This window comes from Mustela erminea, chromosome 6 (assembly GCF_009829155.1).
Source record: "Mustela erminea isolate mMusErm1 chromosome 6, mMusErm1.Pri, whole genome shotgun sequence".
Lineage (NCBI taxonomy): Eukaryota > Metazoa > Chordata > Mammalia > Carnivora > Mustelidae > Mustela > Mustela erminea.
Window position 1 is genome coordinate 73,936,902 of NC_045619.1, and position 72,089 is coordinate 74,008,990.

A 72,089-nucleotide genomic window follows, 5' to 3' on the forward strand; every position below is an offset into this window, starting at 1 on the left:
ATCACATAGCACAAAGCAGAGGCTATTTTTTTTTTGTTACATAAAATGTATTACAAAGAGCCAAATAACCAAACAAAAGACAACTCCCTTTCTAATAACTCAGAGCAGAGATGTTTGCAATGGACAGCAACAGAGGACTCCATTTCATCTGATGTCTACTGAGGTTTGTACAATAGTTAAAAGATTCAGAGATAAAATACAGTTGAGGAAAACTCTGTTCTTTATACAACTTTGAGCAACTGTGAACACAGACTATTTTCAGGTACTTAGTGTCAGTATTTGTACATGGGTCAACTTGAGGTGGACTATGGTGGATTACAAAACTAAAGGCTGTGAAACTGGTAAATGTCTGTGATCTGATCTAGAAAAGATACTTTTTATGGGTTTCACAAGTATTTCATTGAGGAAAAGTTAGTTAATTTTTAAAAATAATTAGTTAAAAAATAGGGCACATTTTACAATAATAATAATAGTTACATTTATTGAGTGCTTACTTTGTGCTAGGCACTGGTCTGGAGTTTAAAGTGTGTGCTAACCACTGTTAATGAGGGTTCTCTGAATCAGGTGGACTCACCCGCCAGGTGTAGTTACTGCAAAGATGCCCAAATTAAGTGAACCTCTTAAGTGGCTTCTTTACAGTACAGAACCTGAATATCTACGGTACAGTGAATCCCTAATCATTTAAAAAATTCTATCAGTTAATTAAATGACTATAAAAATTCTACTACAAAGGAGAAAGAATCTAGAACCCACAACTTGTGATGACTTGCCATATTTAAAAATGTTATTTAATGTAAATTTAATTTATAAACAAAACAAAACAAAAGCTTATTATAAATCTTTAAATCATTGCTTTTCTAATAACATACTATGGAGTTCATTTTCCAAATTTCAAATACATATTAGTTCTACTTTTGAATTTAAAAAAGATATTGTTTAAAGAAATATATATTCTAGCATTTGGCCACTGTTTAAGGATTGGCAATCTGTTTTTGCGTGTTATCTCCTTCTGCTTAGAATATGGACATTGAACATCTTATTAATCTTGTTCAGAGAATAGAATGAAGGGAAACAATAATCCCTAACCAAAAAATTTGTGCATTATTATCTTTTTGCTAGTTTTTCCATGTCTTGTTTAACAGGTTAAACAAGAATTGATAATGTATTGTTATTAAATAATAAGATTCTTGTTATTAGGCCTTAGGTCCTTATCATTTTTGTTTATTACTGACATCCTGTTTGTACCTTTGTTTTGGTGTTCATTTTTATAAACTACTTCAATTTAGGAATCCTTACTAAGATTTTAAACAAGATATTTTCAGTTACTGTTTCCCTTCTCCCATTTTTAGTAGGTTTTATATAAGTCTAAGTCAAACAATATTCTTTCTTAAGACTTTTGGTTCTATGAGACTCTTAGAGTCTCCTCTAGCTTCTATAGACTAGCTTCTATTTTTCTTACTTATAAAATAAATTCCTACTGTCTACTGACTATACTATATAAATTTGGCAAATTATAATTCATGGATATAAATATATGGTGCAGAGGGACATCAATTCCTTTGCTTTCCTGGCCTGCAAAGGTGTTGTTTTGGCTATGTTCTACTTGTAAGTTAAACTGTGTTAACCTATTTGATACCAAAAATGTCTTTATTATTATAATTAGTTTTGCTAGTTGTGCACCAAAATCTTTTTTCCCTTTCTTCCAAGTTTCTTAGGTTCTTGACAATAGAATATGAACAGAGATGAAGGAATCACTTGTGGGCCATAACCCTCCCTCACAGACATGCTGCTATTCAGCTTCTTCTGTGCCCATGAAGACACTGTCCTAGGGAACCCCTCCATAAACCAAGATAGAAGGAACCTGGGTCCTTGAATGACTATATAAGGCAAAACCATCAGCCTCACTTTTCTGAACTATGATAGAGAAATGAATTTTTTTTTTTCCCTTACCACTCTGTTTTTGGGTCTTACTGACATAGTTTTAGCTTAATATATTTCCATATCTGGAAGTAATACTTCCAAAATATTATAGTGATTTTTTGAACTTAATTTTTTTATTGTTTCTACAAGACAAAGTAGGCATTCTCGAAGACATAGTCTTGTTTCAAGAACCATAGACAGCCAATTAAGCAAATTGGGATAATATGAATCAATCACCCCACAAATATTCATTACTTTCCTGTTATCACTGTATTTGATTCTGGGGGCTATAAATGTCTATATCACATCTTTCTTGCTTATTTTGATGGGAAATAAATATTTTCCACTCACATTATAAACTTGTTTTATATATGTTTCAGGTGAAGATTTTACTGAAAACATTATTTGAGCTCATTGCATACAAGTTACTGTGTGGAATGGTGTGGATAAAAATGAGGACTAAAACATGATCACTTTCCTCAAAGAACCTACAGAAGGAAAAAATAGTATTTAAATACACTTCATAATTTGCTTTCAGTAACAGCTGACCTCTTTTGAACTTCACTACCATCAAAAAATAGATTTTATCATACCTTTTTGTACCTGATGAAGTGGAGACCAAATAAAGATAATAAGTATACTTACTGACTACCTTGTGCTTCCTTCTTGAGCTAAACTATAGTGGGAGTGGGTACAGTCAGTACAAAACCATGGATGATCTCATGGGATCTGAGGGAAGCAAGGGCACGTGATGCCTGTTCCCTGATGGAACACGAGGAAATGGCAAGACTTGAGTGATAGTTTTACAAAATTTCATGTGTCCCCTGGTGAAAGACTAGTAGAGTGATTCCCAAGCAAGGAAGCTGGGTCCATCATGGGGCCAGGGTGACAGAAGAGCAGAGGACTTATTTCTATGTGACAGAGAGAAGTCTGAAAGTGACAGAGGGCATTAGCTTCCTACTTTCCCTTATGTCAGTATGGTGTAGGTCGTTTCATAGGGAGTCCCTGCACCCAAAGAAACAGACAGAGCTCAACCCTGGAGGACCTTTTGGACAGAAGTGAGACCTATGAGAGGCTGCAGCTTGTTCAGCTGACAGCTGAGATCAGACAGGAATAGGCGTCCATACAAATGCCATAGTTGCAAGCTGCTCACTTGGATCTGGTATCTTCTCTGATTGCCCTATGAAGCCAAGACCTCATTCCATGCCACCAGGGTAAAAGAGATCCCCTCTGGACTGACTAGGATTATGTTTCTACCACTATTAAAATAGGCTTACAATTATGAAGACTATATCATTTATTGACCAAATAGGGACACTTAAAAAAATGTATATATTTATTTTAAGTAATCTCTACACCCAGTGTGGGACTCGAACTCAATATCAAGAGTTGCATGCTCTCTGGACTGAACCAGCCAGGCACCCCCAAATATGGACACCTTTGAGGGTAAAAAGGGGAATTCTTGATTATTATACTCAGATTAGCATATGTAAAGTGGGACTGTCTGGGACAAACTGGGAAGATGGTCACTTTCTTCTTATAAAAAGAATTAGGATGAGTTACACAAAAACTAAACAAGTTGTATTTGTCACACATATGAAAATATGGACTAAAACTAATACCCACCACAAAGGGCAATGCTTATAGCAGAATCTGCCTCTGCAGATCACTGTAATATGTAAGAAAGATGACTTTTTCCTTCTGTCCACATTCTACACTTTCAAAGTATGGGGCTTCTATACTCTGTTGCACTTTTTGCTAACTCCTCTCTGTGTAAAGACAAATGATTTATCTCTTGGTGAGATGACAAGAATTTGCCATCATGTATTCATTTTCCTCTGTAAGTGAAAATACGGAGTTAAACATTCCTCTAAACAGCGTGATCTGTCTTAGTTTTCTCGCTAGGTGAAAGCACTGGAATTTTCTTTCTTTTGCCATTTCTCTGCCTTCAAACTGACTCCTACCTGTGTAGGTTCTGTTCCTGCACAGAGGACGCAAGAAATTTGGGGTGGCTAGACTCAGTTTGCAGAAAATGAGTGGGAAGCTTAATTTTGAACATACCTCCAAGCCATAGGTCTCCATTCCATCTCTACTAGTAAAAAAGCAGGTATTTTAATTCCTATCTGGCATCTGTGTGCATTCCTTAATTTGTTTCAAACTAATTAAGGGAAGTTTTGTCTAGCCGGTTAGAGACACAATATGGCAACCGTATATATGCCCTGAATGATCTGGATTATGACTCAAGGGAGAGATGTTCTACAGGAGACTGTTATTGTATGCTTTGCTTGGGATGCAGATGCCTTCCAGAACTTTTATTATTATGCCTGAAGCGATGCTTAAATAGAATTTTAACTGTTGTTAAACACGACACTTTTTAGGAATTGTTCCCACTACTTGGCGATAGGTTAACGTAATACGGCCTTAAATTTCTTAGGGTTTTCAGTTCATTTTCTGGTTGTAGATACTAAGGGAGAATGTTTCTTCCCTCATTCCTGAATAGGTTTTCTAGTTCAGAGAACTGAGTTTGGGGAACTCCTCTAGTTTAGGGAATGTGGTGGCCAAACTGGCCTCTTCCCATTTTTATTTATTTATTTTTTAACCCAACCCCAGAAATACAGGCGTTCCTACCTAAAAGCGGTTCCGCTTTCCGAAGTTCTGATTACCTGTCCTGTGGTCATTGCAGGTCTGGAGGAAGACGAGCCTCCATCTGACGAATCCTCAGAGGGTTAGTAGCGCCCGAACGCCGCGCCGCACCGCCTGCGTCATTCCCTTTACGTCATCCCGTCACGCAGGCTTCTTATCGCCTCGCATCAGCCCAAGGGTGAGTACAGCACAATGGGACATTTTGAGAGAGACCAAATTCAGGTAACTTTTATTACAGAAATTGTTGTAATTGTTCTACTTTATTATGTCATTATTGTTAACCTTTTATTGTGCCTCATCTGTAAATTGAACTTTATCGTAGGTCTGTATTTATAAGAAAAAAGGTTTAGCACGCAGAGCGCCCCGCTGTCCGCCCATTCGGGCATCCCCTGAGGGTCTTGGAACGACCCCCCCCACCACCACCACCGTGGGAAAAGGGCGACTGCTATAACTTAGGTAAATTTGAGGAGTATCAACTGAGCATGCACATTTCAGCTTTCTTTTGTAATCAGGCTGTCTTCATGGAACAGTTCTCTTCCTCTCCTCTGTGCTTTAAGTCTTACCTGCTCTTATCCAGCAATGCTTGCGACTGGATGAGGTTCATCTGCCTAACACCGGGTTTAATTAACAAGCCAATTTAGCTCTTGCATTAAGCTGTGAAGGGGCCTTTGGTATATTCTTTATAATCAAAGGATGATGTTTTGATTTGCTATCTATTTTACTCCTTTTAGATCTCTAATGTGTATTGGGCCACCTCAGTGTTGGGACAGTGGAGTGATGATTTTTGGATTATGAGTGAGCTAATCTGTGGACATATTTGGGTATTTGCATAAGGTAAAATTATTTCTTGCGGTTTTTCTTAGCAACACCCAAGCTTCGCCAGCAGATAGCTATTCGTCATTAAAGAGATCTTTATTATTCCTGGAGGGATGATAGGGTTGACAGACTGTTCTGAGTGGAAGAGGGAATATAAAGATGCAATTATGAAGTTCAGAAAGAGAAAGGTGTTAATTCTTGCAATTAAGTCATGTTTTTGCTATATCCACGTGATATTCTCTGTTTTGCTTTTCTTCTTCACAGCTGAACTTACTGATGCTTCAAGCCTCAGTCCACAGGGAGGACTCTGGATGTTCTGGATGCTCTGAAGAGAATAGCCCCTTTCTTATGCTCCTATCCTGGTAGGCACTGATACCTCTCTCAGCTGGCCTTTCCGCAGTAATAAGAGCTACTATTTGAGGGGTCAGTTATGTTCTAAGACTTTGACTAAATTATTTCATTTTATGTCACGACAATGCTATAAAATAGATTTTATTAACAACATTTTTACTGAAGAAGAAATTGAAATCCAGAGAAGTTGTGTGACTACAGGACTGAAGAACATGAAATTAAGTCTCTCAAATTCTTACATCATAATTGGATGATATGTAGGAAAAAGAAATCATATAAATATTCATTATCTGGCCTCTGCAGGCATGAGGTTATGTGGGGAAACAAAAACTGTTATTAGTGTTCCCTAATGAACTGGTAGTAGAGTTTGCAGTATTGGTCTGAAACTTCTTAGAATGTATCGACCTGGAGTAGCACTTTTGGATCAATAGCATAAATTGTGCTGAGTGACTGTGTCACCATAAATATTGTCTAGAGGATGGGCTTTGATTTTCTTTTTGCTTAGTTCAGATCCTTTACGTTAAATACTATAATATCCATAGTATTTATTACATAACATGGTAGAGAACATAGTGTTGTGATTATTTTAGTAGGGTCACCTAAGGCAGTGGTAGTTGGGTATGGCAAACAGTGATCTAAAAAATCTGAGCTGTCAAAGCAAATTCTTGAAAGTATAGTCACATTTTAGCATTCATGATATGGAAAAAGATAGACAGTGTTTTGTTCATTGTCAACACAATTACATTTTGTTCCTGAGATGGAATTCTGTAAACATGTTTGCTTGCTTGGATCCAAGAAAATACATTTCACCCTTGAGGATTTTTACTTTCCCCCTACCTATCTCATTATTGTTTTCTATATTGTCTTAAGGAGGTCAGTCTTAGAGTTCCATATAGAATGATGTTTCTCACTTTGTTGCACTGTACTGTACTTAAAGTATTAGAGTGAACCTGGTATTCAGACCAGCAGGTTGGAGAGTAGCTAAAATGAATCTGCGGAGGGAAGTCAGGCAAGGACATCTGGCATAAATAAACCTGGCAGTTGGGCTCCTGTTGTATTTTATTGTATTAATAAATAATTAATTCTTTTTTTTTCTGAAACAGCTCTATATCCTGGAGGTATTAGCTCTTGTTAATTAAGGATTTTATGTTATACCATATAATAATATACATAATACCATACACATAATATAATTGTGTTCAAAAGAGACATAACTTTCAGCCAAAATTCCTTGCATGTGGTGCTACTGGAAACATTTACTTTGCTTTATAAAGTAAGTGAGTTTCTCTAATTTAAAGAATGTATTAAGCACATACCACAGACCAGAACTGGAAATAAAGGATGTTAGGGCAACTAGCCCTCATTTGTGAGTTTGTTGGGAATATTGGCTTCTAATACTTAGCACAGACCTGGCAGATGAGGTGCTCAAAAGTATTTTGAATAAAGAATATAATAGTCCTGTATTCTTATTGACTACATGTGGGATTCCAAACCTGTGCTAAACCTTTTACAATATAATTGTGTTAAAAAGAGACATAACTTTTCAGCCAAAATTCCTTGCATGTGGTGCTACTGGAAACACTTACCTTGCTTTATAAAGTAAGTTTCTATAATTTAAAGCATGTATTAAGCACATACCACAGACCAGAAATTCAGTCTTCCCTCAAGCTTTGGCAAGCACATGATGATGCTCTTATTTTTCCATTAAGTACATGGTAACTCAGGCAAGTTAAATAACTTACCTAAGATCACAGGTTGGTAAGGATTCACTCTGGATCTTTTTCACAACAAAGCTGTTGCTTTTCCTGCTACACTCTGCTGTGTGTAATTGTAGTTTTTATACATCTAGTCATTTTTCAAATGAATGGGAGTACTTGAAAGCAAAGGATTTTTATAATAAAATAGTCCTTATAAAGACTATTTCAGGGAATGCATTAAAAATAGTGTACATTATCCTTCTATATCTTTTTGTAAATTTGATTTTTGTATGTTAATTTAAAGTATATCTATAGCAATATTATCAGTATTTTTTCAAAAAATATATTGCATGTGTATTTCATATTCAGCCTTGTAATATAGTACTTTATGCATACTATTTTATTATAATAATCATACATTTTTAAAATAATAATCATACACTAAATTGGTGTATTACTCTTATTTACAAATGGGGCAATAAAGAACAGTGAGGTTAAATTACTTGTCCGAGGATATGTAACTGTGGAATTGGAAAACTGTATGATTTTTTTTTACCTAAATTTTCTTACGTCTATTGGCTCCAAGATCAGTTACGGAAATTCCTAGAATATTATAAATATTGCCTAGCTAAAACTCAAGTCACAATAATTGCCAAATTTTATTCTAACATTAGGGGGGAAATATCACACTGTTTTAGGCAGTTTCTTTTTGTCATTAAATATAACACTCTGAATAATTTTGATTTTCCAGTAAAGAAGCTTAATTTTACATGAAATTTATTGCCTTTGAAACAGTTATTGTCAATCATTCTCCACATTTCTTTGACCATTACAATTTAAGAATCAAATAGAACAGATAATTTTCTCAGATGACAGAAATATAGGAACATACATAACATTATCATTGTGACTTATTGCTGAACTTGTAGAGGAAAAACATTTTTACTGATAAATTCCTACAAGAATATTTACTTCTTTCACCCAACTCTTTACAAATGACACTTGAGAGGTGGGTGACTAACATTCTGATTTTTTCAGCCTATCAAGGTATTGTTCTGAGGATTGCTTGTTGCAAGAATTAAAATTGTTATCTTTCAGATGCCTATGAGGTGTAGAGGTGACTTATTTTTTGTTTAGTCTGCTTACTGTGGACTAAGGAAGTTAATAAATTAGCAACACAGGGTTTCAGTAAGGATATTATTTGCTTGACTGGCTGTGTGGGCTGATACCTTGCTTGAAAGGCTATATAGAGAAAGGGGGCAGCTGGTGTTGCAGAAACTGTGGTAAAGAGAGGGTGACTGGAAGACTTGAGTATACAAGCCATTTTCCATCAGGATCCAGACACCTAAGCACTGTCCTTTGCATACAAAATCTTATGTCTAATTATTTCCCCATATGTTTTTGGTATGTAATGAATATATTGACCTGTTTTCTGTTGTAGGCAGATACCCCAGTTTACAAGTATATACACAGATATACTTGAACATGTGAAATATAACCATGGAGCCAACATTTAGAATTCCAGAACTACCTCTTTTTTTTTTTTAAGATTTTATTCATTTATTTGATAGAGAGAGATCACAAGTAGACAGAGAGGCAGGCAGAGAGAGAGAGAAGCAGGCTCCCCGCCGAGCAGAGAGCCTGATGCGGGACTCGATCCCAGGACCCCGAGATCACGACCCGAGCCGAAGGCAGCGGCTTAACCCACTGAGCCACCAAGGCGCCCACTACCTCATTTTTAAAATAAATTTTACTTCTTATTATGTCAAAATATGTTTCAAAGTGATTAGGAAAGAACATTAGGGATCAAAGCCAATGGTTAAGAAAGAATTCTTGAGACATCTTTGGTGCTTGCAAAAAGGTGGTTATATTAAAGCCTGGGGACAGGACCCTTGGACAGAAAGAACTGTACTGGGGTCATGAGGAGTGGCCCAATATAAACCTTCAAGTTGGGAGGGGGTTAGTGATAACATAAGTCTCTGAGGAATTTGGGAGCAAGGTTTTCAGGACCTTGAGAAGACTAGCTATTATTGGGAAAAGGTCATTTATTACCGTCTAATAAAACCTAAGTCGGTGAGTCAAATGCTTGGGGAATGATTGCCCACACTTATCTTGGGGGGTGCTTAAAGATAAAGAAATTTCTAAAGGAATTTTTATATGTTAAAATAGATTTACAGGATCCTGGGAGTTGGACTGATGTTGCCTTTTTGCCCTTAGCAAAGTATTAACATGCAGGCAGTTGAGTCCCTAGACGAATGTCACTCTGCCTATTTCAAGGACCTGTCAGTGGGCTGTAGGTAGTAAGGAAATATAATAATTTTCCTTCTGCCTTTTTTTCCCCACATCAAATGGATGTTTGGTATAGAAAGAATAAAATAGTGAAGGAGTATATAAAATGAAAGCTTAAATCTTTCTTTCTTTCTTTTTTTTTTTTATTAAAGATTTTATTTATTTATTTGACAGAGATCACAAGTAGGCAGAGAGGCAGGCAGAGAGAGAGAGGAAGCAGGCTCCCTGCTGAGCAGAGAGCCCATGTGGGGCTCCATCCCAGGATCCTGGGATCATGACCTGAGCCGAAGGCAGAGGCTTTAGCCCACTGAGCCACCCACACACTCCTGAAAGCTTAAACCTTTCTACCCCAAACCAATCACACTTTCTAGAGGAAATGACTTATAGAATAAATGGATCCTTCAAGAAATTTTCCTATAAAATTTTTTGTTATTATTTTATCTGATTTTTTTTTTCCTGTAAAAAGAGACCACAGCATCTTTCCATAGGACTGTATCGTTTCAAAGCAATTGCTGTTTAGGAACACAACAAAAAAACAAAAACAAAATGATCTGTAAATTTGAACAAGTCTTGGTTTAGAATTCTTGGATATTAAATTATTAGTTAGGATCCTTTGTGAAGAAAGAAAATTCATTTTATATTGTTAAAAAGGAATTTTTATTGACTTACAAAGTTGAAAAGTCCATGAGTAATGTGGCTTCCTGGGGGATCAAATGACAACATCATACTTATCATTTATTCTGTTCTTTAGTACCACTTCTTCTTCATTGGTTACATTCTCTGGTAGGTCTAGCTTCATGGTGACAAGAGAGTTGTAGCAACCCTTACCTTGAGTTCACTTAGTTTCAAATGTAGCAGTGAAAAATAATTCATTTCCAGAATTGAATCTTACTGGTTCTTATTGATCTGAATTGAGGCACGTACCCATTTGTATTAATTTGGTAGGGCTGCCATAACAGACTAGATGGCTTGAGTAACAGGAATTTATTTTCTCACATTTCTGGAAGCTAGAAGTCCAAGTTTAAGGTGTCATCTGGTTTAGCTTTTTCTGAGGCCTCCTCTTTGGTTTGCAGTTTGCCATTTTTTCTCTATGCCTTCCCATGATGTCTCTCTGTGTGTTTGTGTTCTAATCTCTTCCTATAAAGCCACCAGTCATATTGTTATAGGGACCACCCTAATGACCTCATTTAACCTTATTTACTTCTTTAAAGGCCCTATTTCCAAATACAGTCACATTCTGAGTTACTGGGGATTAGGATTTCAACATATGAATTTGCTGGGAATGGGGGGAGGACATAATGCAGCTTGTAACACTATTCCTGTATTGCCACTGTTGTATTCCTACATAATCACATGCCTATCCTAGATCAAATACCACATTTAGATCTAACAGGATAGTCAAAGGACCGAAAATTGTGAAAAGTGGATCCCTAAGTGAAAACTAGCCACTCTTACCAACATGATGGTGAATGGGTGCTATCCAGTCAAAACCCAACAAGTGTCCATTTCACTAAGAAAATATAGGTTAAGATGACAATATCAGTAGCAGATATTTTGGTAATAAATTAATAATAAAGAATTAACTAGTATGGGAAGAAGTAGATTGTTGAACTTCAAATTTTTACTTCAGTGGAAAGAAAAACATTATCTTTCTTAAGAAAGAGAAATAGTAGCTTCACCAAAAACAATTTCTGTTAAGAAAAATGGTAATCTGAGACTAGGATGTTAGTTCTTTTTTAAAATTTTATTTATTTGAGAGAGAGAGCGAACACACAAGTGTGGGGGGTGGCGTGCTGAGGGAGAGGTCGAAACAGACTCCCGCTGAGTATGGAGCCCCATATGCAGCTCGATTCCAGGACTCTAACTAAGATCATGTCCTGAGCCAAAGACTTAACCATCTGAGCCACCTGGACTCCCAAGATGTTAGTTCTATTATCTCTCTTAAACTTTGAGTAACTGAACAAAATGTCACAGCCAATATGGGGCTTTCTATAATAGGGTATGGCCTTGTTTATTTCAATTTTTTAACATTCAGAAACAAAAAGTGATTTTTTTTTTCTCCATAAAATGTTTTTACAATTCTTCACCTACAGAACAAAACAAAACAACTTTCTTTTTTTTTTTTTTTAAAGATTTTATTTATTTAACAGAGAGAGATCACAAGTAGGCAGAGAGACAGGCAGAGAGAGAGGAGGAAGCAGGCTCCCTGCTGAGCAAAGAGCCCGATTCGGGGCTTGATCCCAGGACCCTGGGATCATGACCTGAGCTGAAGGCAGAGGCTTTAACCCACTGAGCCACCCAGGGCCCCACAAAACAACTTTCTAATACTAGGAAAAAGAAACAAAATATATACGTATATATACATACACACACACATATACTTATATATGTGTGTGTATACATACATTCCCTACATCTTCTTTATCCATTCAAAAACTGATGAACACTTGAGCAGCTTATATACTTTGGCTTTGTAAATAATGCTGTTATAAACATTGAGGTGCCTGTACTCCTTTGAAATAGTGTTTTTGTATTTTTGGGATGAATAGCAGTGTGATTGCTGGACTGTGAGATAATTCCATTTTTAACTTTTTGAGGAACCTCAATACTCTTTTATAGAGTGGCTGTACCAGTTTGCATTCCCATCAATAGTGCAGGAAGATTCCCCTTGCTCCACATCCAGGCCAACACCTGTAGTTTCTTGGGTGTTTGATTTTAGTTTGATTTTTAGTGTGTTTGGTTTTAGGTTGAGATGATATCTTTTGGAGTTTCAATTTGCATTTCCCTGAAGATAAGTGATGATGAGTGTCTTTTTTTTTTTTTTTTTAAACATATAATGTATTATTTGCTTCAGGGGTACACAACTCTGAATCATCAGTCTTAAACAATTTACAGCACTCACTATAGTACACACACAGGGTGGCTGGGTTATGAACATGAGCGTCTTTTCATATGTCTGTTGGCCATCTGGATGTCTTATTTGGAGAAATATCTGTTCATGTCTTCTGGCCATTTTTAGACTGGATTATTTGTTTTTTGGATGTTGAATTGTATAAATTCTTTATATACTTTGGATTCTAACCTTTTAAATAAAGATATTTGTAAATATCTTACCTATTCTGTAGGTTACCTTATAGTTTTGTTGATTATTTCCTTTGCCATGCAGGAGCTTTCTCTTTTGATGTAGACCCAAGTTTATTTTTGTTTTTGTTTCCCTTACCTCAGGAAATAGGGCTAAGAAAAAGTTGCTGTGGCCAATGTCAAAGACTTTACTTCCTCTATTCTCTTCTAGGATTTTTATGGTTTCAGGTCTCATATCTAGGTCTTTAATCTATTTTGAGTTTATTTTTTTTATGTGGTGAAGAGAGTGGTCCTGTTTCATTCTTCTGCATGTTGCTCTCCAGTTTTCCCAACACTACTTGTTGAAAGGACTGTGTTTTTCCAATTGGATATTCTTTCTTGCTTTGTTGAAGATTAATTGGCCATATAATTGTGGGTTTATTTCTGGGTATTCTTTCATTTTCTATTGGTTTGTGTCTGTTTTTATGCCAGTACCATGCTGTTTTGATCACTACAGCTTTATAATGTAATTTGAAGTCCAGAATTGTAATGCCTCCAGCTTTGCTTTTGTGTTTCAAGGTTGCTTTTGCTAGCTATTAAGGGTCTTTTTTTTGTTCCATATACATTTTAGGATTGTATGCTCTAATTCTATGAAAAATGCTGGTGGTATTTTGATAGGGATTGCATTGACTGCATTGGGTAGTACAGACATTTTAACAATATTTGTTCTTTTAATCCATAAGCATAGAATGTCTTTCCATTTCTTTGTGTCCTCTTCAATTTCTTTCCTCAATATTTTATAATTTTCAGAGTACAAGTCTCCCCTTCATCTCTTTGGTTAGGTTTCCTAGGTATCTTATTATTTTTGGTGCAATTGTTAAGTGGAATTTTTTTATTTCTCTGTCTGCTCTTTTGTTACTGGTGTATAGAAATGCAGTAGATTTATGTACATTGTATATCCTGCAAATTTACTGAATTTGTTTATCAGTTCTAGCAGTTTTTTCTTGGAGTCTTCTGCGTTTTCCATATATGGTATCATATCATTTGCAAACAATGGAAATTTTACTTCTTTCTCACCAACTTGGATGCCTTTCATTTCTTTTTGTTGTTTGATTGCTGTGGCTACGACTTCCAGCAGTATGCTGAATAAAAGTGGTGAGAATGGACATCCCTCTCTCCTTCCTGACCTTAGGGGAACTGCTCTTGACTTTTCCCCATTAAGGATGATATTAGCTGTGGGCTTTCCACATATGGTCTTTATTCTGTTCAGGTATGTTTCCTCTAAACATTTGTTGAGGGTTTTTATGTGATGTATCATATTGATTGATTTGTGATATTGAACCACCCTTGTACCCAGGAATAAATCCTACTTGATCATGGTGAATGACTTTTTAAAATGTATTGTTGGATTTTGTTTGCTAGTATTTTGTTGAGGATTTTTACATTTATGTTCATCAGAGATAATGGCATGTAGTTCTCTTTCTTTTTTTGCAATGTCTTTATCTGGTTTTGGTATTGGGATAATGCTGGTGTCATAGAATGAGTTTGGAAGTTTTCCTTCCTCTTTTGTGTTTTGGAATAGTTTGAGAAGAATAGATATTAACTCTTCTTTAAATGTTTGGTAGAGTTTACTTGTTAAGCCATCTGGTTCTGAATTTTCATTTGTTGGCAATTTTTTACTACTGATTCAATCTCTTTTTGGTTATCAGTATATTAAAATTTTCTATTTCTTCTTGTTTCAGTTTTGGTAGTTTGTATGCTTCTAGGAATTTATTTATTTCTTCTAGCTTGTCCAATTTATTGGCATATAATTTTTTATAATATTTGCCTATAATTGTTTGTATTTCTGTGCTTTTTTTTTTCATTTTATTTTATATTACTTCTTTCCAGTGTTCCAAAATTCATTATTTATGCACCGCACCCAGTTCTCCATGCAATAGTGCCCTCCATAATACCCACCGCCAGGCTCACCCGAACCCCCATCCTCCTCCCCTCCAAAACCTTCAGTTTGTTTCTCAGAGTCCACAGTCTCTCATGGTTTGTCTCCCACTGCAATTTACCCCATCTTTGTGCTGTTTGTTATTTTTACTCTCTCATTTGTGATTTTGAGTCCTTTTTTTCTCAATATGTCTTAGCAAGAGATTTTTAATATTTCTTTCATCCCGAGAATGAGAATTCATCCTCACTTCTTTCCAGATTGAGAAACCCATAATCCAATAAGGATATACTATTTCTAGTAATATAATCAGTAAAGTTGTCATAAAAAGTTATATACCATAGAGGCTTTACTTTTTTTACAGTCCCCATGAACCCACAAAGAAAATCTCAGTATCTCTCAATAAATTCCAGAAAGTAGAAAGTAAAAAATTTAGTAAATCTCTAAATTTCTGAATGTAAACTAGTAAAACCAGATATACCTAACAAAATAAAAACAAATGAAACAATAACTTTTATTTAAATGTTGAATTAAATAGAAAATAAAAATACTACATACAACAACTTAAGGAAAACAAAATAAAAAGCATTTAGTGTAGGATATTGAACAAATACATCCATGGAAAGCAAAAAAAAAAAAAGTGAATTCATGAAGATAAAAGGATAAATTAAAGCATAAATTAGAAGTAGAAAAAAATAGAACTGATATAAGGAGGCTTAAATAATAGTAACAAACCCATTCCAATGGTAACTTTCCACTTACCTTCATCAAAGTGTAGCTGGGAAGAGATGAAAGCACAAATACATAGATTTAAGGGTGAGGAGAAGGAATGATCCACCAATACAGAAATAAGAGAGCTACAAAAATAGTTGTCAAAAATCTGGGCCAATAAATATGAAAAGCTCCTTGAACGGATAATTTTTCAGAAAATAGGTTACCCAAATTGATACCTAAAGGAATAGAAAAATATAAACAGCTAACAACCATGAAGGAAATTAGTTGTCAAAGAACCAATACGTTCACCTCCATCTATTTTTGAAGATAAGAACTTTTCATGTCTACAGTGTTCTGACAGCAATATTTATTATCTATAATACTGAAAAAATTACTTCTAACCATCCTGAGATTATATTTATACATTGTCTAAATGTTCTGATATATGTGTTATCAGTTTTAGATATTTTAATTAGTTTAAAACATTTATTTACTTACTTTGGTTAACACATTTTCCCCCTGCTGAACATAGAGCATTGCTATGCAAACTTCTGTAAGCCAAAATAGTGTAAAGTTAAAAAGCAATTACCATTAATGTATATGGAAAATTTTTTGAGCATTCCCAGGCCTCCAAAATAACCTCTCAGGCTTTTCTGATACCTTAGGACAAATCTAATTAATAGAGGCATGAAATAAATGCAGTAAAACACAGGTGCTCACACAGTTCAAAGCTATGGCAGCTTGATGCCAGGTGTAGTTTCCAGTGAAAGTGCTTGGCAGGACCACTCATGCTATTCCTGGTGTACACTGCCCCTCTAACAGCTCTGCTGCAAAACAAACACTGAACGCTATTTTTGCATCTTGTCTTTTTTTGTAAAAGTGAAAATTCTCTTCAGATTTCTTTTGGTTAACAATAACAGATGTTACTAATGTAGGTCTTTTGTAAAAGTGAAATGATATACTGTGAACTTTTGAAAACAGGGTGTGTGGGGATACTTGTATCCTCTTGTCTGTTTGGAATTCAGTGTCTTCTTTGAAATTGTTCTTATTAATTATAAAATCTAGAATCACCTTATTAGGGGAAGTCTTGTCATTTAATTCTCTCCATTTCCAAATTAGGAAATCTATCTATAGAGGTGATACAATTTTCTTTTTCATGGTCATCTAGCAAGCTAGTGGTAAAACAAGCACTAGAAAAAAATGGATTACCTGACCAGAGTGAATAATGTAGAAGAAGGTTCCTCTTCCAGGTATTGGGTGAAGGGAATTACATATAATTAACTGGCAGTCTTTACTCTGTAAGTACTTTAACCTTAATTGATAGTGTAAAACATTTACAGATTCTCATTGCTTACGTATATACTCTGTTTAAGGCTAGCAGAGCAATGAAGCAAATTTGTAAAACTATTTTAAAAAATTCCCAAGTTAGTAAAAATATATTCTGAAGAGGTTTTCTTCAAACTTAGAGCTGAGAATAACAGATGTCTCACAAATTGCAGTTTTTGTAGACATCTAAGAATTTGAAAGTGGTCCCCAAAGGTTACTAAGACCCTCACTATAAATGAAAAAAAAAAATGGAATCATCAGTGCACAGCCTGGATAAGCAGTAATGTCACATCCTGACATTACCACACCATCAAAGCTGCTGAGAAAAAGCAAACTGGGCAGCAACAGCTGTATTGCCAAATGGTGAAAATGTTAAAATGTTGCAGAGATCAGTGGAAGTTATTTATATTCACCAGAAAGATACACTGATGACTTGGTTTCATTACAAGAACAAGTCCTTCAAGTGTGAATGAGGACACAAACTTCCTGATTTTTCTTTTCTCTTTTGACAAAGGTTATTTTAAACCTGGTCCAGAAGTCTTATGAGGGTCAGCCCTTGGTTACACACTCAGTCACTCCACAGACCTGGAAGAACTTTCACATAGCCGTGTAAGGGTAGGGATTTGTTTGTTTTGCTCACTGTTACAACCCCGTATCTGTAATAGTACCTGCAACATAGTGCATGTTCAATCAATATTCACTAAATACACACATTATTTCTCTAACAATATTCCCCTCTTATATCATATTTCCATTTAGTTCTTATCATCTCTTGCTTGGGTTGTCATAGCAGCCTTCAATCCAGTTTCCTTAACTATTATGATCTTATCTCTGTTTTTCATCTGTGTTTCAATCTAGAGCCAGATCTAAAATGTACTTCTGATCTTGCCACTCTATAGTCTAAAAGTCTTTAAAAGTTCACCATCATTTGCAGGATCAAGCTAAAGGTATTTAAGGTGGTATATGAGGTCCTCCATGATCTGACCTAAGCCCTCTTCAAGTGCGTATCTCAGTGCTAGGTGCTTCATAATTTATGTTCTGTTTATGTTTATTTACTTTATGTTCTAATAACCACAAATTGCCTTATTGTTTTCTATACATACCAGAGTTTTCTTCCATTTCCTTCATGTGTTACTTCTGCTTGGAATGTGTCAACCTCCCACTTACCTTTAAGATTCAGCAAAGGAGGGGCACCTGGGTGGCTCAGTGGGTTAAAGCCTCTGCCTTCAGCTCAGGTCATGATCCCAGGCCCCGCATCGGGCTCTCTGCTCAACAGCGAGCCTGCTTCCTCCCCTCTCTCTCTGCTTGCTTCTCTGCCTACTTGTGATCTCTGTCTGTTGAATAAAGAAAAATGGTTAAAAAAAAAATCCAGCAAAGGAATATTAATTTACCCTTTTCCTTTACCTTCTGGCTCAGTTATTTGCTTAATTCAGCATGTCTTGTACCTTAGGAATATGCCTATCATAGAACTTGCCACACTGCTCTGTGATAGTCTATTTATGAACCCAACTCACCCCCAAAACAGTGAGCTTCTCCAAAGTAAGGACAAGTTCTCATCCATTTTTAGATTGCCAGTGCATTGAACAATAAATGGTATTTAGCAGACTCCATAAATTCGTCAACTTACTTTGTAGATAGAAAGGGAAGAAAAGTATCTTGTGACTCTGGGGGAGCATGCCCAAGATTGGGAAAGAATACATATTTTTTTATGTATACAAGAGATTCCTTTGCAAAGAACCAAATAAACTACCTAATTAAAAAAAGTCAAAACGAAAAGAAACTGGTTCCATCTCCTCATTCTCACAAATAAGGAGAAACTGGTTGCAAGCTGCAAACTGGAAGAAAGAAGTGAAAGCAGCTGGTGGAGAAAATTATCCTGACTAGGGGGCAGGAAGAAGGCAGGTGACCTATTCTAATCAGAATGTGATGGAGGTGATCTGTCTCTCTGGGGCGTGAAGTGGACGTGCTTCAAAATTTAAATGCTCCCTCTGTGTGAAGTGGTTCTTTGAATCTCACATAGAGATCTCATCTATTCTGGACCAGAGGGAATGCCTGATAGAAATAACTTGGAGATTTGCTCTTGACATCTGAGCATTCTCTCTGCTTCCTCTGAGACTTTGTTAGCTTGAATCCTTTACAGCATGTAAGTGAGCCTGCCACTTGGTAAGATTTGACTTTGTGTGATCTCTGTATTAGCTCAGCTCATGGACATTTCTGGTTGCCTAAAAATATTCATTCTCTTCTTTTTTGCTTTCAGAACCCTAATTTTGTACACATTCTTGAAGAATAGTGGATATGTAACACAGGTCTAGCCAATGAAAGGGAAGCAGATATCTTCAGATGGGGCCTTTAGAAAGTTCTTTTAAAAGTAGAATTGGCTGGCTTGTCTCTTTAGCTTTCTCATTTTCTCACTTTCTTTTTGTCTTTATTTTCTTTTTAAACATTTGCTTTTCCTGCCTGGACCTGGAACATCCATATTATAAGCAGGAGGGAAAGGAACACATGCTAAAAGTGTTGTGTTGCTAACAGAAGAGCTTGGGGGCTCTGAGAGACATTTCTGGGGCCTTTTAGAGTGAAATTATTATATGCACTTCTCATTTTGTAAGGAAAAATATCACTCTTCTGCCTCATTGTGGCTAGGACATTGATATTCATGAAGCAGGATCTATTCTTAAGTGCTAACAGTATCTTAATGTCATTAGAGAAAAGCTCTAGAGTAGATGACTTTTAAGTGTTGAAGAATACTTTAACTGTCTTCTGTTTGGAGAATGTGAGGCCAGAGTTTCATATTGATGGATTAGGGCTGCAACAATGAAAATAAAATTGCTTTCTGTTGTAAATAAGAAAAAAACTAGGAGTTTGGGAGTGAGAAGAGGATGTGTGAGGAGATTAGAGAATGAGAAAGAAGAAGGGATACAGGGAAGGGGCAGCTGCTGAGAAGGATCTTAAAGCAATACAGTAGCAAGCTTGGATCATGAGGTTGAGGGCACTTCCCCTCCCCTGCAAAAGAAAAAGAAAAAGAAGAAACCCCCCTGTAGAGAGCAATGGAGAGGGGCATCAGAAACAGAAATGACTAATATTAAATATTGTATTCTTGCTTTTTCGATGCTTAACTGCGTTTCTGTTAACCTAACAATTTCAGCAAAATTCTCTGTTCTCTTAGGAGTACCTAAAAGGGGACAAATGTCTAGCCTGGCTGAGCTGTATAGGAAGTAATTATGTTCCATGGGAGGCAAATAATTATGAGGGGACAATTGAATCTTCAGATAAAGCAGGGAATCAGAGAAAGGGGCATGTTGGTGCAGTGCAATTCTTTAATATTCCTCTAAGGAAAACTTGGGGTTCTTCAGCCCTCCAGGCGGTATAAGAAGGAAGGCTTGTTTGAGACCGTAAAGGAGGAAATTATGACTCTAAAATTTTGGAGGACCCGGGAATATGCAGGTGGTTACTACTTGGGTTTCATGGAAGAAAAGTGACACACTTTCCCTTGAGGTTTTCCAGGCTGCACTAATCTTCAGAACAGTTGCTTCCATTTAGGCAAGTGAGCACCATGGGAAAGGATTTTTTTTTCTTTTTTTGTAACTTTAAACGAATGTTTCTAAAGCTGCTAAATTGTAAATCTGTCCTGCATTATTTAGCTTAACTCCAGGGACTATGTTTTGTAGAAGAGCTAATTCATCTTTTCCCCATGAGAGTTTTGATGATATTATAGAAAAGGTGAATAACATCACTCTTGGGTGTGTTCACTCATTTATGATGGTCTCTGAAGTATAATTTCAAGAAAACTTATAGATTATCTTTTAGAGAAAATCATGACGGCTAGCCTATTGTATTTGGGTAGATGGCCATTTTTTCCCCAATGAAGAGTCCTAACTGATGAGAGTCAGCTTAGGAGCAGTATCATTGCTGTTATATTTCATCTGCATTCTAATTTCCACACTTCTGCATAATATTCACTTATGCAAATTCTTTTATTGAAACTCCAAACAATTTAGCTCTCTATAAAATGTTTGGACTATTATGGTATACTCTTTTGTTGTTTTCTCTTCAATATCTGTATATTTATACTCTTTCAGTATGGGTTCAGGGAAGAAATAAAATATTTTCTTAAGAATTTCAAGCACAAGCAAATGGCAGGAAATGAGAGCTTATAAAGTTGTTTGGATGGGCTAAAGTTGTTTGGAGGAGTGAAGTTCAGAGGGCTTCCATTGGATATTTGGCATTTTAAGGCGCTTATATAAATTTAAATATAGATAGTGCATTAGATGACATTATAAGTTATTACCTTTTTAGGTGTGATGATCATCTATACATCTATAGTTATGTAAGACATGTATTTTGAAATCTTCAGAATGAGGTATTAAGTCTACAATTTACTTTCAAGTGGTTTTGCGAAATAAATCACACACACACACACACACACACGCACATACACACACAGAGAAGGCAAATGTGGTTAAGCCTAAAAGAAGTGTAAGTGGGTGTTCTTTATATTATTCTTTCAAATTTTATGAAGATCTGAAACTTCTAAAAACTGGAAAAAAGAAATGAATTCTGTCACTCAAGCTCACCTTATTAAATAGCAGAGAAGGTGCTATTATTGCCAGTCTATGAATGTTCAGGATGGCTTCTTTATAGACCAGTACCACTGATTGTCATAAAGGACCTGGGTTAGCAGCCTCTAGTGAAGGGTGGTTCACAGCATCAAAACTTACTGAATGAGACACTCAACATGTTAGTACTGATCAAACGAGGTTTGATTAAGAAGAACCATATTTCACTGAATTCAAGATGTGAAGTATTTTTAAATTTTCATATATAACTGAGTTCATATATAACCAAGAAAGAAACAATTTGTTCATATTGTATAATGTTTTCCAATGGTAATTTAAGGAAAGATCCCAGTATAAGGTATGTTAAAATATGAAAAAAAGCACGAGTCCTAGAATCAATAAAGTACAATATTCCTCAAGGAAAAGTGGTGATTATGTCAGACAATCATTATAATTCCATCTAGATTTAGTCATCGTCCTATTTATTGCACCTCTGAGCAAAAAAGATTGAGTTTTAATAATGATTCAGCCATAAGGTCTCCTTCCAGGGGCACACACATGGTCGCAACTATTAGTTATAGAAGTAGTAGAGCAAAATGGTAGAGAAAGATTGTGTAGAAGAAAGAGGAGGTGTTTTGTTTTTTTGTTTGTTTTAATTTTTATTTACTTATTTGACAGATCCCAAGTAGGCAGAGAAGCAGGCAGAGAGAGAGGAGGAAGCAGGCTCCCTGCTGAGCAGAGAGCCCGAAGTGGGGCATGATCACAGGACCCTGAGATCATGACCTGAGCCAAAGGCAGAGGCTTTAACCCACTGAGCCACCCAGGCGCCCTGAAAGAAGAGGTTTTGACTGCTGTCATGCATTTGGCTTCTATGCCATTGGGTCACTAATGTTCTCAGTTTCAGGATATAGATAAAGAATTTCTTTTCTAAATAACAATAAATAGTACAGATGAGAAATAATAAAAACAAAAAAATCACATTAACTACAGCCTAACACTGTATAGCGTAAAATCACAGAAAAAAGTCAAATTAAAAAAACAAAACACCCTTACCCCTAAAAATAGCACTTGATTCCTGGCAGCACTAAGACCTGGTGGAAGATCATATTATTGTCAATATATTTGCTACCTCTTTCCTTTGGAGGATTATATATCCTTTCTCTGTTTGTCTCAGTAGTGACCATGTGACTTGCATTGGTTTCAGTCGTGATCTCAATGTCATGACATCAGGGTCATGAGATGGAACCCAACAGTCTCCTTGCCCAGCACAGAGCCTGGTTAAGATTCTCTCTCTCTCCCCCACTCTGTTCTCAGTCTCTCTCTATCTTAATTAAGAAAAGGAGCAGGCCTCTCTAGACTGTGAACTAAAGATTATTTTTATATATGATATGTCAAACTCATTTGCTCTTAACTAGCTGAACTTTGTTGATTGGCAGTTATTTTCCATGCTCTTGAAACTAACCAACTTCCTTCTTCCCTCTTTCCCTTTTTTTCTTCCTCCTGTTTCTTTGCCTACCAACCTATTCAAAATCTTTTTTCTTGTGGAAATAGTGGTGTTCTGGTAAGTATTTAATAACTGGCATGCTTTCTTTCTTTCTTTCTTTTTTTTTTCTTCCCAACAACTGACTTTGAGAAAGAAAGAGATGAAAGTTCAATTTGTACTATATGCAAATTTCTGGATATAAATCCTCTCATCATGGACAATTTTAAGTTACTAACATAATGTAAATAATCATGGAGTTGGGATGAAGTGTGTCCAGTTGGCTTTCCAGAGGTGGTAGGAACTAGCACCAGTACAACACTGCAATCCAGATTTCTTCATTTTCATGACAGTATTTTTACTGACATAATTTCTTACATGTATTTAAAGAAGTAAACTAAAACATCCACTTTGAAAAATTAATGGACACTTAGAGGTTCCTCTTTCTCAATCCACATAATGTAAGCAAAAGACTATATTTAATTTACAAATTTTGATTAAAAAACTTAAAGTTTGAATAGGCAAATAAATTCATAAAGTTCAGAATTAAAAATAATGTAAGATAGTATAAATTGAGTAAAATATTACATTTGTTTCTGATCACTAAAAAGAGCCACATATTTTATAGTGAAGGCAGACTATCCTAATTTTACCTAACAGTTTGGTAAGAATTTATTTTGTATTCTTAAGTAAAGTGAGAATGGCAGACTAATGCTTTCTAATTTTATATGTGGCCTCAAGGATTCCTGGTCATCTCATAGTCTTTATTTTATGAACTTCCAGTTTCATTCATTGTAAAAGTCCTTCCAAAACTTTTCTGTTTCAAATCCTATCCAGCCATGTTACTTCAATCTTTTATTTCCTCCAGCTGTTTGAGAAAAAAGACTTGTAATAAATCCAAGATCACATAACAATTTTTCCAAAATCAAATAGGCTGAAAGTTTTATGTTAAACTCTTTCAGAATAAGGTGGCAAAATAACTTTCAACCTTTCTCTCCTAGGTATGGACCATCTCCTGCCCTTTCCTCCCTTATGCTTAATTTGTGGTTTTTGACTTTTTTTTCCTTTTGAGTAGCCTTCATCTCCCATTTCTCTAATGCCTTCTGGTTGAAATCCTGCTGAAAGTCCATTTCTGAACCTAGTCTTGTTCTTGGGAAATTAAAAAAAAATCATAGTTATCTGTGTTCTTACTTTTTATGTAATTGTATAAATATGTGTTATTTAATATTAATTAAGGACTTGTAGAAATTATTCATATTGTTCTCAGCAAGGAAGAACCGACTCATTAGGTGAAATTCCTTTGACTCTTAAAACTCTACCTTATAAGAATAGTTATGATTGTTTTTAACAACCATTTCCATATTAAAATTCACTTCTGGATAAGAACAGTTAAATTGTTCATTAAGGGTAATTGTCTCAGAAGATATAAAGTTGCTAAATTAAAAGCAAGTTTCACAATGGAAATGTTATCTTAGCATTAACTCTGGCATAGATAAGTTAGACTTAATGCCCATTTTATGAAATATTGATTAGTATATCAATGAAAATTCCATTAGGGCATTATAAAGTTGTTAATAAACTTATTTCATTTCTATTTTTCTCCCCAGGAAGGAATGGATATATTAAAACTCGGGTTTTTTCCTTTATTTTGCCAAATTTTCAGTCAATTTCCACGGAGTGCCACTTTAAAGATATTCCCAATGTGGTAGATTTACTTTAATGGATTTCTGAGTAGATTGGAATCAGTGGACTTGGCTGCCTGTACTTCTTTCTGCTTTAGCTAAAAGCCATGTTTTGTTTTTGCAGCAGAATTGCCTATGAGCAATGTCATTAAGATACCCCCAGTGGAAGTAACCACCTTTAACAGGAGTTTAATGAAATTAGATTTTACAGTTATAGAAATCTTATGATTCTTTTTGTTTTCAGATTTTAGGAGCATTGCAATATTGTATCTGGAAGAAACTGCATAGGCATTCTGGTTCAATTTTCTTCTTGGCATTGAGAAGACTTTTACCACTTCTGATAGTAGCTCTCAAATTTGTGTTTAAACTTGTCCACAGATGAAGAATGGAATGGAATATTACTCAGCCATCAGAAAGGATGAATACACACCATCTGCATTGATATGGATGGAACTGGAGGGGATTATGATAAGTGAAATAAGTCAAACAAAGAAATACTGTTATCACATGGTTTCATTCATGTGGAATATAAGGAATAGCATGGAGGACCACAGGAGAAGGGAGGGAAAACTGAATAGGAAGAAATCAGAGAGGGAGACAAACCACGAGAGACTCTGGACTCCGGGAACCAAACTGAAGGTTATAGAAGGGAGAGGGTGAGGGGATGGAATAACTGGGTGATGGATATTAAGGAGGACATGTGTGATGATGAGTACTGGGTGTTATACTCAACTAATTAATCATTGAACACTACATCAAAACTAGTGATGTTTTATTAAACTGTGCTGGCTACTTGTACATAGTAATAAAAAGGTAATAAAAAATAGGGAACCCTCCCAAAAAATAATTAAATCCTTCTAGTTGTCCTTAAATTTATTTAAATTTTGATTTTGACATATTTTTTCAAAATTTTTTATTTTTTAATTTGATATACATATTTTATAAATAAATATACTGTTGATAAAATTTTTGAGAAATTAGTCCTATGGATTTGAATTTATTGAAATTGGTTTTTTTGGATCTTTTTAAAAATTTACTTCCTTTACTTGAGGTTCACTCCCTGTTTTGTGGAAGCAGATTATTGGAGTGGTTAAGAGCACAGGCTTTTTGTCAATCTGCCTTGGTTTCAAGTCTGGTTCCAGCAGTTAATGAGCTATGTGATGCTTGACAAGCTACTTAGACTCTCTGTAACTTTGTTTTTTCATGAAAAATAACTGAAAAAAAAAAGGGGTGTAAGTAGTAACTGTACCTGGCTCAGAAAATTCTTATGAAGGTCAAGGAGGTAATACAGGTAAATGACTCTTATTAATTTTGGGCACTCCGTCCATTTTACTCTCTTTAAATAAATCTATTTATTTATTTATTTATTTATTTAAATTCAGGTATAATTAACATATAGTGTTATATTAATTTTACTCTTATTAGTTTTTCTTTTTTTCATTTTATTATATTTTATTTATTTTCAGTTGTCCAATATTCATTGTTTATGCACCACACCCAGTGCTCCATGCAATATGTGCCCTCCATAATGCCCATCACCAGGCTCACCCAACCCCCACCCTTCTCCCCTCCAAAACCCTCAGTTTGTTTCTCAGAGTTCATTCTTCTTAATGCTAGAAGATGTGAAATGAACAATATTGCTTTCTTTCTCTTGTTTTTAGATAATTTTTGCTAACTAGCAAGTCTATTTTATCCCTTTTTTCCTTTTTTTTGTACATAGATTTTTAAAAAATTAATTATGTCTGTGTATTATGGAGCATCAGTAGTCCTCAAGATAGCAGAAGATGTTTTGCTACCAGTTATTTTACTCCCAGTTTATGGAAAACATATCCTAAAGAAAGGTATTGAATTCTTACTTTTAATTTTTCCTCTACCTTAAAATTCTTCAATATTGTAAACTTTTTCTGGGACTTCAATCTAAAGAAATAAGAATAAAGGAGGAAAACGAAGCGTGCATGAAAATATTCATGGTAGCATTATTTATAATAAGAATAAAACAACTTAAATATTCAAAAATAGGAAAATGTCTAAGTGATATCTATTATATTATGTAGCCATTTAAATTAATACATTATTAATGAATTATTATAAATTATTAATTTATATTAAAAGTGAAGTTTATGTTAATGTGGATGAATGCCTCTATCATAAGAAGAGAGAGAAAATGGCTTCTAAATTCATTTTTACGGAATAATCAGTTATGCAAAGTAAATCAACTCAAAATTATGCATAATTTTTTTTTAAAGTTACTGTGAGATGTTAATACAGGTTTTCTTCAGTTAAAGGGACTAGTAACCATAATAGTGAGTATTGGTGGTAGTATACCAAATACATGCCAAAATAATTGTCATTAATAACTAATAACAACATATTTTGTTCTGAGAACACCCATTTGTGGTAATATGTATGCTACAATATAACAGTATTTTCTGCTAGCCAAGTTTTGTTTTGTTTTTTGGTATGTAGGATAGATTGAATGTAATCATACTCCATTTGTTCTGCAAAAATGCATCCTACCCCATAGGGAGTTCCATGGGTTCTAGGTGCTCTGCCCAATAAAAAAAATTGAGACATGTTTGTCTCATAAGGACTATAGGAATTTACTTTTTTTGGTTAGCCTGGTCATGTGGGAAAGGGGATCAGGGAGCTTTTATCTTCTCACAATGGGAAGAATGGAATTTCACCTCTGTATATTAAAGACCATCTGATGTATTAACATCATAATCACTTACATTTTATTGAGAACTTACAATGTTCCAGGCACAGTGCTTACAAAAGCTGTAACAACTTTAACCTTTACATAAAGCACTATTCTTTCCCATTTTACAGCTGAGGAAATGGAGGCATAGAGAAGTTGAATTAACTGTTGAAGTTTGCAAGTACAGATGTGTTTGTGTTGGCTGAGAATCTAACCCTGGCACTAAGTTGTACTGAGTTTCCTATAATATCACATTGCCTGAAGTCAGAATAAGTTTCAAAATAACAACTCTTTATTGTTTGTTACCTTTATTGTTTATATTATGAAAACACTATCTATAATGGTCAAAATTTATTAAGTAAATTTTACCATTTTATCAAAAGAGAGTTCTCTATTTAAAAAAAAAAAAGATGTTTCCATGTTTTGCCAGGAAATAACAAGAACAGAATATTTGCAAAAAGGAGTTTATATCAATATAAATTCAGCAATCTTTGGTATATTCTATATTTTCTTTCTGTATAGATACGTGAGTCTTTGTTAATCTACTATTATAAGATGACAGGTTAAAGACCAGTACCTATCTTCTAAACTTTGTTCTTTCTTGATTGAAAGATAGTTCATTAAAACATTCTACTTAGAGCCAACTTGGAGTGGGCACTATGTTAGGTTTGTGGGTACTGTGACAAAGCACATATTGTTTTTAACCTCAACGAACTTATAGTCATACATATAGACATATAGATGTGGTCAACATTCACCCAGTGATGTAGTAGGGTCCTGACTTGGTGTCATGTATTGAAACTCACAATGACAAATAAGGCACAGTTTCTGGTCTCAAGAAGTTCTAAATAATTGGAATACAATATAATGGTTATCAGTGGATTACATATAAAGTATCTGGTAGTATTGGGAATGGATTAGGGAGGCTTTAGAGAAGAGATGATACTAAAATTGTCTTAAAGATAAGTAGGAGCCTATCACGTAGACAAACTGGAAATACCATATAAGAAAGACAAATTAGCAAGAGCAGACACATAGTTATATAGGAGAACTTGTGAATGCTAGAGGAATGTGAGTGGTTTAAATGTGTCTAGACTGTAAGAATTGAATATAATAAAAATTTTTTTTTAATTGTTTTATTTTATTTTTATCATGATAAGTATATTCCTTAATTCCTATACCTACTCCCACACCTCCACTCTGGTAACCATCAGTTTGTCCCCTATCATTAAGCATCTGTTTTTCAGTTTCTTTCTCTCTCTCTCTTTTTTAGTTTGCTTATTTGTTTTGTTTCTTAAATTCCACATATGAGTGAAGTCATATGATATTTGTCTTTCTCTGATTTATTGCACTTTGCATTATACTCTCTAGCTCCATCCATGTTGTTTCAAGTGGTAAGAGTTCATTATTATTATTATTATTAGACTATAATATTTTGTGGGAGTAGAAGACAATGAGACTGAAGTATTAGGGAAGGTTCATATCATGCCTAACCCTCGTTTATTTTCTCATAATGGCATATTGTACCCTAACTATATGTCAAGTATATACATAAAGACACAGAACATCTTCTTCATGTTGTGGGGATAGTTTGACATTAAATTATTTTTCGAAATTTGTGCCCTTGAAGAAGAGTCATCTTATGTGTAGGAGCATATAATTTTAATTTGGTCTTTCCAAGATTTGAGTGATTTGAGAAAAAAAAATAACATATAACCCATTCAGAGACTGTTATGATGTACTTACAAGAAAAAATAGGATTTGAGATTTATATTATTTTATGAAAGAAGCATAAAATTTGACATCCAGAGAACATTCTGATCAGCTAAAGAGATTTTATTGCAACTTTAAACAGCCACAATAATTAAATATTTTGCTCAGGTACCATTTGTTATTTTGGTTTTCTTTCCCACCATTTTTGACCTTGCTTTTTAGATTATTAAAATCACTTGAATTTGTTATGATCTTGAGCCGTGGTGCTTTTTATAGCTGACATTTTGAATTTATTTGTAATCTTATTTGCTGTTTTACTTGCATGTTGCTTTTCTTATTATCACCAGCCTATTTCTTTTTCTTTTTTTTAAAGGATTTTATTTATTTATTTGACAGACAGAAATCACAAGTAGGCAGAGAGGCAGGCAGAGAGAGAGGGGGAAGCAGGTTCCCTGCTGAGCAGAGAGCCCATGTGGGGCTCAATCCCAGGACCCTGGATCATGACCTGAGCCAAAGGCAGAGGCTTTAACCCACTGAGCCACTCAGGCGCCCTGAAACAGCCTATTTCTTATTTGCAAGTCTACAGCCTCCTCTATACTAAGATCTAGTTTGCATTTTTTATGTACCTAAAAGAAACAGAGAATCTGTTAAAAATTTAAAAAAAAAAAATTCAAAGTTGAATTGAGTTCAGCTGCTCAGTGTTTTTTGAGTTACTACCTTTTCAACTCCAGGAAACTTCGAGTTTTGTGAACAAGTGAAGATGGTTTTGCAGATCTTATATTCTCAAGAGAAACTGCTCCACAGTACAATCACTTAGAATGAGGTTTTGAATACTGTAGATTGATCTTTTTTGAACATTCTTTCTGCATTTGAAATATTTTGAGGATGTCAATCGGCATTTAGTAAGTACTGAGTGATTAAATAATAAACACATGCAAATATTTTTCCATTATTTATCTAATAAGTTTCTCTGTGATATTTCAAACTCCCAACAGAATGAAGAAGCTTACCCTCAGTTGGATCTTTCTTCTACCTAGAGCATAACCAGACTCTTCCAGTTTGCTTCGTATTCACTATGGGAATATTGTTTGGTGAGTTTTCTTCTTCCAGTCATATTTTTACCACTTTTCTCTAGGGTGATGGATAGAAAGTAATACTAAGAAAAACAAGACATGATTCCTTCCTCAAGGAACCTCAAATTGACTAGAAGCTATAAAAAAGATGGAACTCAATAACATAAATTATGTAAAAAAATACAGATTGGGATTGAAGTGAGACGAAGATCATTTTTTAATAAAGGGTATTTTTAGGTATAGATTGTGTGAGTGATGTATTCTTATCCAAAGGAAATGAAAAAATGAAGTTGAGAAAGTATAAGGATTCTGCAGAGTAACAGAGAATTTGGCTGGAACATTTAATTAAGAAATTGTAGATGACAAGGCTTGAAGGACAGTTTGGGGTCACATGAGGGATTTAGAAAGCAGGTTTAGAGGTTAAGATTTAATACGTTGAGACAAGAAAAGAATTTGAACAGAGGAGTAGCATAGACAAACAGATATATTGGGAAACTTTGGCAGCACATGTACTGAAATCGGAACAATACAGAGAAGATTAGCATGGCCTCTGCTCAAGGATGATACACATATTCATGAAATATTTTATACTTCTCAACAATAAGAAATATAGTCAATGATAATGTAATAATGTTGTACAGTGACAGATGGTAGCTAGGTTTGTGTTGAACGTAGCATAACATATAGAGATGCTGAATCACTATGTGGTACACCAGAAGTGAAAGAAACATTGTGAGTCAACTAAACTAAAATAACAAGATTTTAAAAAGAGAAAATTTGGCAGTGATGTGTCAGCAAACTGGGGGGTATAAGAGACTCTTGAATCAGAGAGTTAGCCAAAAGGTGTTCATGTAGGTAGGAACTAATGAGGCTCTCAGAATAGTGGAAATGCATTCTGGAGACAGTGGGGTTATCTACAGGACCAGCCAGGTTTTGTCTGGGTGGCATAGTGAGAGGAAGAGCCAAGTATGAATTCAAGATTTTTTTTTTTTTTTTCATGTGTGACCAAGAGAACAGTGAGGCTGTTAAATAGGAGTCAGGAGGAGGAAGAGATTTTGAAAAAAATAGTGTGATAATTTTAGTTTTGTATATATCAAAGTAGAGAATTCCAGCGGGTTTTGAACATAGATTTAAAAGTTATATGTATAGATGGTAGAAAGCATAGGAAATTACAAGATCCTTCAGGGATAGAAAGTAAACATGAAAAAGAAATTTCAATAAGAAAAAAATAGGTGCATATTCTTGGAATTTAAATATATTGTGGTAAGAAGTACCGTAACACTAAAAGAAGGTGCCATAGACATCTACCATAGTCTTTTTTAGAGTCAGGAAAAGCTTCCCAAGGAAGGGAAGGCAGCATGATTAGGGGTTGTCAGAAAGATCAGGTGAGAGCTAGAATGGCCTGTGGATTCAGGACAGTAATCTCTTAGGCCAAACCTAGGAAGGCTCAGTGTTCTGTGAAGTTCCTCCCTTGGAATCTAATATCAAAGCCTACATATTCCTTTAAGTATAGATCTCTTAAAACTTCAAGATACTTCTCCCCCCGCCAAAGGCTCCCTGACTTATAATCATGTTTTAGAAGGTCTTATACAAATGATTTTTCCTTAATTCAAAACTGTATATCTAAATTGTCTTGCTAAGGCCTTTAAATTTATCTTGATTTTTCTGGGTAATAAGCAGAGGGTTTAGTTAATAATCCCTACTATATTGGCCATAAGCCAAAATTTGGACCTATGTTTATTAGCCTTAATTCCTGCCTTCTAAAAACTTTTTTTTGAAATATATACTTTATCTGATAATTTTCCCTATGTTCATATATTTCTTCCCATTTAATGTTTGTATGTTCTTTGACAATTTTCCTTGTAATTTTTCCTAATGTATTAAGGGACATATCTGCTTTCATTTTCATTAGCTTTTGTATCATCACTGGAGGCTACCTATATGGGGGGGGCAGACATTAGTATTACTACCGTGTTATAGAGGAGAAAGCAGGTAGAGAAGTCATTTATTCACTCTGGCTCAAATGGAGGACTGGTTTTCAAACAGAAGATAGAAGTTGTTGTTAGGCTTGAAGCACACATTTGAGAATTTACTTCTGCGTTTGCTTTGATAGTAACTTTTCCATTTCATATGACACCTGAAGTTGGCTTCATTATCACTGTCAGTTTTAAAGGCACAGAACCTTTCACAGAGGTGTGTACTATCCAAGTGCATTATGTATACCAAACTATATAATATACACCACAATGTGTAATGTACATGAAACTGGATTCAAATACAAGGCTAAACAACTTGCCTAGACCTGGAAGCTGTTGCAGAGATTAAATGGAAGGGCCCCAGCTGTATGCTTTATAGGTTATAATCTAGCTCTGTGTGTAGGCTAGGGTGTTGTTAATATCTTGGTGATCCACTGGGATAAAACTTGGTACCAATTGGATTGCTAACCTCTTCTAGCTTCTGACTGGAGCTTTGAGTTTTCATTGCCCAGTAGATCCCTAAGGGGTGCTTCTTTGTAATGAATTATAGAAAGCTCCTTTGGGTCGAACTTTGATAGTGGTTCTGCCCCTGAACAGAGATAAGCCTCAGAGAAATCACACTTCATCTTTTATGAAGCCACTTCTTTAATTTCTTCTTTAGTCAAATGTTATCATGCCTGCAGCTGTCCCTTAAGATGGAAGAATGTGAAGTATACTCTCTAAAGAATCCTGATTCTTTTTTGTTCATTCACTCTCCAGCTCCTAATAATAGCCACTATTGTATCTGTATATTTTCACATATCCCACGATTACTTCTTCAAGTTTCAAGAATGCCCTGATATTTGGTGAATTGAGAATCTACTCATGTATTACTAACATCACTACATGCAATTGTACATTGTGTACTGACTCTGTACTATATCCTTGGTGGTCAGAATGAAACAGTTTTTTAATAATTCAGACTCAGTAGGAGGTGTTTTGTAGCTTCTCTTGGGGAGTGTTGTTCTGTTGATGTCAGTTCCATCCTAAGACACAATTGTTTTAAATGTTAACATTGTTACACAAAAGAGACAATGATGCTTTGTTAAAATTTTATTTGAAATATCTTAGGAAGTATTAAAAAATATTTGCCATTTTTTTTTCTTGGGATACTTGTATTTCCTCAGTTAGCCATGCACTGTTACAGTTAACCCTCTTGATAATTCTCAAGATTTAAGAACTATAACATTTTTAGAACAATTTATGAAATAAGCACTTAGAGTAGCATTTTCTCCATGCCAGGTACTATTTTACGTGCATTAGAAAATATTAAATCACTAATGCTATGACTAAAAGTGTAAATATGTATATCCTGTGACTTGAGCAATTTATGAAAAACTAAGTACATTCCTGGGTATAAAACATACTTTTAAAATTATAGTAACAGTATTTTTATTGATAAAACAAGCATGTAGAAATGCATGATGCAGAACCAATATTGACTATATTGACTATATAATATTGGAGATCTGTTTTTAAGAGAATGAAAGAGGGGCACCTGGGTGGCTCAGTGGATTAAGAGAATGAAAGCTACCGCCACTTATCTATCCTTGAAACCATCTACCTGTCTGTTAATTTATTGATTGATTAATACTTTAGAATACTTTTTACTTCAAAAGGGTTTTTAATGATTTGTGGTGTTTGAATATATATAAAAGAACAAATAACTTAAGCAAGTGACAAGCATGATCAGAAATAACTTAGAATAAAAATATTTGTACTGGAATCCATGAGGAGATAGTCACAACAATTAAACCCTCTATTTTTTGATTCTCTTCCTTATCACAAAAGGGAAGGAACATGGGATGAATCATAATTTTTGTACGATAAAAATTCAAGTGAGTTTGTCTGGAAAGTCATTTTTTTTTCTAGGTACTAAAGTCTAGGAGATCATTTTTGGAGGGTCTCTTACATAAGGGATGCCAAGTAAAAATGTATTTCCTCTGTGAGAATGAGGATCTTCTAATGACATTACATAGTAACTCCACAAACACCTTTCTGCTAGGAAGCATGCTAACATAATCCAGGTATACCGCTTCACTACATGGAATTTAATAAATACAAAGCATACAGAACACCAAGAAATTAGGACACAAATCTCACAGGTGCTCACATTTTCAAACTTCACAGTTTTTAGCTGAGCTTCAGTACACCAGTGAGAGCAGTTAGTTTAAAGTAGTGCATTCAGGCTAGTGATTATACTTTCTTCCATTACTTGGGAGGAATCCTATATTTGGCAGATGGTTAATATGTATTCTGCAATACTGAGTGATATTATGATATTTATCCTTGCTATTAACGGCCTAGCAGGTGTTAGTACTTCCAAGATACTCTTCTCCTTGAATTCAAGATATGCCTCTCCATGTGTTCCACGGTACCATAAACAAATTTTATTTTAACCCTTATAATGGAGGTATGTTAATCTTAAATAAATTTTACTTCATATTTTGGTCTGTTTTCTCTCATGTCTGAGCTACTTGAGGAGAGGTGCTCTCTTATCATTGTAGTTCCAGCACCAGAACAGGTGTGACACATTAGAAAATCTTTGATATATATTTGGTAAATGAATGAATAAATGCATGAATTAACTTACCACTGATTGGTGTTTTCATTCAGTCAAAGAACCATGCTTAACAGAGATCCCCAAGGATACCAGTAGCAGTGTCCATGACAAATTTTAAAGTTCTATGATGATTTTTTGAAGCTACTTTTCAGATATTTCTGTAATTACAGGTAAAGTCATAGCCAGAAGTCTGTGAGCTGGGGTTATATTTTGACTGAGGCTCTGTTCCTCAGTTTTCTAGTACCAGAGAATTGATGTGTCATAATTTTATCCAGGAAGGTTCAGTTTCATGCTGGTCAAATTTATAGGAGATGGATTTGTAAATCAGAATTCCAATTTATTGATTTATAAGTGATCTTTAACCTAGAAACCAGAATCACTGGTGGCAGAGAAGAGAGTTTTGTATAAATTATAAATTAGAAGATTGCATGATGAAGTCATAAAATGATTTTGGATGCCTATGAAGGTATGTCTATCTGAGTTATGGTGACCAAATGGATTATTTTAAAGGCATATTTTAAAGGCATTTTGTCTGTTAGCCAACTCATATTTCTAGTTAAGGGGTGATGGAGCCCAGATAGAGCAGACAGTAACAGGTGGTCCATGAAAAAGTAGTTTCATAGTGGAATAAGTGAAAAAAAAAAAGAGTATAGACTCCTTTTGAAGGTTCTCGATTGTTTATAACAATCCTTCCATAAATAATTTTTTTCATTCAGTTTATATCTATCTAATGAACTTAATAATTTAATGAATCTAACCTTGGAACAATTTTTATCGACCCCCCATGAACACTTATTTAAAAAGAAACCATAAACATTCGGGTGCATGTGCCCCTTTGGATCACTACGTTTGTATCTTTAGGGTAAATACCCAATAGTGCAATTGCTGGGTCATAGGGCAGTTCTATTTTCAACATTTTGAGGAACCTCCATGCTGTTTTCCAGAGTGGCTGCACCAGCTTGCATTCCCACCAACAGTGTAGGAGGGTTCCCCTTTCTCCACATCCTCGCCAGCATCTGTCATTTCCTGACTTGTTTATTTTAGCCATTCTGACTGGTGTGAGGTGATATCTCATTGTAGTTTTGATTTGTATTTCCCTGATGCCAAGTGATATGGAGCACTTTTTCATGTGTCTGTTGGCCATCTGGATGTCTTCTTTGCAGAAATGTCTGTTCATGTCCTCTGCCCATTTCTTGATTGGATTATTTGTTCTTTGGGTGTTGAGTTTGCTAAGTTCTTTATAGATTCTGGACACTAGTCCTTTATCTGATATGTCGTTTGCAAATATCTTCTCCCATTCTGTCAGTTGTCTTTTGATTTTGTTAACTGTTTCCTTTGCTGTGCACAAGCTTTTGATCTTGATGAAATCCCAATAGTTCATTTTTGCCCTTGCTTCCCTTGCCTTTGGCGTTGTTCCTAGGAAGATGTTGCTGCGGCTGAGGTCGAAGAGGTTGCTGCCTGTGTTCTCCTCAAGGATTTTGATGGATTCCTTTTGCACATTGAGGTCCTTCATCCATTTTGAGTCTATTTTTGTGTGTGGTGTAAGGAAATGGTCCAATTTCATTTTTCTGCATGTGGCTGTCCAATTTTCCCAGCACCATTTATTGAAGAGGCTGTCTTTTTTCCATTGGACATTCTTTCCTGCTTTGTCGAAGATTAGTTGACTGTAGAGTTGAGGGTCTATTTCTGGGCTCTCTATTCTGTTCCATTGATCTATGTGTCTGTTTTTGTGCCAGTAAGGGGCACATGCACCCGAATGTTTATAGCAGCAATGTCCACAATAGCCAAACTATGGAAAGAACCTAGATGTCCATCAACAGATGAATGGATCAAGAAGATGTGGTATATATACACAGTGGAATACTATGCAGCCATCAAAAGAAATCAAATCTTGCCATTTGCGACAACATGGATGGAACTAGAGTGTATCATGCTTAGTGAAATAAGTCAAGCAGAGAAAGACAACTATCATATGATCTCCCTGATATGAGGAAGTGGTGATGCAACATGGGGGCTTAAGTGGGTAGGAGAAGAATAAATGAAACAAGATCGGATTGGGAGGGAGACAAACCATAAGTGACTCTTAATCTCACAAAACAAACTGAGGGTTGCTGGGGGGAGGGGGTTTGGGAGAAGGGGGTGGGATTATGGACATTGGGGAGGGTATGTGCTTTGGTGAGTGCTGTGAAGTGTGTAAACCTGGTGATTCACAGACCTGTACCCCTGGGGATAAAAATATATGTTTATAAAAAATAAAAAATTAAAAAAAAAATAAAAAGAAACCATAGAGCAATGAATGTGACAGATGCTTTTCAAGGTATTCAGGGGATACATTTATGTATCAGACCAACACATTCTGTAGTTTCCTAGCACTAACCGTGTAATGTGATGGGAGTGGGGTGGGGTGGAAGTCAGTTGGGAAGGAAAAAAAGAAACAAAAAGAAATTATGTTTTGTGATATGTGTTATAATGCAACTAAATAAGATACTGAGATTCTGAATCACAGGAAGGAACCTGTTAGATGGTGGCAGATCAGTGACTATGTCTATGAGGAAGTGAGGTATAAGCTGAATGATGTATAAACTGTGAAGGCTGAGAAGGAGCCAGCCATGCAAAGTAAAGAGGATCTGAGCAGAGAGAACATCATATGCTGTTAAAGGGTGTTCAGAAAATACTCTTCTTTGTGTATTTAGAATCAACTGATAGATGTATAGGGCCATGATAAATTCCGGCTAAACAGAGACCCCCCAGAAATGTCCTGAAAAAGGTCATTCTTGGGGAAAACAGGGTTTCTGCTTCACAACTCTTATTTCTAAATAAGAATAAAAGGAGTTCCTTTCTAGATGCCTCTTGGAAGAATCTGTCCTGGCTTTTGTGCCTAGTTTTTGTCTACATGTGCATTTCTCCCAAATGCAGGAGTCGCCCCTGGATTGTGGTCAATGGTGAATATGCTCTAGTTTTGGTGTCTGAGTTTTCTTTCCTCTCTAATCCTCCTTACCTTAATGTGACTTCTCCCTTCCTGTATTGTGCAAGTTATTATTATTATTTATTTATTTATTTTTGCCCAAATGTTAGTAACAGTACAAACTTCTTGCATGGGTGCAAGTGATGTGCTATTATTTGGTGACAGTGAATGACATTTCATTGTAGTGATCTGGCTTCATTACAAGTTCCCCCTGCCTTGCCAGTCCTATGCTGTGACTCTTGGGCCAAGTTTCCCTCTCATCCTGGAATAGAAGCCAAAGACCTGGATGGTTGAACAGAGTGTGGCCTGTTCTCCCCAAATGACCTCAAAAGCTAGAGTGCTCTAGTTTTACAATTCATGTGAAGCACCACACTGATACCCCAAAGAAAATAATCTTTTACCTTTTATCTGGACTCTCAGCTTCTTCAGTCACTGCCAGTCAGGAGCTGATAGACTACCTTTCTGCAGTTCCACATTCAAGCTATATCGGAAATTAGAAAGGCCATTTTGAGGACTTCAGAAAGGGGAAAGGGAGGGAGAACAGATGGTACAATGAAAATCTATAGGTGTGCCTTCAGGTGAAATTTAGTTCTCAGAGGAAAGAGAACCTAGCTGTGAAAGAAGGTTCTGGAGAAGCAAACCTAACCTTGTTGGGAGAGACAAACAATGCCCCCATTTCACACCCCCCGCACAAAATTATGAGTAATTTTTTTGCATATAGGAAACACTCTTAATCTGGTAATATGGGCCCAAATAAATAAATTTAATTGTAATATGTTAAAAAAAAAACCCAACACTAAAACTGGATTCAATTGTTGAAGAATGTGGGCATCTTGGGGTGCCTGGGGGGCTCAGCTGGCTAAGCATATGACTCTTGATTTTGGCTCAAGTCATGATCTCATGATTGTGAGATTGAGCCCCACGTTGGGCTTCTTGCTCAACAGAGAATCTGCTTCTCTCCCTCGGCCCTTTCCCCTGTTCTTTCTCTCTCTCAAATTAATCTTATAAAAAGAATGTGGGTATCTTTTCCTCCAACACTTATTTTTCATGAAGACTTGAGATGGAATTTCTGTTTGCAATTGTCATTAAAATAATGGCTATTATTTTTGTTAATTATACAAATAAAATTTAAAAATTTAACATAGGGGCACCTGAGTGGCTCAGTGGGTTAAGCCTCTGCCTTCGGCTCAGGTCATGGTCTCAGGGTCCTGGGATTGAGCCCCGTGTCGGGCTCTCTGCTCAGTGAGCTCTCTGCTTCCTCCCTCTCTCTGCCTACTTGTGATCTCTCTCTGTCAAATAAATAAATAAAAATTAAAAAAAAATTTAACTTAGAATGCATACATACATACACACACACGAAAATAAGACTCCCGTAATTTTAACTGCTAATGGTTCTATTGCCACAACTTTAACTATTCTAACCATTTAATATATCTAAACATGTAATCTCATAGACCATTCATTCCACATGGAATGAATATCACTAACTCAGTTTTTAAAAAATCCTTGTGGCAAATCACAGTTTCCAAGATTAAAGTGTTCCTTACTTTTTAGATGAGAGCTTTATGATACATCAGGAGTTATCTTCAGAAAGGGAAGATCACTTCATAAAGTGACACTTAGATTCCCAAGTAGACTGACATCTTCATTTTATCTTGTTGGTTGTATGGTAATTTTGCTCATCTTCAGTTTGTGGTTTCAAAATCAACTTCCCCGGGAGGCTAAGCAGGGAAAGAAAGAGAGAACGGGCTGCAGGGAGGTAGAGAGGGAGAGCAGGGCCAGGGTAGAGCAAGAGGAAGTGGTGAGGAATGCGGAGACCAGAATTGGGCATGCCACAGCTGGAAAGGGCAGCCTCAGGTTAGCTCTAGTAATTGCTACTATGTGGGAACATGATTATTGAGTGCCAGATGTCCTACTTTCAAAGAGAAACTGAAAACTCAAAATTTTACAAGAAATATACTTATTTTTTAAATACTAGTAACTCCCTCATTTTTGTTGTTGATTTTAACTGAGTGAAAAAATCCCAACCACATCATTGTTAGTTTATAGTCTTTTAACTAGAGAGTAGAGCTTGATGATCTTGCGTCTAGATTTAGGGATTTTTAAATTTTTTTTTTTTTTTTTTTTTGGGACTAGTCCACCACCATGGAATCTTTAATTATAAAGGCATTTCTAAATTTCTGTTAAATGAAGAGTCTAGAAGCTTTGATCAGGAAATGCAGAGAAACTCAAAATCAGATAATGGTCAAAATTAAACAAATTGCCATTTTTAAAAGACGAAACCCTTTCTATGAAATTTATGTTCAGATTGCATTGTTTTTTGATTCATTCATTGAGAATTTAGTATTGAGGAACCTTGCAATGAAAATGAAAAACAGTGGTAACCTTCTCATCTGTAAATTATGCTAAGATGACTTTTATTCAGATCATAAAGACTGACTTTAAAATGGAACCTCTATATGTACTTTATTGAAATACTGATGTTCTGAAGAATTATGGCCTGAGCTATGTGAAAAGAATAGATACAGTAAAATTATAGAAGATTATTATCAAAGAGTAAAATAACAAATATGTATCAAGGGAATCATCAAACTATAGTATTTAAGTGTTTTAATATACACATTTCTTTATGTTCTTCTGAGGTATTAGAACTCTGATAAGGAAGGCAGAGTTTTTGCACCCTTGGAAACTTTTATATAGGTTTCTAATTAAGTCAGTGCATGGTGTTTGTCTTGTTTAGTTTATGATAGTACAGTTTCCTAGACATGTATGCTGTACCAAATTTTTTCATCTTTTTAAAATTGCTAAACTAAAATTGAGAACATTTTGATTACTTATAGTTGGCTAATTGCAGTTAATAAGCTATCACTTTTACCATTCATATTTGTCAGTAAAATATTGGCATGAAAATATCCCAGGTATTAAAAAAAATATTTCTTTTTCTTTTTTAAGATTTTATTTATTTATTTGACAGAGAGAGATCACAAGTAGTCAGAGAGGCAGGCAGAGAGAGACGGAGGAAGCAGGCTCCCTGCTGAACAGAGAGCCCGATGGAGGGCTCGATCCCAGGACCCTGAGATCATGACCTAAGCCAAAGGCAGGACTTTAAGCCACTGAGCCACCCAGGTGCCCCAGAAATAAATATTTCTGTTATGAAAGAAGAAACTCTTACATTTAAAAAAATTGTTCCAAATATTCTGCATTAGAATTATTTCAGCAACTGTGTTAATGCTGATAAAGAAATCCTTAGCTTCTATTAATACACATTGTTCTGAAGCTGGAAGAAATAATGTGTAAGTGAGTGAATTTCAATCTGTAGTTTCATCAAAGTGATGGATACTCAATTAATGGTCTTATTTTCCTCTAATAATTTTTCCGCAGCAAGGTGTTGGATGACCTTGCATATACTTGGTAATAATAAGTTTAATTTACACATCTTTTTCTGAGAAGGTGAAATGGTTAGGTTGAAAAATAGTTTTAAAAGGACTCATATCACATATTCTGATAAGTTTAAGTACAAAATTTATTATTAAGTTTTATTATTCTTATGATTAAGTACAAAACTTATTATTCTGATAAGTTTAAGTACAAAAAGTTTAAGTACAGTACAAAATCTATCTTGTGATAGATTTCATGAGGATCTGCTATATGCCAATAGTTGTGTTTACAGTTCATATAAAATAATTGTTAGTTTCTATAATGTGAGGAGTTCTTTTCATGAGATGATTCAAAATTGAATTATCAATGCCATAAAGTTGATTTAACATTTTTCTATCTTAGGCAGTGAAAGTAGATTTGAGCACTTAAATTTCAAGTTCTAAACCGAGTAAATTTAGACTAAATTTAAGGAAATAAAAAATGGCAGGAATTTCAAGACTGAAGATTATGTGGCCTGTTGAAAAACAAATGCTGAATTTGTGAAGATTAATGACAAGGAAGAATGAGAATCTCTGCACAACAGAAATCTTTACCATCTTGTGTATATGATTAACACATTGTTTTCTTTATTTCATTAGAACTAGTAAAGGAGTGAGAAGTAATTGTTTATTTTTTAGGTGAGGAATTACCTTGTATCACTCAAAGTCACTCTGGGTTTGCCTGTATTTGTGTAATATTTTAAAGGCATAAAGAAAGCTCTTTCATATTTATGACATTTGGTTCTCATACCACCAATTTGAAATATGTGGGGACTCTATTTGTATTCTTATCTTACAAATGAGGAATTTGTTTTGCAATAAGGGCATATAGCTAATAATTAGGAGGCCAAGGCTTGAAACCATCATTTTGGATTCCTAGTTCAGTTGTCTTTCAGGGCATTTAAAGTCCTTGCTCAACATAGATGCAAGATCAGTCTATTATTAAATCAGATTGGGTTCCAACCGAGGTCTTTTGACAAAAATATAAATTCTAAATTTTTTTGCCCACTATCTTATGCTTATTTTGGCATCCTTATATAAGACTAAGGTCTTTGTTGTCTGACTTAGAGTAAATTAATATGCTTCTCTCTGAGGTCTTAGGTTTCCCTTTGGTAAAATCAAGACAATGGGACTTTTGATTTTTTGTTTCTTTCAGGAATCTAGTATAAAGTACAACTGAATAAAAGACAGTTAACACTTTATGGGGAGAATACATATTGGCAGTATCATATATGTATGATATATATGCATCAATAAGATATAGCTTATTGATATGATATATATGCATCAATAAGATATAGCTTATTGATATATATGATATACATGCATCAATAAGATATAGCTTATTGATATATATGCATCAATAAGATATAGCTATATCTGGGGTGCCTGGGTGGCTTTAGAGTCCAGTTGGTTAAGAGTCGAGTTCCTGGTTTTGGCTCAGGTCATAATCTCAGGGTTGTGAGATAGAGCCTGTGTCAGTCTCTGTACTCCGTGGGAGTCTGCTTGAGATTCTCTTCTCCCTCCCCTACTTACCCCTCTACCCCTCCCCTGGCTTGCACTCCCTCCCCTCACTTGTGCTTGCCTGCTCTCTCAAAAAATAAATAAATAAAATGTAAAAATTTTAAAAAAGGAAAAGTTGGAAACAACCTAAATCTCCATCAATACAGGGAAAATGAAATAAATTATGCCTCATATATACAACAGCATATTAATCATCCGATTAAAAAAATGAAGTATCTGTTAGCTGTCATAAAAATACTCTAAAATATATTAAATGAATAAGTGAACTACAAGACAAAATGTGCAGCATGATTATGTTTATATAATTTTACCCCCCCAAAAAACCACACAACCTAAGTATATATTTTATACATATATAAGATCACGGAAAGAGGTGTGACAAATATCCACTAAACCATTACAAGCATTTTCCTTTGAGAAGAGAAATAAACTTGGGGGTTGGGATGATTGTATGATAGGGAGTTCATGTTCACTATGTATACTTCTTTATTTTTTTTTAAAGTATCACCAGGAATGTGTATTCTATATCAGACATATTAAGATTTTAAAATTTGGGCTCCATTCATTATATGAAAAGGAACGTGATATCAACTTGTCCCATTACTAGTGATTTTAATTTGATCACTTGTTTAAGATGGTGTCTGTGCTATGGTGAGTGCTGTGAAGTGTGTAAACCCGGTGATTCACAGACCTGTACCCCTGGGGATAAAAATGCATTATATGTTTATAAAAAATTTAAAAAAACTTAAAAAAAAAGACGGTGCCTGTGGTATTCCTATCAAATACACATAACCTGAGTATTATTTTTAGGAAATATCCCAATTGTTGGACAGGTTCATGTAGAGGACATGACCATTGGTTGACCCTCAAGCTGGACCTGGGCAACTGGAAGTTCCTCACCCCCTTCCCTGTCCTCAGAATGTACATTCTGCTCACCACTCCCACCCTAGGAGCTGTTTCAAGGATGTGGCCTTGAGAGAGTAAGGTGTATGGATGGTGCACATGACTGGACACAGTTAAGACCTCTGTATAATTTTTAAGTTAAGGTATCTCGCTGCAGCCCAAGATAAGTCATGTATGTAAGTTCCCTTGCTTATTAAATCTGCTGCCTACCAATCTGAAGTGGCCTCTTTGTTCTTTCCTTGCCCTTCATGGTTGGGGGTCAGCTTTTGAACCATCAATTTATGAGACTTTTCCTTAAAAAATATCAATGTGAAAAATGAAAAAAAAAAACAGGCAGAATTGTTCTAGATTAAAGAGACTGAACAGGCATGGCAATGAAGTACAAGTTATGATTTAGGATTTTCTTTTGCAATGAAAGAATGGTATTGGAACAACTAGAGATATCCAAATTTGGTTTATAGATTAAAACATACTAGTTAATAATGCTTGGTATATAAACACACTAGGTATAAAATTCTAGGGTCATCCTTTCTTCCTTTCAAAATTTAACTGTACTGTTTACACTACTAACAAGAGTACTTCTAGGGGTGCTTGGGTGGCTCTGTGGGTTAAGTGTCTGCTTTTGGCTCAGCTCACGATCACAGGGTCCTGGGATCGTGTCCCACATGGGGCTCTCTGCTGAGCGGGGAGCCTGCTTCTCCTCTCTCTCTCTGCCTGCCTCTCTGCCTACTTGTAATCTCTCTCTGTCAAATAAATAAATAAAATCTTAAAAAAAAAAAAAGTGCTTCTATAGATAGACTGAGGCCAGACTAGCATGTGAATTTTTGTTTTCCTACCTGGATGTCTGTATGATTCTTTCTTTGGTCCTTATAGTTCAGTAACTCCAAGAGGTTATATCTCGTGTGACCTTACTGTATTAATTTTTCTTGGAATTTGATATACTTCTTTGATCTGCAGACTAAAGCCATCATTTCAGAATTATTTTCTTCTATTTTAGATTTGAATATTTTTTTTTCTCTTCTAGTTGTTTAGTTCTCCCCCTCCAACCCTGCCCCAGGAAAACATGTCAACAATGCACTTGTTATATCTCTTTACTTATGTTCTGTGTCTATTATCATTTATACTCAATTTGAAGTCATTGTTCTTTTTCTTGTGTTCTGTGAATTACAGAATTCTACTAATATATTCCGGACTCTGTGTGTGTGTGTGTGCATGTTTGGACACTAATCTAGCTTTTGTCTCTATTGTGTTGTTTTCCCTTTTACTCTTCTATTCTGAGCTCATAAGCTCCCCTTTCACCTCTTTCATTAGTCTTTTCTTTGAACATTGAACCCGCTTCTTGATCTTTAAAGAAAATTTTTTTTAGTTTTTTATTTTTTATAAACATATATTTTTATCCCCAGGGGTACAGGTCCATGAATTGCCAGGTCCACACACCCCACAGCACTCACGAAAACACACCCCCCCCCAATGTCCATAACCCCATAAAGAAAATTTTTTTTTAAGAAAGAGTTCAGAGCTCCAATTTCTTTGAGGGAGTAGAAACTCTTTGACTTTTCACATGTTTCAGTGGGTAAGTTTTCATTTGGTTTCTGTTCCTCATCTGCCTCTTTTCATTCCTCCCTCCAGTTTAATGCATGTTCCATATTGTTTTCTTTTTGATTATGTCTAATACTCCAATGAGATTGCTTAATGTCTGGAAGAACAGAAAGAGAACAAGACAGGAGATATGGGGAAGGAGGAGATCTATGACTGCATGCACTGGCCTTATAGAGTCATTGATCAAATCTGTCATTTTATTGCCTTTTTCTAATCTGTCATCTATTACTTTTTTTTAATGATATGGCTCAGAACAAGGTCTCTTGGGCATAGATTTGCTACATTTTAATCTGGTAATTGTTTCCCATTCTTCCTCCTAATTACTAATTCACATCTGATGATCTTTTGCTTTACTGAGAATTTAGGAAATAAATAATAAAAACAATGTGGCAGCATGATTTAGTCCCTCATTTTTAATGACATTGCATGAATATTTAAAGGAATCAAATCTTTATAGGACTACCACCTCTTCTGCTGCCCATCCATCATTTAGATTTCAATGTTACAAACCACAGTCATAGATTAAACCTTTCCAGATTGAGGTGCTCTTTTGGGGCAGGGGTGGAATCCTATACTTGCTAGAGCTCCAGTAAGCACAAGTCAACTCTTAGCACTTCTCTTCTTGGTCCAGAATCCATGGTGTTTAGCAGGTGAACTTCATTGTATGAGCTTTGGGATTGAGAGAGTTATTTTATTGAATATGGATTATTTTCTCTGTTTTTCACGTTTTTTATTGTTTTTGGTTTTTGTTGTTTTGTGGGAAGGATATAGGAACAAATAAAAATGCTTTTATTCAATATTGTAAACAAAGTTATTTGTGAGGTAAACTGTTATTTTCTGTCTTTATCTTCTTTAAATTTAATGGAGTCTATAGAAGCTGAATGTGTCTTCAAAAGAATTAAATCTCCTATGTGAACTTTAGTGAAATTCAAAAGAGTTAAATCTCCTATGTGAACTTTACAATCTTACTTGGGTTTATAGGCAATATACTGTATGCTTATGAATATGTATTAACTACCACACAGATTGCTTGAAATTTTTAACTTAATTTTGTAGTAGCAGACAGCCTGAAACTGCAATTATGCTACCATTTACTGTTGTGTAAAACTCCACTTGATGCTAATTATACTTAATGATTATAGTTCTTAGCAATAATTACAGTATAAAATCTGTAAAGCAGAATTATCTTTACTCATTTGGTAAGCTGGGTTTTTAGTAAGAACAAGAGATCTGAAACTTTAGCAGTATGAATGTCCCAGCCATAAATTATATTTAGCATCTGAATACTACCAAGACTAAATCATTTAGTGCTACATTAGAATTACAGTGGACTTCATGGTGAGGTCCATATGCCTTCCTTCATCAACATCATTTTATTTTTACAAGGTAACGATAAGAGGCAAGTAGTTTTTTATAGCTATAAAAATGAAAAAAAAAGACTGAATTTAAGTACTATCTTTGGTAATAGCAGCTGTCACAATGCATAGCAGTCCTCTTACAACAAAAACACATAAATATGGAGAAAATAGTATTTCAACACAACTTCAACTTAAATATAAGACCTGTTACTCTAAAATTCTGAGAAGAAAACAAGGAAGAAGCACCTTGACATTAACAATGTGTTAGCAATGATTTTTTGGATATGGCACCAAATGCACAACATAAAAGCGAAAATCAATAAGTAGGACTACATCAAACTTAAAAGCTTTGGGACAGAAGAGAAAAACTATTGACAAAATTAAAGGCAACATACAGAATGAGAGAAAATATTTGCAAACCATACATTGAATAGGGAGCTAATATCCAAAATATATAAAGAACTTATATAGCTCAATAACAACAACAAGAACAACAAACCCCAAAAATCTGACTTAAAAATGGGCAAAGGAACTACATAGACAGTATTTTTTTTTTTAGAGATTTTATTTACTTGACAGAGAGCATACAAGCAGAGGGAGTGGGAAGCAGAGAGAGAGAGAGAGAAAGATAGAGAGAGAGAAGCAGACTCCCTGCTGAGCAGGGAGACCCATGGGGGCTCCATCTAAGCACCCTGGGATCATGATCTGAGCTGAAGGCAGATTCTTTTTTTTTTTTTTTTAATATTTTATTTATTTATTTGTCATAGAGAGAGAAGCGAGAGCAAGCACAGACAGAGTGGCAGACAGAGGCAGAGGGAGAAGCAGGCTCCCTGCCAAGCAAGGAGCCTGATGTGGGACTCCATCCCAGGATGCTGGGATCATGACCTGAGCCGAAGGCAGCCGCTTAACCAACTGAGCCACCCAGGCATTCCTGAAGGCAGATTCTTAACTGACTGAGCCATCCAGGGTGCCCCTTCATAGACATTTTTCTAAGGAAGACATACAGATCGCCAACAGGTACATGAAAAGTTGTTCAACATTACAAATCATCAGGGAAATGCGATCAAAACCACCATGAGATACCACCTCAGACCTGTTAGAATGACTTGTCAAAAAAATAAAAATAAGAAATACGTATTGGTGAGGATGTAGAGAAAGGGGAGCACTCATGCACCATTGGTAGGAATATAAATATGTGTAGCCCCTTTGGAAAATTATATGGAGTTTCCTCAAAACATTAAAAATAGAACTACCATACAGTCTAGCAATTCCACTTCCAGGAATTTATCCAAAGAAAATAAAAGCACCAGTTCAAAAAGATACATGCACCTCCCCATTCATTGCAGCATTATTGGCAATAGCCAAGACATGGAAGCCACCTAAGTATCCATCATTAGAAAGAAGGTCTCTCTCACACACACACACACACACACACACACACACAATGAAATATTGCTCAACCATAAAAAGAATGAAAGTTTGCCATTTGGGACAACGTAGATGGATCTTACAGGTATTGTGCTAAGTGAAATAAGCCAGAGAAAGGCAAATACCATATAATTTCACTTAAACGTGAAATCTAAAAAACAAAACAAATGAGCAAACAAAACCAGACTCATAGTTACAGAATGATTGATGGTTGCCAGAGAAGAGGGAGGGCAGCAAAATGGGTGAAAGGGATCAAGAGTAGAAACTTACAGTTATAAAATAACTAAGGCCTGGGGAGATAATGTACAGCATGGGGAATATAGACAATAACATTATATTAGCATTATATGGTGACAAATAGTAATTAGACTTGCATTTATCATTTCATAGTATGTATAAGTGTCAAGACATGGAAGCCACCTAAGTGGCTTCACTACGCTGTACAATATAATTATATATAATACATATATTATGTATAATATATATAATATGTCATATATATATGACTGAAACTAATATAATATTATATGTCAATTATACTACAATTTTAAAAAAAGGAAGGAAATCCTACCATTTGTAACAACATGAATGGAATTTGGGGACATTATGCTAAGTGAGATAGATAAGGCAGATAAAGTCAAATGCCATATGGTATTATTTACGTAAAAAGGCTAAACTTGTAAAAACAGAGAGTAAACTGCTGGTTATCAGAGGCTGACGTGTGGCTTGCAACTAGTAGATAAATGCTATGGAACATAGTGATTATAGACAACAACATTGTATTAAAAACATCAAGCTTCCTGAAAGACTAGATCTTAATTGTTCCATCCACACACACATAAACCCCACAAATAATTATGTGACATGATAGAGGTGATAGCTGATGGTACAGTGGCAATCATATTGCAATATAAATATGTCAAACCCATATGTTGTATTCCCTAAATTTATATAATGCCATACGTCAAATACATTTCATTAAAAAAAAACCCAAGGGGCGCTTGGGTGGTTCAGCAGGTTAAAGCCTCTGCCTTTGGCTCAGGTCATGATGTCAGAGTCCTGGGATCGAGCCCTCCTGCATTGGGCTCTCTGCTCCTCAGGGAGTCTGCTTCCTCCTCTCTCTCTGCCTGCTTCTCTGCCTACTTGTGATCTCTGTCTGTCAAATAAATAAAATCTTAAAAAAAAAAAGAAAACTATTTAAAAGCATTATAGTACAAAGGGGATAGCACAAAGGGAATAGGTCAGAAACAGAAAAACAGAGGCCCAGAAAGTTTAGGTAAGCATTTGTGGCCCTTTTCTTCTGGGTTCTTTGTTGGAGGACAGGGAATGGGGTTGGTGGGAGGTTGTGTGTGGGAGGAAGGTAAGTACCTATGGGGCCTCATTGAGCAGTTGGTGTCCAGAGTCCCCAGAAAGAGGAGCTGCAAAACTCCTTGCTCTGAATGACCCCAGGAGGACTGCATCATAGCAGTAAGGGTGACCAAGAAGCAAACATGGTTCTCTGAACCAGCTTAGTTTAGATTCACCTTAATCCATGGAAACTGGATTGAGAAGATTCCAGGCTGCTAGTGGCTCCAGGTACCTATCTGAAGCAATGACAGGTTATTTCTAGAGGAAAGAAAATAAGATCATCTTAGCCCTAAAGATATTATTTCCAAAATTTTACAAATAAAGGATGTGTTCACCATAAAGCATAATTTGGAAACTTGAGAAGGTAAGAGCACACAAGAAAATAAACAGAAATGGTAGACAATAGAAAAAGATGGGTAAGGACTTCTGTTTTTGGACCTATCAAAGAATAAAATATAGAATATTTAAAGGTACTGGTCAATTCCAGGGTATAAAGCCAATTAAAAAAGTTTAAATCATACTTAGTGTTAGTTCCTACTTGACATTATGATAGAAATTAAGAAAGATGATTAGGAAATCTCCATGCTTGGAAAGTAAGAAATATATATCAGATAATTGGTAGGACCAAAAAGGAATCACAATAGAAACCAGATAACATTTGAAACTAAATGATAATAAAATAGTAGCTAATAAAACTTGTGAGGTGCAATGAAAGCATTACTTCGAGGGTAATTATAGCTTTAAAATAAAATGTTAGAGAAGAAATAAGGCCAATAAATAATGAGTGAAAGAAGAAAAAGATAAATTCCACAAGGGCTATCAGAGAAGAAAACAGTAAAGATAAGAGTAGAAATTAGTGGGGCGCCTGGGTGGTTCAGTGGGTTAAAGCCTCTGCCTTCATCGCAGGTCATGATCCCAGGGTCCTGGGATCGAGCCCCGCATCAGGCTCTCTGCTTAGCAGGGAACCTGCTTCCCCCTCTCTCTCTGCCTGCCTCTCTGCCTACTTGTGATGTCTGTCAAATAAATAAATAAAATCTTAAAAAAAAGTAGAAATTAGTTAAATAAAAAATAAGCATATAATAAAGAGTATTAGTAAACCCAGAAGTGACGTAATTGTTGAGAGAGAGAGAGATAAAGCATAAATAAATATCAGGGATGCAAAAAAGATACCATTGCAGATCCTGCTAACATTAAAAAGAGCAAAAGAGGATATTAGAAATAGAACAACTTTATAACTAAAAATTAAAAAAACTTAATGATATATATAAATTCCTAAAAATACGATCTAACAAAACTGTTAAAGAACAATCTAAATAGTACCATAATACTAAAGTAACAATCTATTATATAATCCATAATTATAAACACAATTCCTACAACTCATGTTGATAAAGCTTAAACAATGAAATCTACAAAATATTTAAAGTCTTGTACAATCTTTTCCAGAGAATAGGAAAAGCAGAAATATTCCTAAATGCATTTTATGAAAGCAGAATGATCTTGATATCAGAGCCTGATGAGAATATAAAAGAAGGAAAATTATAGGATTATCTCACACAAAAGAGTAAATGAAAACATCCTAAATAAAGAAACCACAACAAAAAATAAATCCAAGAGTAATGAGATGTGTATGTATGTATTTGTAGAGAGAGAACACATTATATATACATGTATGTAGTATGTTATGTGTAAGTATTTGGAATGTGTAAAGAAAAAAAGCAGGTATTCCAAAAACAGAAACTGGGTTTAACATTGAAAAAAAAATCCATTACTGAAATTTCCAAAGTCAGAGAATAAAGGAGAAATATTACATGATTATCTCAGTAGATAAAAAATAACATTTGTAAAATTCAACATCCATTCATACAAAACATTCACAAACAGCTAAGAGTAGGGGTGCCTGGATGGCTCGGTTGTTAAATGTCTGCCTCCAGCTCAAGTCATGATCTCAGAGCCTAGGACTGAGTCCCACATTGGGCCTCTGCTCAGGGCGGGGGGAGTCTACTTCTTCCTCTCCCTCTGCTACTCTCTGCTACTCTCTCTCTGTGTCAAATAAATAAATAAAATCTTTTTAAAAAAGGATAAGACTACAAGTGACCTTTTGAAAAGTGATAAGTATATCTACCTACAGGGAATATTATAGCTGGATAATTAGAATTAATAAGAAATCTTAGGAAGTTTGCCAGATATGATTTCATGATATGGAAATCAATTTATTTTTATACACTCGAAACAAACAAGATGAGGTGATATCATTAAAAATTTGGATATATATAATATATAATTTTTGCGCATATATATATATATATACCCCCACACACCCATCTTACTTATCCATCTACTGATGAACACTTGGATTGCTTCCATATCTTAGCTATTATAAATAATTCTGCAATAAATAGTATCTTTTCAAAATAATGTTTTTTGGGGGGCATAAGTAGTCAGTAGTGGAAATACTGGATTATCTATTATTAAATTTTTGAGCAAACTCCATACTGTTTCCAAAGTGGCTGCACCAATTTACATTCCTACCAATAGGCCAGAGATTTCCCTTTGCTTCACATCATTGCCAACACTTTTCATTTAACTTTTTTATAATAGCCATTCTAATTAATGGGTGTGAGGTGACATCTCATTGTGGTTTTGATTTGCAATTTCCAGATGATTAGTGATGTTGAATATTTTTTCATAATGTCTGTTGACCATTTGTAGATCTTTCTTGGAAAAATATCTATTCAGGTCCTCTGTTTCAAATTGTAGTATTTGAGGGTTATTTTTGGTGTTGAGTGGTAGGAGTTCTTTATATATTCTGGATATTAATCCTTTATCAGATATATCATTTACAAATATCTTCTCCCATTCAAATGGGTTACCTTTTTGTTTTGTTGATGGTTTCTTTCACTGTGAAAAACTTTTTACTTTATTTTAAATTTTAAATTAATGATACTGCTGTTTTAGAGTGGCACTATTTATTTATGTTTATGACAAGATACTGTACCTTCAATGCTCATGCTCACCAAGGCTCTAATTTAGTTTCTGGAGAACATAACAGAGCCATCCACTTGAAGGTGATAGTTGTTTTAGAAGATGCTTAAACTTTATAAACTCAAGGATTTTTATAACTCAAAGCCATTTTCTAAGCCGTACTTTCTTTTACTCTAAAGAAATGGTAGCTTGATTATAGGCTTTTTTCAGATATCTAAATTAATTTGAGAGGGGAAATAGAATCTAATTAATCTTTCATAATAGTTATTAATTATAATTTCTGTGTACATAACAGAGAAAAGATATAAATAGGTATTTATGGAATCAGTATATATGGTATGAATATATGGATATATAAAAATATATGTGATATGTATATATGTGAATATACATTGGTGATATATAATTGTGATTTTTCCCCCATTGTAAATATGCGTAAGAGTGATCATCAATTCTGGAGTTATTTGGCAAGTACTTTTAATTGTGTCTTTATATATTTAAAATGTTACTAGCTATGATGGGTCACTGCTAACAGTTATCCTTGGATATCTGGTATGCTATGCTATGTGGAGTTTGGAATGAATACCTGTTTATTCATGTCTAGTAAATCTAGACTACATATAATCAACATCAGAAATTGATTCAATTTTATAACACACTAGTAGATATGAATTTGGTTTTAGGCATTAATTGTTCATAAGATCAATTATTATTTTGATTCTCACATTGGCTCTTTTAGAATTATTGTCTGGCTAATGCCAGTGTCTTTGCCCACATAATACCTAGATAATTCATGCTTTTGTCTATAGATGTTTTCCTGTGTACGTTAGAGGATACTACTTGTCCCCAATTTATTTCATTTTAAAAAATTTTATTTCATTTTTAAAAAAGATTTTTAAAACAATCTTTCCATATTTACAATGTCTTTGCAAACTTTCATTTGTAATTTAAGCAATATTTTGAACAATTCTCAGAAAATGTGACTCACTATTATACAATTGTCAGAGATAACATGAATAATTAATGTTTGTTGTTGCTTTCACAGATCATATTCTTTCAATAGATTTTCCTCTTATAAAATTGCCAGAGAAGATGAAAAATAATTTGAGTCCCAACTTGCAATATTTAAAATTTCTCAGTTGTTATATACTGCTATATACAAAATAGCTTAATTGTTATATACTGTTTAGCTATCCTATTAAAAATAGAGTAAGGCATGAAAGAAAATCTATGCTCTTTTACGATGACAATAAAATAGTATATATTTATTTGATGCATAATTGTTTAAAGATATTTTTATATGTATGACATTAAAATGAGACTTTATGTCTTGCTATTTTTAAAAAATTTTTTATTTAAATTTTTTGTTTTTTTTAATAAACATATAATGTATTTTTAGCCCCAGGGGTACAGGTCCGTGAATCGCCAGGTTTACACACTTCACAGCACTCACCACAGCACACCCCCTCCCCAATGTCCATAACCCCACCACCCTCTCCCTACCTCCCACCCCCAAGCAACCCTCAGTTTGTTCTGCGAGATTAAGTCTCTTATGGTTTGTCTCCCTCCCATTCCCATCTTGTTTCATTTATTCTTTTCCTAACCCCCCAAACCCCCTATGTTGCATCTCCATTTCCTCATATCAGGGAGATCATTTGACAGTTGTCTTTCTCCAATTGACTTATTTCACGAAGTATAATACCCTCTAGTTCAATCCATGTCATCACAAATGGCAAGATTTCATTTCTTTTGATGGCTGCATAGTATTCCATTGTGTGTGTATATATATATATATATATACCACTTCTTCTTTATCCATTCAAATGTTGATGGACATCTGGGATCTTTCCATAGTTTGGCTATTGTGGACATTGCTGCTCTAAACATTTGGGTGCACGTGCCACTTTGGATCACTACATTTGTACCTTTAGGGTAAATACCCAATAGTGCAATTGTTGGGTCATAGGGTAACTCTGTTTTCAACTTTTTGAGGAACATCCATGTTGTTTTCCAGAGTGGTTGCACCAGTTTGCATTCCCACCAACAATGTAGGAGGGTTCCCCTTTCTCCACATCCTCACCACCATCTGTCATTTCCTGACTTGTTAATTTTAGCCATTCTGACTGGTGTAAGGTGTTATCTCACTGTGGTTTTGGTTTGTATTTCCCTGATGCTGAGTGATGTGGAGTACTTTTTCATGTGTCTGTTGGCCATCTGGATGTCTTCTTTGCAGAAATGTCTGTTCAAGTCCTCTGCCCATTTCTTGATTGGATTATTTGTTCTTTGGGTGTGGAGTTTTGCTGCTGCCCCTTTTTGTTACTTAAACTGTAACCCCTGGAGGATTTTACTAGTTGCCAAGCACATTTAGATATGGCCTTAAAAAATAATGATACTGATACTGACAACAGGAGTTTGGGGAGAAGGACGATGTACCACCGTGAAGCTGGGCAGCTGGGGATGGCCGGCTCGCTCAGGGCAGAAGGCCGCCCTTTCACCGAAGCCGGGCAGCCGGGAATGCCTGGCCCGCCCAGGGTAGAACACTGCCTGCTTCAGGGAAGCCAAGCACCCGGGAACGCCAGGTCAGCTCAGGGTGGAATGAAAACCACCTGCTTCCCTTTTTCGTTATCGCTCCTTTCTCTTCCCAGAAGTGCTCGTTGTTAGTTAGATGAGTCCTTTGAATGTGCTTGGTTAACTATAAACTTTATCCTCCTTCTTGCTTGTCTGCAAGACGGGATTAACGTTTGACCTTCATCAGTCCTTCTGTTGGCTATTTTTTTCTATCTGATAAAAATGAGACTGTGGAGTTTCTCGTGGCAGCAGTTCTTTTCGACTGTTGTCCCCTGCTCCCAGTCTTTTGCAGCTGACTTGTTTGTGCCTAATTCTTCTCTCGTTGCTGACTGGAAGCGGCAGAGTTTGATAAGCTCTTTATAGATTTTGGATACTAGCCCTTTATCTGATAGGTCGTTTGCAAATATCTTCTCCTATTCTGTCAGTTGTCTTGTGGTTTTGTTAAGGGTTTTCTTTGCTGTGCAAAAGCTTTTGATCTTGATAAAATCCCAATAGTTCATTTTGTCCTTGCTTCCCTTGCCTTTGGCGATGTTCCTAGGAAGATGTTGCTGTGGCTGAGGTCGAAGAGGTTGCTGCCTGTGTTCTCTTCAAGGATTTTGATGGATTCCTTTCTCACATTGAGGTCCTTCATCCCTTTTGAGACTATTTTTGTGTGTGGTGTAAGGAAATGGTCCAATTTCATTTTTCTGTATGTGGCTGTCCAATTTTCCCAAAACCCTTTGTTGAAGAGACTGTCTTCCTTCCATTGGACATTCTTTACTGCTTTGTCAAAGATTAGTTGACCATAGAGTGGAGGGTCTATTTCTGGGCTCTCTGTTCTGTTCCATTGATCTGTTTTTGTGCCAGTACCATACTGTCTTGATGATGACAGCTTTGTAATAGAGCTTGAAGTCTGGAATTGGGATGCCACCAACTTTGGCTTTCTTTTTCAATATTCCTCTGGCTATTCGAGGTCTTTTCTGGTTCCATATAAATTTTAGGATTATTTTTTCCATTTCTTTGGAAAAAAATGGATGGGATTTTGATAGGGATTGCATTAAATGTGTAGATTGCTTTAGGTAGCATAGACAGTTTCACAATATTTATTCTTCCAATCCAGGAGCATGGAACATTTTTCCATTTCTTTGTGTCTTCCTCAATTTCTTTCATGAGTACTTTATAGTTTTCTGAGTATAGATTCTTTGTCTCTTTGGTTAGGTTTATTCCTAGGTATCTTATGGTTTTGGGTGCAATTGTAAATGGGATTGACTCCTTAATTTCTCTTTCTTCTGTCTTATCGTTGGTTTGTAAAGAAATGCAACTGATTTCTGTGCATTGATTTTATATCCTGACACTTTACTGAATTCCTGTACAAGTTCTAGCAGTTTTGGAGTGGAGTCTTTTGGGTTTTCCTCCTATAGTATCATATCATCTGCAAAGAGTGATAGTTTGACTTATTCTTTGCCAATTTGGATGCCTTTAATTTCTTTTTGTTGTCTGATTGCTGAGGCTAGGACTTCTAGTACTATGTTGAATAGTAGTGGTGATAATGGACATCCCTGCCGTGTTCCTGACCTTAGCAGAAAAGTTTTCAGTTTTTCTCCATTGAGAATGATATTTGCGATGGGTTTTTCATAGATGGCTTTGATAATATTGAGGTATGTGCCCTATATCCCTACACTTTGAAGAGTTTTGATCAGGAAAGGATGCTGTACTTTGTCAAATGCTTTTTCAACATCTGTTGGGAGTTTCATATGGTTCTTGTTCTATCTTTTATTAATGTATTGTATCACATTGATTGATTTGCGGATGTTGAACCAACCTTGCAGCCCTGGAATAAATCCCACTTGGTCGTGGTGAATAGTCCTTTTAATGTACTGTTGGATCCTATTGGCTAGTATTTTGGTGAGAATTTTCACATCTGTGTTCATCAAGGATATTGGTGTATAATTCTCTTTTTTGATGGGATCCTTGTCTGGTTTGGGGATCAAGGAAGAAATACTGGCCTCATAAAATGAGTTTGGAAGTTTTCCTTCCATTCTATTTTTTGGAACAGTTTCAGGAGAATAGGAATTAATTCTTCTTTAAATGTTTGGTAGAATTGCCCTGAGAAGCCATCTGGCCCGGGCTTTTGTTTGTTTGGAGATTTTTGATGACTGTTTCAGTCTCCTTACTGGTTATGGGTTGAGGTTTTCTATTTCTTCCTGTTTCAGTTATGGTACTTTATATGTCTCTAGGAGTGCATCCATTTCTTCCAGATTGTCAAATTTGTTGGTGTAGAGTTGCTCATAGTATGTTCTTATAATTGTATTTCTTTGGTGTTGGTTGTGATCTCTCCTCTTTCATTCATGATTTTATTTATTTTGGTCCTTTCTCTTTTCTTTTTGATAAGTCTGGCCGGGGGTTATCAATATTATTAATTCTTTCAAAGAACCAGCTCCTAATTTCATTGATTTGTTCTATTGGTTTTTTTGGTTTCCATTTCATTGATTTCTGCTCTGATCTTTATGATTTCTCTTCTCCTGCTGGGTTTAGGCTTTCTTTCTTGTTCTTTCTCCAGCTCCTTTAGGTGTAGGGTTAGGTTGTGTATTGGAGACCTATCTTGTTTCTTATTTCTTGAAAAAGGCTTGTATGGCTATATACTTTCCTCTCAGGACTGCCTTCGCTGTGTCCCACAGATTTTGAACCATTGTGTCTTCATTATCATTTGTTTCCATGACTTTTTTCAATTCTTCTTTAATTTCCTGGTTGACCCATTCATTCTTTAGAAGGATGCTCTTTAGTCCCCATGTATTCGGGTTCTTTCCAAATTTCCTCTTGTGATTGAGTTCTAGCTTCAGAGCGTTGTGGTCTGAAAATATGCAGGGAATGATCCCAATCTTTTGATACCAGTTGAGACCTGATTTATGACCCAGGATGTAATCTATTCTGGAGAATGTTCATGTTCGCTAGAGAAGAGTGTGTATTCTGTTGCTTTGGGATGGAATGTTCTGAAAATATCTCTGTTGTCCTTCTTGTCCAGTGTGTCATTTAAGGCCTTTATTTCCTTGTTGATCTTTTGCTTGGATCATCTGTCCATTTCAGTGAGGGGGGTGGTAAAGTCTCCTAGTATTATTGTATTATTGTCAATGTGTTTCTTTGATTTCTTTATTAGTTGGTTTATATAGTTGGCTGCTCCCATGTTAGGAGCATAGATATTTAAAATTGTTAGGTCTTCTTGTTGGACAGACCCTTTGAGTATGATATAGTGTTCTTCCTCATCTCTCATTATAGTCTTTGGTTAAAATCTAATTTATCTGATATGCGAATTGCCACCCCAGCTTTCTTGTGATGTCCATTAGCATGGTAAATTTTTTCCCACCCCCCTCTTTAAATCTGTGGGGTGTCTTCGGGTCTAAAATGAGTTTCTTGTTGGCAGCATATTGATGGGTTTTGTTTTTTAATCCCTTCTGATACCCTGTGTCTTTTGAGTGGGGAATTTAGCCCATTTATATTCAGGGTAACTATTGAGAGATATGAATTTAGTGCCATTGTATTACCTGTAAGGTGACTGTCACTGTATATTGTCTCTTTTCCTTTCCAATCTACTACTTTTAGGGTCTCTCTTTGTTTAGAGGATCCCTTTCAATATTTCCTGTAGAGCTGATTTGGTGTTTGCAAATTCTTTCAGTTTTTGTTTGTTCTGGAAGCTTTTTATCTCTCCTTCTATTTTCAATGATAGCGTAGCTGGATATAGTATTCTTGGCTGCATGTTTTTCTCGTTTAGTGCTCTGAATATATCATGCCAGTCTTTCTGGCCTGCCAGGTCTCTGTGGATAAGTCTGCGCCCAATCTAATATTTTTGCCAATGTATGTTACAGACTTCTTTTCCCGGGCTGCTTTCAGGATTTTCTCTTTGTCACAAAGACTTGTAAATTTTACTATTAGGTGATGGAGTGTGGACCTATTCTTATTGATTTTGAGGGGGGTTCTCTGCACCTCCTGGATTTTGATGCTTGTTGTCTTTGCCATATTAGGGAAATTCTTTACAATAATTCTCTCCAATATACCTTCTGCTCCCCTCTCTCATTCTTCTTCTTCTGGATCCCAGTTATTCTAATGTTGTTTTGTCTTATGGTGTCACTTATCTCTCGAATACTCCCCTCATTGTACAGTATTTGTTTCTCTCTCTATTGCTCAGCTTCTTTATTCTCTGTTATTTGGTCTTCTATATCACTAATTCTTTCTTCTGCCTCATTTATCCTAGCAGTAAGAGCCTCCATTTTTTATTGCACCTCATTAATAGCTTTTTTGATTTAACCTTGGTTAGATTTTAGTTCTTTTATTTCTCCAGAAAGGGCTTTTATCTCTCCAGACAGGATTTCTCTAATATCTTCCATGCCTTTTTCAAGCCCAGCTAGAACCTTGAGAATCGTCATTATGAACTCTAGATCTGACATATTACCAGTGCCTGTATTGATCAGGTCCCTAGCCTTCGGTAATGCCTCTTGTTCTTTTTTTTGTGGTGAGTTTTTCCACCTTGTCATTTTGTCCAGATAAGAATATATGAAGGAGCAAATAAAATACTAAAAGGGTGGAAAAGACCCCAGGACAATGTGCTTTAACCAAATCAGAAGAGACCCCAAATTGTTGGGGAGGGGGAGAAAGAGGATAAAAAGAAGTTCAGGAAAAAAAATTTTTTAAAAGAATACAAATAAAGAAAAAATTTAAAAAGGAAAAAATATATATATACATTAGGCTGGTGACTAGAACCACGGTCACCCACTTAATTTTGGGAGTATTTTGGTCTCTTAGAAGAAACTACCTCCCAAAATTTTAAAGAATGAAAGACATGTATAAGGGTAAACACAATGAAGGGATGGAATATGCCTATAAAGATGAAAAAAAATTTTTTTTTAATTTCTAAAAAAGGGGTGGGGAGTGGGAGGTGGGGGATCAAGGTGATGGGAATTATGGAGGGCACATATGACATGGAGCACTGGGTGTGGTGCATAAACAATGAATTCTGTTATGCTGAAAAGAAATTAATAAAAAAAATTAGCCTTAAAAAAAAGAGTTGATAAAGTAAGTTGGTTGGGAGAATAACAAGAAAGAAAGTAGAGAGAATTTGCTCAGGCTGGAGACTAGAACAAGCCTGGAGCTAGATTTAGGGTATATTTTGATCTATTAGAAGAAGTTGTACCCCAAATTTTTTAGAAGAAAAAACCCTAAGTGTATACAAAAAATAAAGTTAGATACAATGAAGGATAAAATATGACTCTAATAATGAAGTTTCAAAAAAGTTTATTATTTTTTTTTGAAAGGTATTGTTAAGATAAACTAGTTAAAAAATGTTAAAAGAGGACAGAGTTGGGGCACCTGGGTGGCTCAGTGGTTTAAGCCGCTGCCTTGGGTTCAGGTCATGATCTCAGGGTCCTGGGATCGAGTCCCACATTGGGCTCTCTCCTCGGTGGGGAGCCTGCTTCCCTCTCACTCTTTCTGCCTGCCTCTCTGCCTACTTCTGATCTCTGTCAAATAAATAAATAAGATCTTAAAAAAATTAAAAAGAAAAAAATACAGGAAAGGGTAAAAGTTAAAAAAAAATTAGCAGAAGAAAAAAAACAAAATTAAAAAAAATTAATTAACTGCAAGACTAAAGAATCATGGGGAGAAAGCCACGAATTCCATGCTTTGCTTTCTCCTCCTCTGGAATTCCGCTGTTCTCCTTGGTAAGTGAACTTGGTCTTGCCTGGATTTCTTGTTGATCTTCTGGGGGAGGGGCCTGCTGTAGTGATTCTCAAGTGTCTTTGCCCGAGGCGGAATTGGACGGCCCTTACCAGGGACCAGGCTAAATAATCTGCTTGGGTTCACTTTTGGGAGCTTTTGTTCCCTGATGCTTTCCGTAGAGTTCCGGAGGACAGGAATGAAAATTTGGGCCTCCCAATCTTTGGTTTGGGAGAGCCAAGAGCTCAGGGTCCCACATCCTCAATGCACCCTCAGAGAAAAGCACTCAATCACTCCCGTCTCCCTGGCCTTGGGCCGTGCTCCAAGCTCACCCAGTCTGTGACCAAGAGTCTCTGTCTCTGGCACACAGCTCCTCCTGGAGTCTCTGAAACCCATAGATTCCTGAGCTCCCCCAGGGTGTATTTCCCTGGATCTTGTGGGGACCTCACTTGGAGCAGTGGCCTGTGCCACGCATTACGGCTCAAGGTAACCCTGAGATGAGAGTTCACTCCTCAGCTCTTCTCTGTAGCCAGCTTCCCTGCTCTAATATTTTTTAAATAAATTACAAATAGTTTCAATGTTACAACAGACCTGAAACTTAAAAGATGCTAATTTTTTAATCATTTATTTGATATTTAGAGTGAATTTTTCCCATTTAGTATTTGAATTACTTTTCATTTTTTATTTTTAGACTTTATTGGACTTGACTTGTATAAATTATCAGTTAGAGATGTTGCAGATTACACATATCTCATATAAAACAATGAAATAAAATTTCTAGAGGACCACATAGGAGAATGTCTTTAGGGTTTGGGGTAGGGAAATAGTTCTTTGTGTTTTTTGGACACTTCTTAAAAAATTTTATTTCCAATATAGTTAACATGGAGTGTTATATGAGTTTCAGGTGCACAACATACTGTCTTAACAATTCATACAGTAGTGGTGCCTTGGTGGCTCAGTCGTTAAGCGTCTGCTTTTGGCTCAGGTCATGATTCCAGGGTCCTGGGATCAAGCCCTGCGTTAGGCTCCCTGCTCAGTGGGAAGCCTGATTCTCCCTCTCCCATTCCCCCTGCATGTGTTCCCTCTCTCACTGTGTCTCTCTCTCTCAAAGAAATAAAATCTTAAAAAAAAAATTCCATACAGTGTCCAGTGCTCATGGCAAGTGCACTCCTTAATCCCTATCATCTATTTTACCCATCCCCCTACCCACCTTACCTCTGGTATCCATCAGTTTGTTCTCTACAGTTAAGAGTCTGTTTCTTGGTTTTATTCTCTCTCTCTCTCTTTCCCCCTTTTCTTGTCTGTATTGTTTCTTAAATTCCACCTGTGAGTGAAATCATATCATATGGTACTTGATTTTCTTTTATTTTGCTTAGTGTTATACAATCTAGCTTCATCAATGTCTTTGTAAATGACAAGATTTTATTCTTTTTAATGGCTGAATAGTATTCTATTATATATATGTATCCTCTTTATCCATTCATCTTTCAATGGACATTTGAGCTGCTTTCATAATTTGGCTACTGTAAATAACAATACTATAAAAATAAGGTGCATGTATGCCTTTGACTTAGTGTTATTGTATTTTGGGGTAAATACCCAGTAGTATGGTTACTGGATCATAAGGTAATTCTGTTTTTAACTTTTTTTTAAAACTTTTTGATGAAACTCTACAGTTTTTCCCACAGTGTGTACCTCAGTTTGCATTCCCACTAACAGTGCACAATGATTCCTTTTTCTCCACATCATCATCAATACCTATTTCTTGTATTTTTGATTTAAGCCATTCTAACAGATGTGAGATGATATCTCATTGTGATTTTGTTTTGCATTTCTCTGATAATGAGTGATGTTCTGCATCTTTTCATGTGTTTATTGGCCATCTAGAAGTCTTCTTTGGAGAAATATCTGTTCATTTCTTCTGTCCACTTTTAATTGAATTATTTTGAATTTTTAAATTCTTTATGTATTTTGGATATTAACCCTTTATTGGATATGCCATTTACAAATATCTTCTCCCATTCTGTAGGTTGCCTTTCAGTTTTGTTGACTGTTTTCTTCACTGTGTAGAAAGTTTTTATTTTGACGTTGTCCCAATAATTTATTTTTGCTTTTATTTCCCTTGCCTTGGGAGACAGATCTAGAAAAATGTTGCTACAGCCATGTCAGAGACCTTATTGCCTATACTCTCTTCTGTGATTTTTTTGGTTTTAGGTCTCACATTTAAGTCTCAGTCTCTTGAATTTACTTTTGTTTATGGTATAAGAAGGTGGTCCAGTTTCATTCTTTTGCATGTATCTGACCCATTTTCTCATTACCATTTGTTGAAGGGCAAATATTTCTTGACTGAAGGCACAGGCTTAACCCACTGAGCCACCCAGGCGCCCCAGGGCAAATATTTCTTAAACAGAAAAAAAGTTACTAACAATAAAGGAAACGATTTATGGAATGGATTTTATTAATTAAAAACTTCTGTTTGTTTCAGGTCACCATTAAGGGAGTAAACAGGTAAGCATGAATGGAAGAAGATACTTGCAATACCCTGTCAAAGAATTTATTTTAAAATAAATATTTCCTATTAATTAATATGAAAATAGGTAACACAAAGGGGGCAAAAATTTGAATTGGCACTTGACTGAAGAGGATATCTATTTGATTTTTTAAAAATATTTAATTTATTTATTTGACAGTCAGAAATCACAAGTAGGCAGAGAGGCAAGCAGAGAGAGAGAGAGAGAGGAGGAAGCAGGCTCCCTGCTGAGCAGAGAGCCTGATGTGGGACTCTATCCCAGCACCCTGAGATCATGACCTGAGCTGAAGGTAGAGGCTTAACCCACTGAGCCACCCAGGTACCCCTCTAATTGATTTTTTAAAAAGATTTTATTTATTTATTTGAGAGAGAGAGACCATGTGCAAGCGAGATGAGAGGCAGAGGGGGAGGAAGAGAGAGAGTCCAAAGTAGATTCCACACTAAGCGTGGAGCTGGATATGGGGCTCAGTCCAACAACACACGATCATGACCTAACCTGAAACAAAGAATTGGTCACTTAACTGACTGAGCCACCCAGGTGCCTCAACTTGATTTTTAAGGATATGAACATGTGTGAACAACGATTAGTTATCATGAAAGTGCAAGCTGAAGGTATAATAACATACCTATATGCACCTGTTAGAATGACAAAATAAAACAAAGAAACAAAAACATTATTATCAAGAATTGGCAGAAGTGTGTGACAAATAGGGCTCTCATTTACAGCTGGAAGGAGTATAAATTAGTCCAACCACTTTAGGAAACTTTTGACTTCTTTACTAATACTAAATATTCATAAACTCTATGACACAGCAATTCTACCTTTAAGAAAAAAAGACATTCTATTCCTACCTGAAATATATGCAATTTTTTTCTGAAAACACATTTACTACAATGGTCATAGCATCATTACTCATAATAATCTCAACCTAGACACAATCATTTATTTATCAACATTAATATATGTTTATACTTAAATATTTATATATATAATAATTTTATATATAAATGTAAAACTACCTGGCAATGAAAAAAAAAAACTACTGCTACATGCAACATTGAAGAATCTCACCAACCTAACATATAATGCAAGAAGCCAGATACAAAGCAGTACATAGCCTGTAATTCCATTCATCTGAAGTTTAAAAAGGCAAAACTAATTTATGGTGTTAGAATTTTAAGTGGTTTTCTTTGAGGAAGTGACTGATATTTGGGAATGGGTGTGAGGAATGACTAACCTTGCTAAAAATATTCTACCATACTTTAATGTAGATGGTGGCTACTTTGTGTATTTATATTTGAAATGCTTATGGAGCTATACACTTAAAATTTATGAACTGTATTTTATCTTATCAGGAAAAGATTTAAAAATGTATACTGCTAGTGCACTCACACACAAATAGAATTCCTGCCAACAGCACATAATTTACTGGTATCTAAAACTGGTTGTGAGCTTAAGAGAATACCAATAGTTTGCTCTCAAGATTATTATTTCTATGGAGTGCCTGGGTGGCTCAGTGGATTAAGCCTCTGCCTTCAGCTCAGGTCCTGATCTCAGGGTCCTGGGATCAAGTCCTGAATTAGGCTCTCTCTCTCTCTGCCTGCCTCTATCCCTACTTGTGATCTCTCTCTCTCTGTCAAATAAATAAATAAAATCTTTTAAAGTAAATAAATAAATAAAAGATTATTATTTCTGAGGGATATCAAGGTTTCAAAATTCCTGTATAAATTAATATGATTGTTATAATTCAAGACTTCACATATTTAGTGAGCATCTGTGTTGTATCTAACATTTTTCTAGGTGCTATATTAAGTCATTCTGGGGTACAAAAATAATCAGTAATGTTTTAAACTTAGTTTTCAGAATAATAAAGCATGGTAATAGTTTACATACCCTTCTGTTTAGACAGAGTTGAGTGAAATTCTTGCATGTCAGTTCAGTATGCCTACAGCTACTGCAGTTCTTTAGGCTAATTGGCAAATAGGGCAAATGACCCTGCCATGATGATCAACAAACTCTTTTAATCTAATGGCTTAGTGTCAGGCTAAGGATTGTTTTAATACATGGGTATGATTGATTTGGATTATGGTGTATGAAGCAGCTAAGTCTGAGTGAGAAAACAGACTTGTTTTTGAACTTTTGGCTTACTGTAGTAGGAACATTAGGTGGATAGGAGGTGAGTTACCTAGGGAATTTTACATTCTAGGGATAAATGGCTATGATACCATGGACAGATCTGATATTATGACTTGATAAGAAATATATATTAAGTCTTTGTTCGTAGTTCCAGGCTATGCTCCCCAAAAGCTTCTCTAGTGTTGAGAATGATAAAGTGTCTTTTCTTATGTTAATGAGGTGATTTTGGAAAACCCCTAAAGATGGGGGCTAGTTATCAACAGAAATAATAATGTGTTTAGAGTATTGAAACTTTTCATTCCCAACCCATGGTTCATAGGAAGCACAGAGGGACTGGAGATTGAGTTATCTCTAGTGGTCAGTGAACTAATCAATCAGGACTAGGTAGAACCCTCTATAAAATCCTGAAAGGACAGAGTTCAGAGAGCTTCCAGGTTGGGGAATACATGAAAATGTGGAGAAAGTGGTGTGCCTGGAAAGAGCTCTGTGCCCTTTCCCCAACTTTTCCCAATATAACTCTTCCATTTAGCTGTAATAGTAATGTAGTAAATAAAAAGTTTCTCTGAAGTCTGTAAGCTGCTTGAGCACTTTGAACCCAAGAATGATGCTGTGGGAAACTTTGACTTAAGCCAGTTGATCAGAAGTATGGGTAACAACCTGGACTAGCCATTGTATCCTAAGTTGGAGGGGGTCCTTGGAACCTCCAGTCTGAATCCTGTGGTCAGTAGCATAGTTGACAACCTTGTGACTGGCATCTGAAGTATGTTGGGAGAGGGGCAGTCTTACAGGATGGATTCCACAACTTGTGGAATCTGATGCTATCTCCAGGTAGATAGTATCAGAATCGAGCTGAATTCATAGACACCTTGCTGGTGTGTGAGAATTGCCTGGTGCTGTGTGGGAAGCTTCCCTAACCCCTCAAGGCCGTTTCTCATAAATTTAGTCTTCCTCATAAGTCTACTGTGAGGATTAAATGGGATAAAGTATGGAAAGCCATACTTAGTGAGTATACAATAAATGGCTGGCTATCTGGAATGATATCTTGGGTACACAACTTGCTCTATATATGACCTTGGATAAAAAACTACACTTCTCTAAGTGTTCCCTTGGTTTTTCTTATCTATTAAGTGAAGAGTTAATAGATAATCCTACTTCCAGGACTATTGGGAGCAATACATGAGATGATGCACACTCATTCTCACCAGTCTACTTTGGCCATAGAAAAGACTTACCAAGTATTAGCCACTATAACTATGTTGATTATACTTTTCTTGAAATAACTGAACATAAAGTATAGACTGGTCATCATTCCCTCTCATTCATCATCCTGTAACCCAAATCTCTGAGAATAACATTGGCAATTAAGATAAGGAAAGGTTATAGGTTAGAAAGAGGACCACTTCCTGGCTTTTTGACTTCAGGAAAACTACTTAATTTCCATTGCCTCTATTTTGTCATTTGTGAAAAACAAATAACAGTATTTATCTTCTTAGGCTATTGTAAAGCATAAATTCAGGTAAAGCTAATATAGAATAAAGTTTGGTATCAGTAAGTACCTTAATAGTATTAACTTTAAAAACTGTTTTTACATATATAACTTCATTTTACAATGATAGTAGTTTTCCTAGGTGAAACTTATAAGTAGATACTGAGACATATTGGACCTTTTCTAAAACATATGCAAATAGACATTTTAATTGAATTGGGTTTGATTTGGCATGGCAGTGTAATTTTCAGTGGTTGAACTGTCCTCCCGCCCAAACATAATCCTTCTCCATCTATCTGTTAGGCCTGAAAGTCAATAACTGCAGGCACTCCTGAAGTAGTTCCAATTTAAACATCAATCCTTTATACTTGAGTGTAGATGAATTTATTAAGACATTTCCTGAGAGTTTTGACAGGCTATGCAAGGGGATTGGATAAGGCAAAGTGCCTGAAGAGAGAAATAAGGACACTAAAAAGGGGGAAAAAAAAGATCTAAATCAGGGAAGCTAAAAATACTAGATGGCACATGTCACCTGCTTAGGATATTTGCCTATGGCTGACCTCAAATGTCATCTCCTTCATGGTAGACGGACATCCTAACTTCATTGACAGCTCCTCTGAAGATGACTGGACTCCCTCACTGTATGTATGTTTGTATGTTTTTAGAGAGAAGGCACAAGTAGGGAAGGGGTGGAGGAAAAGGGGGAGAGAGAATCTCAAGAAGACTTTGTGCTGAGCATGGAGCTTCATGTAGGGGCCAAAACCAAGAGTCAGACATCTAACCCACTTAGTCACCCTCAGTACCCCCCCCCCCAAACAAATCTAAAGTAAAATGAGGATGACTTTATTATGCCTGATGTACTTTGGATATATTGATTAAAATTCTTTTCCTTTCAACTCTAAGAATTGAATGGCAAAAAAAGAAGACTTCCAATAGTACTTTTATGTGACTTGGCTCAAGTGCTCCAGATTTTTCACTGGTAAGTATGTAGTGCTTTACTAGACTATAGTGTGTATTCAACAGACAGCTGTAACCTGACAGTCTGTGTGGAGGATCCTTATGGAAATTTGCATTTGTTTTGTTTTTGCTATTATAGAAGAATCAAGAGAACCAGACGCGTTTTTTCCTTGCCCTGCATTTGCTACGCCTTTAGAAGATGATCCCTACTTAGATTTTGTTTGAAGAGAAAGACCACTCAGGAAAGGAGAGAGGAAAGAGTAAGGGGAAAAAAGGCACAAAGGGAGAAAGTGTAAGTGTTTCCAGGACAGGGAAGGGACCAGAGATTTGAGAGATTTTCATCTCAGATATAGTGTTCAGTATACTGGATGAAAGAGGGACAGAATTGCTTTGTTATCTGGGGTCAGTAGAGAAGACCACTTAATATAACCATAAGACCAGACATAACAAAGGCAGAAGGAGTCACCTAACAGTAGCATTGGTAGCAGAAAGAGTAATCATATTGACACCAAAGGCCAAGACTCAGTCCTTGTCTTCATTTTAGGTATGGTAAAATCTTCCCAAATTCTTTGGTGCCCCAAACATGACTGGAATTAGATTTTTCCACACTATGCTAAATGGACTCAATGGCATATTTAGTTTGATTTGGAAAACAATGATCATTCTTTCACCTGTGTTGTAGAACAGATGCTTACCCATGCTCCATGAGATATGTGTCTCTTTTTATCACTATATTAATATTAATTGGTAGACTCTCAAGAAATACTAAGTATATTTGTTCAGGGTAGATTAGTGGAATAACTAAGTGGAAATACATTGAAATGTAAAAGACTCAGTTGAATTAAAAAATCTCATACAGAGTGAGGTTTTGGTAAGGGAAGAGTCTCTTAACCTTGGCACGATTGGCATTTTTAATCCAGATACTTTTTTTGTGTGTGGGGGGGCTTATCTTCCCTATTAGCAGAGTGTTCAGCAACATCCTGGCCTTTGTCCAGATTGTGTAAAAATAACCAAGCATCAGAATAATAGAGCTTTTTTGAATTTTGTTTATGAAGTTGGTCTCCCACAAGTGGTTTTTTTGAAACTAAGGTTATTGTTATATGTGACTATTTGTTGGTTTTTTTTTTTTTAAGTTCATCTATCAAATAGCATTATAATTGAGTTTTATGTGTGTGGGATTTATTTATATGAGCTAATCATGTGTTAAAAAGAACACTGGACTCTGTAAGACAGAATTGAATTCAGGCTCTTGTCAGTATTTTTGTGACACTCTCAAATTTCTTTCTGTACTTGGGAAATAATTATAAATACCTCATGGATAGTTTAAAAATTAAACTATATGAGAACCCCTATTCCTTCTTTTTTAATTTTATGACTCAAATTCGTATTTCTCTTTTTTATTGAGGTATAATTAACATATAATGTTATATATTATTTTCAGATGTATGACATAATGATTTGATATGGGTATATATTGAGAAATGATCATCACAATAAGTGTAGTTAACATCCATTACATCACATAGGTACAGATTCTTTTCTTGTGATGAGGACTTCTAAGACCTACTCTCTTCATAACTGTCAGATACACAATAAAGTATTATTAACTATAGTTGCCATGCTGTACATTATATTTGCAGACTTTTATTTTGTAACTGGAAGTTTGTACCTTTTGTGTACCCTTACCCATTCATCTCCCACCTGACTTGAGCAACCAACAGCCATAAATCAGCTCTCCGTATCTATGAGCTTGTTTGCTTGTTTATTTATTTATTTATTTATGATTCCACATATAAGTGAGATCATACATAATTTATCTTTGACTGCCTGTTATGTACTGGATACTATTAAAATATAAATGTCCCAGGACACCTGGGTGGCTCAGTTGTTATGTATTTGCCTTCTGCTCAGGTCATGATCCTGGGATCCTGGCATCAAGCCCCATGTTGAGCTTGCTGCTTGGTGGGAAGCCTGCTTTTCTCTCTCTCCAACTCCCCCTGCTTGTTTTCCCTTCTCTGTCTCTCCCTGTCAAATAAATAAATAAAATCTTTAAAAAATTATATAAATGTCCCTGGGAGTGGTAACAGAAGAAGAAAAGGACATATGAAGACCATCTAAGGGAGAGGAGACCAAAACCAAATTTTTCCTTATTGCTCATAGTTCAACTGTGATACAGATAAATACCACAGTATATAATATTTGCCACACAACCATAGAATTCACATGTAGACTTTTCAGGGAAGTTGGAAGGTTAAATAATCTAGAGTTGGGGGAGTCTAGGGACTCTAGAGTAGTCTACAAATCATGAAGAAGTGATATTTTCATGGAGGTGACATTTGGCGGAGGTGATATTTTCACGGAAGGGAAGATATCCTGATCAGCTTATAGCATATCTTGGGCCAAGCAAAGACTTGTGGATAAGAAGAGCTCTAGCATTTTGAACCATGGCTCCATCACTGAAGTTGTGGGATGGTCCTGGAATAATACTCATTTCAATACTAAGTGAGTCCTGGCATTCTAACAAGGAAGAAGGCATAGTTCTGTGTCATCAACTTTGGTGAAGTCTTGTTTAGTCTTATGGATAATCATATAACAAAGGCTTGATAGTAAATGAACAACTCCTAAAGTATAGATTTCTGGTTATATATCTTTAGTTTTACATATTGATTTAAGGTTCTGGTGAGCTTTCAAGAGACATATACTCCTATATAGTGATATACTGTATCATATTCTTCAGTCTTGCTGTTCAATAAGTTGTTCTTATAAGTTAAAATTAAAAAATCAGTAGTATTCAAAACCTAAACCACAGCTCAAAAATTGTGGTCTGATAAATAAGAGTATTGTGCAACTACCATGTCATATCTAGAATGATCCAGTATGTAAATGCCTCTGTCAGGATTTAAAAAAATACTTCTAAGGAATAAATCACTACACATGCTCACACAAGCAAGGCCAGCTCATTAGAACTGTCTGAGAAAACTTTAAAACTATTATTGTACACATGACCCTGAAGAGATTCTGATTTAATAGATCTTGGGTGAGAGTCAGGATTGATCAATTGATTATTTATTATTTATATCTACCTATCTATCATCTGTCTATCTAAAACCTCCCAGGTGATTTTAATGAACACCATGTTTTTTTCAGAAGTATTATGGAAGAAAATTTTGGATGCCTAGAAAATTTCCTTTGAATGTATTAGATATTTCTTAAATGGCACAGTGACACTTTAAAAAAGTTTTCAGACCAGAGAGTTAGAACTTAAATTTCTACATGGCAGTTTTATTTTTCTTATGTACTTGAGAAATAAACCATAATCATTTGTCATATAAATCTACAAATCTCAAAGCAGGAAGCTTGGTTCTGAGCTTCACATTGATGATCCTGCTTCACCTAAAATGCCTCTGATGTGATTATAATTCCTCCATCAATTGGCAGAGGACTAAGATTTTGGAGGTGGAATTTTCTGCTCCTATTTTGGGCACATTTTGTTCATGCTTATTATGGTGTTTTGACCATCTGTCTGCAACCATGGAGAAATACTAGGTACCACCTGCACTTTCAGTAGACAGTTTTTTCTTTTCTTCTGAAAAATGTGAAGAATCTGGTAAATTGGGGCTATAAACACTGTCATAACATCTCTGAATGTTTGTTTTGAGTCATCTACTCATACATAGGTGAATGATTATGATAAAGTGGAGGGATCATGAACTTTGGATTTATATTTGAATTCAAGCTTTGTTGTCTTGCTCATTCACTCAACAAATATCTATTAAGTGTCTACTGTGCGCCAGAGCCTATTCTTAGATAGAGAGATAGACAACATGAGACTGTGTCTTCAAGCAACTCATAAGCTATGGGAAAGACAAATAATTGATAAAGGGAGTGATGTGTTAGAAGAGATGGAAGCAAGAGTGGAAAGTCTGAAGAAGGAGTCATACATAACATAAATTTGGTGTTGGGATGGGCTTGGTTGGGAGGGTGTTAGAAATGTTGGAAGGTCTTGCTGGCAGGTTATTCTTAGATTAAGTTTTAAAGGAATTTTAAATTAGTGAGAGGGAGTGTGGGATAGTTTAAACAAATGAGTGTGTGGAGTATATTTGAGGAAATGCAAGTAGCTTAGAATCACTGAAGGAAAAGATGCAAAGAGAAAAAGGGTAACAGATAAGAATAGAGAAGTAGGCAAAAGCTAGGTTTTTAAAGCTGGTGGACTTTATTCTGAAGGCAATGAGGAGTGATTGAGTGGGAGTGACACTATCAGATTTGCATCTTAGATCTCCTTGAGGAAAACACGACTGTTAACAGCCTGTTGAAGCAACTCAGAGGGGTAGTAGTAATGTAATGGTAATGAGTAAACAGATTTTGGAGTTATTTAGGAAGTTCCCTTAATTGGGATTTTTTCCTTAATCACATACATATGTAAAGAAGAGGTGGTAATTTAGGATGCCTTGCAGCATAAATGGTGGTATCCTTCACCAATTTAGGGAGCACAGGAAAATAAGCACTTCTGGCAAGTTTGATGGTGGTGGTGGGGGTACTCTGGTCTACTCCTCTTTGAGAGAACTTTTTCAAAGGTTTACCCTAAGCTACCAGTGGGTATGAGTTGAATTTCCCACTTTCTGTGCTTCTAAAGGCAAAAATAGCATTAACTCACAATCACAAAAGCCATAGATGT

The 72,089-nt window shown here is 35.6% G+C and overlaps 1 non-coding gene across 1 annotated transcript; it reads left to right on the top strand.

The window, feature by feature from the left end:
* The first annotated feature begins 30,443 nt into the window (after positions 1–30,443).
* On the top strand, positions 30,444–30,546 carry LOC116594575. Its single transcript, XR_004287289.1, has one exon. It is a non-coding gene; the product is annotated as a U6 spliceosomal RNA (small nuclear RNA).
* The last annotated feature ends 41,543 nt before the right edge of the window (positions 30,547–72,089 follow it).